At 47.8% G+C, this 69108-nt stretch overlaps 4 protein-coding genes across 8 annotated transcripts in view; all 4 read left to right on the top strand.

The window, feature by feature from the left end:
* The window catches only part of NEMP1 (nuclear envelope integral membrane protein 1), a 19964-nt gene extending 4342 nt beyond the window's left edge, over positions 1–15622 (top strand). For 2 of the 4 annotated variants that reach the window (XM_027106728.1, XM_027106726.1), the window contains exons 2-9: positions 3123–3247; positions 4436–4655; positions 6027–6099; positions 7485–7578; positions 8050–8164; positions 8883–9108; positions 10219–10392; positions 11120–15622. In XM_027106728.1, the coding sequence (XP_026962529.1) occupies positions 3146–3247; positions 4436–4655; positions 6027–6099; positions 7485–7578; positions 8050–8164; positions 8883–9108; positions 10219–10392; positions 11120–11303 (1188 nt within the window). In that variant the 5' untranslated portion in view covers positions 3123–3145 and the 3' untranslated portion in view covers positions 11304–15622. The remainder of the gene's footprint in view (positions 1–3122; positions 3248–4435; positions 4656–6026; positions 6100–7484; positions 7579–8049; positions 8165–8882; positions 9109–10218; positions 10393–11119) is intronic. The other 2 variants (XM_027106729.1, XM_027106727.1) reach the window with 2 other exon arrangements.
* Positions 15623–19574: 3952 nt separating this feature from the next.
* On the top strand, positions 19575–40745 carry MYO1A (myosin IA). Of its 2 annotated transcripts, XM_027106722.1 has the most exons (28): positions 19575–20704; positions 22163–22341; positions 22448–22563; positions 22827–22921; positions 23115–23219; positions 23413–23459; positions 23596–23659; positions 23862–23960; positions 25991–26094; positions 26210–26357; positions 26833–26951; positions 27032–27118; positions 28470–28535; positions 28679–28783; positions 30789–30851; positions 31058–31258; positions 31432–31658; positions 32023–32223; positions 32487–32580; positions 33036–33185; positions 33295–33363; positions 33808–33882; positions 38147–38281; positions 38912–39018; positions 39407–39539; positions 39654–39806; positions 39985–40112; positions 40388–40745. In XM_027106722.1, exons 2-28 carry the CDS (start codon positions 22228–22230, stop codon positions 40512–40514), a joined length of 3132 nt encoding a protein of 1043 aa, XP_026962523.1. In that variant the 5' UTR covers positions 19575–20704; positions 22163–22227; the 3' UTR covers positions 40515–40745. The 2 variants fall into 2 exon arrangements, with proteins under 2 accessions (XP_026962523.1, XP_026962524.1); XM_027106723.1 differs by having other exon boundaries at positions 19575–22341.
* Positions 40746–46477: 5732 nt separating this feature from the next.
* On the top strand, positions 46478–52555 carry TAC3 (tachykinin precursor 3). Its single transcript, XM_027106725.1, has 6 exons — positions 46478–46592; positions 49000–49108; positions 49301–49330; positions 49824–49877; positions 50279–50353; positions 52441–52555. The coding sequence occupies exons 1-5, from the start codon at positions 46479–46481 to the stop codon at positions 50350–50352; spliced, it is 381 nt and encodes a 126-aa protein (XP_026962526.1). The 5' UTR covers position 46478; the 3' UTR covers position 50353; positions 52441–52555.
* Positions 52556–60603: 8048 nt separating this feature from the next.
* On the top strand, positions 60604–68371 carry ZBTB39 (zinc finger and BTB domain containing 39). The gene is made up of 2 exons (XM_027106719.1): positions 60604–60726; positions 62255–68371. The coding sequence occupies exon 2, from the start codon at positions 62299–62301 to the stop codon at positions 64432–64434; it is 2136 nt and encodes a 711-aa protein (XP_026962520.1). The 5' UTR covers positions 60604–60726; positions 62255–62298; the 3' UTR covers positions 64435–68371.
* Positions 68372–69108: the final 737 nt, after the last annotated feature.

Raw genomic sequence — 69108 nt, 5'->3', positions numbered from 1 at the left:
TGTCCACTTTTCGTCAAACCTAGCATAAAAGTACGTGGGTCTGTTTCTTTGGGTCTTTATTTCCTTAGAGGTTTTCATGTCACATAAAAGATATGAAATAAATTTGTATGATTTTCTCCTGTTAATATGTCTTTGTCAGTTTAATTTTTGGACCCAGCCAGGGACCCAAGACGGTCAAGGAAAACTTTTCCTCCCCTGCAATATCAAGACTGAATTTTAAAATACTGAGATATAATTCACATACCATAAAATCCACCCTTTCATTGGTCTTCCGTATACAGTTGATCCTTGAACAACACAGATTTGAATTGCATGGGTCCACTTATACGTGGATTTTTATTTTCAATAAATACATACTATAGTACTACCTGATCTTTGGTTGGTTGAATCCACAGATGCAGAACTGTGGATCTAGAGGGCTAACTAAAGTTATATGCTGATTTTTGACTGAGCAGAGAGGTGGCATCCCTAACCATGGTTGTTCATGGGGCAGCTGTATTCACAGTATTGTGCAACCATCACCACTGACTAATTACAGAATTTTTTTTAATAGATTTTATTTATTTATTTATTGGCTGCGTTGGGTCTTCCGTTGCCGTGCGTGGACTTTCTCTAGTTGCTGCGAGTGGGGGCTACTCTCTGTTGCGGTGCGAGGGCTTATTGTGGAGGCTTCTCGTTGCGGAGCATGGGCTCTAGGTGCACAGGCTTCGGTAGTTGTGGCACGCGGGCTCAGCAGTTGTGGCTCGTGGGCTCTAGAGCACAGGCTCAGTAGTTGTGGCACACGGGCTTAGTTGCTCCACGGCATGTGGGATCTTCCAGGACCAGGGCTCGAACCTGTGTCCCCTGCATTGGCAGGCGGATTCTTAACTACTGCAGCACCAGGCATCCCCAGAATATTTTTATTACTCCAAAATGAGGCCCCATACCCCTTAAAGGTCTCTCCCCATTCCCTTCTCCTCCTAGCCCCTGACGACCACTAATCTACTTTCTGCGCCTTTGCTTATTCTGGATATTTATATAAATGGAATCATTTAATATGTGGACTTTTTCTTGACTGGCTTTCATTCAACAAAAAGTTTTTAAGGTTCATGTTGTAGTATGTATCAGTACTTTTATGGCTGAATAATATTCCATTGTATCAATAATACCGCATTTTGCTTATCCGTTGATCAGCTGATGGACATTTGGGGTGTTTCCACTTTTTGGTTATTATGGATATTGCTGCAGTGAACATTTGTGTACAGGTTTCGGTGTGAACATGTTTTCACTTCTCTTGGGTGTATACATAGGAGTGGAATTGCTGTGTCATGTAATAATTGTGTTTTAGTTTTTGAGGAACTGCCAAGCTGTTTTCCAGAGAGACTGTACCATTTTACATTCCCACCAGCAATGTGTGAGGGTTCCAGTTTCTGCACATCCTTGCCAACACGTGGTTATTGTCCTCTTTTTGATTAGAGCCATCCTAATGAATGTGAAGTGGTATTTCATTGTGGTTTTGACTTGCATTTCCATAATAGCTAATGATGTTGAATCTCCTTTCATTGTGCTTATTGGCCATTTGTGTATCTTCTTTGGAGAAATGTCTATTCAAATCCTTTACGCATTCTAAACATTGGGTTATTTCTCTTTTTTATTGTTGAATTGTAGTAGTTCTTTATATATTCTGGATATTAGACCCTTATCAGATATATGATTTGCAAGTATTTCCTCCCACTTTGTGGGTCATCTTTTCACTTTCTTGATAGTGGCCATTGAAACACAAAAGTTTAAAATTTTTGAAACCATTGTCAAATCCAAGGTCACAAAGGTTTACACACCTGTTTTCTTCTTCTAAGAGTTTTTTAGTTTTCGTTCTTAATATTAAGGTTTGTTTGTTTTTTTTGTTTTTTTGTTTGTTTTGCTGTACGCGGGCCTCTCACTGTTGTGGCCTCTCCCGTTGCGGAGCACAAGCTCCGGACGCGCAGGCTCAGTGGCCATGGCTCACGGGCCCAGCTGCTCCGCGGCATGTGGGATCTTCCCGACCGGGGCACGAACCCGCGTCCCCTGCATCGGCAGGCGGGCTCTCAACCACTGCGCCACCAGGAAAGCCCAATATTTAGGTTTAAGACCGAATTTAACTTCAAAATTAGTCTGCGCTTCACTCTAAAACCATTTTGAACTGATGGGTGTCATTACCTTTTTTGTGTGTGTAACTTTGGCTTTGTAAGGTTTGTTTGAGGTTTTTGTGTTTTGGGGTGTTTTGTTTATTTAAATCTACCCACCTTTATACTAAGAACCAAAGAGTTAACTAAATTTCCCCTGAGAGTAGCACTAAATGAGTTGGTAAGTACAGTGTAGAGCAAGGAAGAAGATATTGAAATGTTTTGTGGTGAAGAAGGTAACTTGTGCAAACTTGGGTGGGAAGATATGATAATGGTCACTTGTAAACCTTAAATTAGCTGAGATTGAATATAAATTCCTCAGGGGAGATCTGTTTTGGTAAAATCAGAGGGACTGCATATGTTCTTTGGCTGCTCTTAAAACTTGAATGAAACAAAACAGCTGGAAAAAAGCAACTTTGCAGTCTTTTAGTATCTGCTTAAAGTACTCTAAATACAAAAAGTGTTGCTAATTCTGTTCATCCTACTCAGGATATGGATAGAGAAAGTCACCAGATGGGGTTACTTTAGCTATGCCTTTATAAGAGAAACAGGACCTGGGTGTGAATGTCAGTTTAGCTGTTTACTAGCTGTGTGACTTTGGACAAATTACTTAATCTTTCCTAAGCATCAGTTTCCTCATTTGTAAAATGGGGGTTATGAGAGTGCCAACCTCACAGCATTGCTGGGAGGGTTAAATGAGACAGACAACATACTGTCTGTCTCAATAAACACGTAATAGTGGCTTTTATTATTACTTATCCTGGATTAGTGACTATTTGTAATATTTAACTAATTACATTTGGCAGGAATAAGACGGCCTTATTTCTTCTCTCATCTCAGTTTTCTTCTTCGTGTCTTAGTCGCTGATATTTTTAACCCCAGCTTTAAGAAAGTGGTCAGTTTAATTCTTTTTATGAAATGAGTTATAGTTACTAGCTTGTTCTGTTATTATACTTAATTATTTTCTTTCTTTGCATAAAGCCGGAATTGATTTAAACGTGGTCATGCTTCAGGAATCCAAAGTTTATTATATGAATACCAGTCAACAATCCTGTTATAAAAATGTGCTTATCCCGAAGTGGCATGATATATGGACACAGATACAGGTAATGATTTGGAGGCTCCTGGCAGGGGCAGTTTCTGTGAATATCTGTCTGTCTGTGATTAGTGAGTACATTGACACTTTCTTCCCTTCTCACATGCAGTTAAAAAAAAATATATGTGTGTGTGTGTGTGTGTGTGTGTGTGTGTGTGTGTAAAATTAACAACCTTGATAAGATTATGATTATTCTTAATCTCATCAGTGTTTTCATCAGTAAAGCATTTATGCCTATTTTGTGTTTCTCTCTCTGTTTCTTTAAGTGGCCTGAGATAAACTTCCTTCCTCCTTTTCCCCAAGAGAGTACTTCCTTCTCTTCCCCTCACTCCTTTTACACTCACAGAGACACAGACACACACATATAGACCTCTCTTTCTTTTTAAAGGTCTTAGGCCTTCTTTGGGCTGGAAACTGTTGCGTGCCTATCAGGATGTAAACTCTCGCCTTGCTGCTCCTATTCTATTTTGATTCTACACAAGGTGTTGCATAAATGCCCTGAGCTGAAGTTTCCCCTTGATAGAATGACTTTGGTCTCATTTATTTCATAACACTGTTGAGCCAGAGTGTCTGGCTGTAATGATTGAACAAAATGAGTCCTTGGAAATGTTTCTGCTGCTATAAGCATAGTTACTGATAAGGGATTTGTTCACATCAAAAACATAAGGTGGGCTCGTGGGTTTTTAAAAAAAATTCTCTTTTTTCATTGTCTGATATAAAGATCATATTCCATCTGGAGCACATTATAACCAACATTTACCCATAATCAGTGATTTGTGACAAAGGGTTGAACTTTTCAGCTTGTCATTATGGGAAACATTTTTGGTGCTGTTTATGCCTGGCAGTTTTCTTAATATTCTAGACCCTTGCTTTGCATGATCTCTCATAAATAGCTGTATTGGTAACTCTTTCAGCTTGGAAGTCTTTTTTTCCCCCCTATGTTCTGGCCTAATACTAGATTCAGATCATGTTAACAATAAAACATTCTAACAGCTGCCTCTCTGTACCATGTACAGTGTTATTTGCCCAGTTATCTTTTAGCTGCTGTATCTCTGTATTTCTCATAAGCCTGTGGAAAGCTGGTGCCATTATTGATTTAGTTATTTACTCTAAAGGTTTTTTTTTTTTTTAATTATATTTGTGAAAATTTTAAATTCCTACTTTCTTCTTTCTCATCCTGATTTTACTTGTGTTACAGATTCGGGTAAATAGTTCCAAACTGGTCCGAGTCACCCAGGTGGAGAATGAGGAGAAACTGAAGGAGCTAGAGCAGTTTAGTATCTGGAACTTTTTTTCCTCCTTTTTAAAAGAGAAATTGAATGACACCTATGTTAACGTGGGTCTATACAGCACAAAAACCTGCCTCAAAGTTGAGATTATAGAGGAAAACACCAAGTACAGTGTCACTGTGACCCGGAGTAAGTCTTACCTCTGTTTTTCTGATGGATTCTCTGGTGAGAAGGGACTGAGCTTTCGAGGATGTAATTAGTGAGAAAAGTCAGCCCAAGACAGCTCCATTTTGGTTCTGATTATAACCTGAATATACCACTGCTCCAAACAGTTCAGAGAGCCTCCACCCCTCATAAAACCCTTTAAGCCTAGATTTGAGACTTTACCATAAGTCATTCTGAGTACTTCCTTACCTGGAATTGTGAAGACTTGTATTTCTAATACTTCCAATGGCTCTGAGCTGATATGCCTAGTATTCTTCAGAGTAAGATAGATGTATTCCTTGTCTTCTGGGCACTTATAGACAAAGATAGATATCTTGAAATGTACAGGTCTACATTTGAAGACATGAATGGTTAACAATAAAAACTAAAGAAGGGTAGAACTGAATACCTCACAAACAAAAGAATATATGTGGAACCATAAATAAATATGAAGATCACTGCAGTTTCAGGCTTATTCAGTCTAATTGGGAGTTTTCCCTTCTCTGAATGTGTCTGAGAAAGCTTCACAGAAGAGGTGGACCATTATCCTCTTGGATTCTCTGTGACTTTTGGTCTCTCCTTGGTAACTACTGTCTTAGGAGAGTAATGTTTTAAGTAGTAGAAATGTTCCTGGGTTTTGCTACGAAATACATTGTGCCCTTCCAACTGTCCTAGGGTTCCACAGTTCTTTGGTTGAACAGGATCAGCCTGTTTTTTGGTGTTCCTTTTGCATTTACTGATCCCTCTCACTCTTCTGTTTGTGGACTTCCCCTAGACTCAAGAGCTCTTGAATGTGAAAGCTGTGGGAGTGTCTGGTATGCCAGTAAGGGGTCTATGCTTGGGCCCCCTGGTCCTGGGTGAGATGTGTTTTGAGTATAGGCTTTTCCAACACAGTGCTTGTGTAGCGAAGAGAAGTAGGTGGTGGTGTTGGTCAAGCAGAGACCAACAGTTAGAGAACAGCAGAGGGCCCTGACCCCAAGTTCTGGGCTGATCTGAATCCGAGCGTGTGTGACTTAAGGCCCGAAAACCAGAGTGGTGGAGACCCCTTGTGGGCGACTGCATGAAGCGCTGATGGCACTATGACTCCATCAAAAGCAAAGCTTAGCTTCTTTTAGCCTTAGCTTAGTAGCCAAAATAAAAATAAACTCTTGAGGGAAGTACAGGTTAGACAGAGACCTAATTATACTTTCTCTTTGGAAGGGTGCCCAGGCTTTGTGTGGAATTTAAAATGCTGTTTAGGTGGGCTGTTTGCATATATTTTATTAGCTGACCAATGATGCCAACATTGTCTTTTATTCTGTAATGCCTTAAATTGTTTTGTTCCCATATTAAGCAGAAGTCTTTTATTTATTTCAGGATTTGACCCCAAACTCTTCCTCATTTTTCTCCTTGGACTTATTCTATTTTTTTGTGGTGACTTGCTGAGCAGGTAGGTTCCAAGGCTAGCGGGCAGAATGAGGAGGCTCAGACCTACCCTGCTTGACTTTTTTTTTTATTCATTCTTGGCTGTGTTGAGTCTTCATTGCTGCGCACGGGCTTTCTCTAGTTGCGGCGAGTGGGGGCTACTCTTCGTTGCAGTGCGCGGGCTTCTCACTGTGGTGGCTTCTCTTGTTGCGGAGCACGGGCTCTAGGCGTGTGGGCTTCAGTAGTTGTGGCACATGGGCTCAGTAGTCATGGCTCGCGGGCTCTAGAGCACAGGCTCAGTAGTTGTGGCGCACAGGCTTAGTTGCTCTGTGGCATGTGGGATCTTCCCAGAGCAGGGCTCAAACCCATGTCCCCTGCATTTGCAGGCAGATTCTTAACCACTGCGCCACCAGGGAAGTCCAGCCCTGCTTGACTTTTATCATAAAGACTTGAAGTGCTGCCATTCCCTTTTCTAGGACCTTTATGGATGGCTAGGCCATTGCCTGCTTCAATAATTTAAAAAAATAATATGTGTTACAATTATTTTCTTGTATTAATAAGATTGGTAATAATGAAATTCCCCCATTAGGTTACCCATCATGTGTGGGATTTAGCCAATACAGCACCACCCTTTCCACTGTTAGAAATGTTTAGCCCTCATTTTTACAGGGCTGTGTGTTGATGAGTTTCATGCTGTTCAGAAGTAAAGAAACAAATATCAACCACTTACTCATTTCCTGCCTTTAGGAACCTACTAGCTAGATGAAACAGACATGTACAAATATAAAGAAAACATATAGATAACAAACATTGAACAAAGGTAGAATTAACATTAACTTTGAACACAAGGAGAATATTTGTGGAATAGTGAATGAAAGCTTACCAATTGAAGTTCAACTGGAGCAAGGTTGGTGGAAGTTGTTCCTTATTTTGGGGATCCTGAGAGAAACTCAAAGTGAGCGACGGATATCTGGTAGAAAGAACCTAGAAGAGGAAGAGGAGCTCTCTGTTCTGTGCCCTGTGTTTGGTTTATCCTTCTGGGTAATCAGTTCAGTTCTAGTTTCCAGTGTCTACTGGGGCTCTTCCTTCTCCCTAGAGAAGCTGTGCAGTTCCCAGAAGAAAGATTCCCATTAGAAATTGCCTGGGGAGAGGTATTGGGGATGGGAGCGGGAGACTAAGCAGAGGTTTATTACTGGGATATATTTGAGGGGCCCTTATTGATACTAATCTTCATAATCTGGCAGCAACTACATTGTACTAGTCTCTTCAGTTTTCTCATCTGAAGTGTTGGGCAAATACCTGCTCTCACCATGTACCTTTTTTCTATCTTTTGGCTGGGTTAGTTGTCTAGTTTGAACAGTGCCATATATGAATACACACGTAGTCATGAAATGAATTTTATCTCTGCAGAAGTCAAATCTTCTACTATTCCACTGGGATGAGTGTGGGAATTGTGACCTCTTTACTAATCATCATTTTTATGCTGTCCAAGTTTATGCCCAAGGTAAGAAGCAGAATCCTCACATGCAGTTAGGATGAGCTTGGATAGTTGAAGGATTGTTTTTGGATAATCTTACAGCACTGAAAATTTGCATTGATGGCTGATAAGTAAATGTCCTACTCTTTCCTTGATTCAGAAAGGTACTTTCCATGATGAAACTTGCAGCCTCATTACATACAATCTCCCTTTTTATTTGAAATCCTGTATACAGTGGGGGTGATTAAAGTCTTCTTCCTGTTTGTTAATTACATAGATTATATAGCCAGGCTTTTAAGTTATTTAGCATCTCATTTTCCCAGTTTTCTTTGGAGACTGTACCATTTAAAATATAAAGGACATCTTTTTAAGAGATGTGTTTTGTGCATTTTTAGTAGGTTGAATTTTTTTTTTTTTTTAAATCACAGTTCTATTTTGTTTCTTTTATGTATGGAAAGCCCATTGTAACTTTTTGCTTTCACTTCTACTCTTTCTTAGAAAAGTCCCATTTACATCATCCTGGTAGGAGGCTGGTCCTTTTCTCTGTACCTCATTCAGCTAGTTTTTAAAAATTTACAAGAGATCTGGAGATGTTACTGGCAGTATCTTTTAAGTAAGTGTTGTTGGTTTTGCTTTACTTTTTATATGTTTATAGGTTGTTTTAGTTAATTTGATCATGAAAAGATGTTGCTTGCTTACTGCTTACAGGAGTTTAATAGTCTATGCCATTTTGTTAACTTGTAAGAATCATAGTTCTTTACTTATTTCTAACCCCTCTATACAGTTGTGACCTTCTCTTAAATTAAAATGATGCTGCTAGGGAGAAGACTTTAATTTCTTGGTGTTTATAAATACGTCTCTGTTTACACAATAGGCATCTTTCTGAAAAGCCGTAAATTGACTTTATGAATATAATCATATTTTAAATACACTTGAGGACCTTAAGAAGTAAAGGACTCTACAGTGAACCTTATCTATAAAGCGAGAATCTTTTGGTTATAAAGATAGTAACTCTTAATCTATCCTTTGAGAGCAGATTAATCTGGATTTTCATATATTAGGTTTTTTAAACAGACTATTTTAGAGTTGTTCAACATGTAGGTTTAATTCTCCATTTGAGAATTAAATAAATTTAGGATAGTAGAAAGGATAGAAGCTTAAAGAGATTAATATATATGAATAATGAAAAAAGTGTGAATAATTGAGTAAAGATCTTACCTATTTCCCTGGTTCATTAGGCGCTACATAGTGAATTTACTGCTGCTCCCCACACAGATTATTTTTACCAACTGTAGATTAAAAAGAATGTCTTCTGATAACTCTTCTCATAGGCTATGTCCTTGCAGTTGGATTCATGAGTTTTGCAGTCTGTTACAAGTATGGGCCCTTGGAGAATGAACGAAGTATCAACCTGCTGACTTGGACCTTGCAGCTGATGGGCTTATGTTTCATGTATTCCAGTATCCAGATACCACACATTGCCCTTGCCATTATCATCACTGCACTGTGTACTAAGAGCGTGGAGTACCCTATTCACTGGCTGTACATCACCTACAGGTGACTGAAAGGCAGTGTAACTTTGTACTGAAACATGCAATGTGGGATGCAGTTGCTGCAAAAGGAGACAGAGGTGTTGACCTGGGAGCCTCTTTGTTAATGCAAATTTATGGTATTATGCTTCACTTTTATTTCCTTCAAGTCTTTCTTTTTAGATTCTCTGTAGGCATTTTTATAGAATTTATAAATTCTGGTTATTTTATATATAAAATAAAAACATCTAGTAAAGTGTCATGTGTTCTTGTTACCACTAGGTGATGCAAAGTATATCACTTTTATACCGCATGCCTCAGGTCACCTGGTTTCAGATTATTTCACACTGGCTCTCAGGTTGCTCTGGGAGTCCTATTCTTTTTTTTTTTTTTTTTAATTTATTTTTGGCTGTGTTGGGTCTTCGTTTCTGTGCGAGGGCTTTCTCTAGTTGTGGCGAGCAGGGGCTACGCTTCATCGCGGTGCGCAGGCCTCTCACTATCGCAGCCTCTCTTGTTGTGGAGCACAGGCTCCAGACGCGCAGGCTCAGTAGTTGTGGCTTACGGGCCTAGTTGCTCCACGGCACGTGGGATCCTCCCAGGCCAGGGCTCGAACCCGTGTCCCCTCCACTGGCAGGCAGATTCTCAACCACTGCGCAACCAGGGAAGCCCCCTGGGAGTCCTATTCTTAGTTTAAGATGTAATTCAAAGCATGTTGTCACTTTGTATGGTGACTGTGGAATGGTCATAGGTTCTGAGGTTATCAATGTTCTTTCTATTACAGATAGTCAAAGTAATGCCTTCAGTTCGGGGGGAACCAAGTTAATGAACCACAGTCTTATGCCATCATTTCTTGTGGTTTTTCCATTTATTGGGAAATAAATATTTTGTCTGTCACTTATTGGAAAATAAGTGAATTTGTTCACATTACTGAATAATATTGACGACTCTGACTTGTCACTCATAGTCTAACATGTCAAGGGTACATTATAACTAAAGATGTCTGTAGAAGAAAGGTGGGAGCAGTGACTCTTAATGCTCAGGGTCTCTGCTGTATGCTTGACCCACTGAAGGGAGTTAGACGTAAGGGTGGATGTAGATTACTGATTAATCATTCATGATGTTATTTTGGTGAGCACAGAAAGATGTGTAATGCAACAGAAAAGACTGTCCCCCCTCGTCTTCTGACAGAAGAAGAATATCGGATACAAGGAGAGGTAGAGACCCGAAAGGCTTTAGAGAAGCTTAGAGAATACTGCAACAGTCCAGACTGCCCGGCTTGGAAGACTGTTTCTCGAATCCAGTCTCCAAAAAGGTAAATAAACTCTTTGCCAGAAGTGCCAAGTGTCTGTCAGGGTGCTTGTGACCTTCAGTTTTAACAGAGATTATGCTTCTGTAATCATTTTGTATTTGTGGCTTTGTTTTCCTTGTTCATCTAGGAGTAGTCAAGAGAAAGATACATGTTAAGCAGTAGCCTGTTTTCTGATTCCTCAAAGAACTATTTACTCTAGCTTTGATTTTAGCATTGAGATGAGAAGACTTTAGTACCATATTAAGTTTCCCCTTTGATAGTTTTGCACTGCTCTCTTGAGTGTTTTTTTTTTTTAATTTTTTTTTTTTTAGGAGAGGGGATCCTTTTTATTTGGAAACATGTGAAGCTTCAATTTGGAATCCTGATGGCATAAAGTTTATAGGGCCATAAACACAAATAAATGTGTAATGCCCCTTAATCTTATCAGGATTACGGATGACTAAAGGAACTTTAGCACTTCCATAACTAAAAAGGGTAACTAAACTTCCATAACTAAAAGTGCTTATTAAGCAGGATGGGGTTGCAGGAGATGTTGGCCTATGATCCCAGCTTTCCTTTTCTTCTTATTTCTTGCTTTAGTCTACTTACCTGCCAGAGTAAGGATAAGGGTGTTGGCTAGACTCAATATAATTTGAGCTGAGAGCATACCAAGGGTTTCAGTTTGCTCTTATTTTGAAAGAAAACAGGACAGAAGGCAGGTTCCTAATGAGTATTATCTTCTGTTTTTCAGATTTGCTGACTTTGTGGAAGGATCTTTCCACCTCACACCCAATGAGGTTTCTGTCCATGAGCAGGAATATGGGTTAGAGAGCATTATTGCCCAGGATGAACTCTATGAAGAAACATCCTCTGAAGAGGAGGACTTAGATTCTCGGTACCCCCCCATCACACAACAGAACAGCTTCTTGACTTAGGTGGTCGTCAGTTATTTTTATGTGGATTGGCTTGGTACCTCAATGGTCCAGGTTGCATGTGTTGCACAATTGCTTCTCAAATCTTGGAAGTTGAGTGAGATAGTGCTGAAATTCTCCCGCTGAAATTAGAGGCCTGAGTAGACCTCCCTCTGGAAATGGTCTTGGTGGTCTCTGGGGTCCCGAGGAAGCAGAGTGGATAAAGTAGTGACTGTTTCCCAACACGTCCCATTGGTTAAGTTCTTGGCCCACCTTTATATTTCCGAAGAAACTGGATTGCCACAGCTAGCATGGCATTCCAGCTCCTCTTTGAAAGTTGATTCAGTCGTGGCATTTCAAACTCAGAAGTGATAACTGTTATATGTGAAGTAATGCTTTCAGACTATAGGCTGCATCTTTCAGAGACAAATCCACAAATCTGAGCCTCTTTTACTTCTGCTTTTATTTCAGTGACTTTAGCATAATTCTTGTTTCAACTGTTTTAAGAGGAAAATAGATTATTATTTGTCTGTCTTGTTTTTTAAGTGAATACATTTTAAAAAAATGTGACAAACTCGTTCCAGAGCCAGCAAGTGCTCCAGAGTGACCAGCCCAGTAGGCCCCTACGTATTTATTAATATGGATTATCCATTAAAGCCCGAGGAGTGTTGTGCTGAGCTTTGGATTAGTTCTCACACCTATGATATTCTAAGTCCTGCCTGCAGGCCTTTCTGTAGATGAGGTCTGTTGGGGTTTTTATTATATTTAACTTTCAATTCTATTTTAAAAATAGGTTTGCATTCTTCCCTTCTAAGTCCTCGTTGCCCCATTTGCCCTTTCAGGAAGGGTCTATTCCGTCACCTCTGAAGTATATACATTTCAGTATATACATGTTTATATATACAAGTATATACATTTAAGTATATACATGTTTCATTAAGTATATACATGTTTCATTTCTTATATTCTCTTCCCTTTGGTTTATAATAGCATTGTTTCTGCTGATTAGGAGGAGTGATCTTATTTAGGGAATTTAAATGCTTTTTAAGGTTCTCCATTTTTCCTGTCAGTGGGTGACATATCTTTGAATTGCTGTGGGATCAAGAAACTATCTCCTTTTCCCTTGCCTTCCTTTGTCTACCCATTCTACCTATTCTTTTCAGCCTTTCCGTACCACCTGTATCCCTCCCCACCGGAAGTCTGGCTAATTTGTGAGCCTAAAACTATCTGTGAAGGTTCTTGATACAATATACACATTGTAGCTATGTGGCTGCCGCAGTTTGCATTGTCAGGAGATAGACCTCCAGATAATCCTTATGCCTCTGGGTGCCTGTTCAGCCATCAGGAGCAGATGCACTTTTCTATGAACTTATTGTACTTATTTGCAATTCCATTTCTGACCAGAGGTTCATGCTGCCTTTTATTACAGTGGCATTGGTTTCACTTTCTTTTGCCATTGCAAAGTACCCTTATAAACAAGCATTGCCATTTATGAGGGAGCAAATTCCCAAGTCTCTGTCATTCGCTTGGTTCTGTCTTTGTGACCCTCGTACCTTGGAAAAAGCTATAATTACTTTATTCAGGAAGATAGACACTGATGGCAGGAGCACAGCATTGGACTGACTGGCTTAACCATGATCATGGAGAAGGCAGATGATTTTTTAAAAAGCTGTAATGACTCCTTCAGACCAGCCATTAACAGATCATGTTGAAAGGTTCTGGACTCCATTACAGACTTCCAAAATGTCAGTTCTGAGATTCCCCTCCAGGTGACCAGCTGATTTTTTTCTGCCGGTGTTTCCCACAGCTTTAAACTGTCCTAAAGTGACAACTACCTCAGTTGGCAGCAGATAGACATATAGCAGAAAGTGAAAAATAAGCAGTATTTGGACAGATGCCATGGGTTAAAGTTGCTTTATATTAGGAAACCTTTCTATCTTTGTGAATTATGTACGTGGTAACATTTTATCTCTCTACAAAGAACTGTTAAGACCGCTGAAATTTACTATTTTTTGCCTCATTAATAGAAATCGAGACTTAGCATGTTTGAGCCTAAGCTGATTTGAAAGAATAATTCGGCTGTACAAATGGTCTCAGGATTCCCTGGAGACTTTGGTGCCTTCCCCATATAACTACTTAGAGACATGGTTGCTTGCCTCCAGTGTGACTTTTCCCGACTCATGTCTTTATTTCAGCAAGAAAGCATTGTGAAGTAGAGAAAGATTCTCGTCTTTTTCTGTTTAGTAAACCCCTTGTGATATACAGTTTCCATCTCAAGATGAGTTTTTCTCACTGTGTTTGAATTTGGGATGAGTAAAATCAAACTCAGTTTATTACTCCCTGTCTGGTAGTTGGAGAACTGAGCTGTAGGCAGTGGCAATGACAATGGGTCCTGCAGCATGAGAGCTGCTCTCAGACAGTGAAGGACGGTGCCTCTGGTGTGCTGTGTCCTTGCCCTGTCTTCTTGTGTGGCTCTGCCCCAGATGCTTCAGAGCCTCTGTGCGCCTGGAGATTGCTTGACTTCGTAAACCTTTTTTAGGAGCTGTTCTTGTCTCCCTTTTGGCCACTGAGTCTGCTGGCTCAGTCACTACTTGAAGCCCCCACTTAATTTTCGGTTACAGCTCTTGCAGTTTCGGCATAGTCTCGTCTCAGACAGATCTCATCAAGAAGGATTGAAGGGATAACTGTGGAGTGAGCTGGACATTGGAGCTACGTCTGCTGCCATGTCAGCATCTTGCTCGGCAAATATCAAGCTGTAAATTGGCCCTAGGGCTCTGGGTCCCATCAGCATCAGAAATCTGTTGCCCCTAATGGGTCTGACCAAGTTGTGTAGAGCATGACTCCCATTAATGGGAATACAAGAGCCAACTGGCCTAAAACATTTCCCCTTCACTTTCCCACTCAGATTACTTTCAGAAGACCCATGGAACCAATGACTGATAATAAGGAAAATTTAGCAACTTTGATATCTTCTAATAAGAAATTCCTATCAGCCACTTCATCCCACCAAAACTAGTTTACTTCTTCCCCCAAATTCATGACCTTTATGTTAGTTACGGGATTTTGCTGATGATAGACTTTGAGTCCCAGTGTTCCATTTTGTGCTAATACATCCCATTTTAGGGCCTAGCCTTCTCTTCATTGACTGTGTTCCCTTCAACCCAATCCCCACTTTACATATACAAATAGAGAGTTGATGAATGAAAGGACCCAAATAGGCCAGATAGTTCCCCCAGGCCCTGATATCCATAAAAGGCTTGGGAATGGATTATGCAATTGCCCTCAATCTTTTTGTTGTTCCAGAAAAAATGATGGGCCCAGATGGATGCCTACATAAAAATGGTTCCTAGCTGTGTACTCATAACTTTTCTCTGAATTGAGTAGTGAAAGTTGAAGTAGGAGAAAAGGAAATTAAATGTCCTTCTAGTATTCCTTTGGACTCAGGTCTGACATAAGAGATAATAACCTATATTGAAATGCCAAGAATTTTATCTGAATCAAGGAGAGGACAGTTTGACAGATTTATTATGCCTTCATGTTACATAGGCACTGAAACCAAGTAATAAACATAAAATAGCCATTGCACAGGCAAATGCACCTAAAACCTTTTGTTTATGTTTTGATGTAGCAGAAATTGATTTTTAGGGAAACCTATGCAATTGTGGTGTTCCAGGGGTATCTCTTGGTAACTTAGCTTATGGATTCAGTTGCTATTGAGTTGGATTCTAGACAGTTATTACCTTGAAAAGGGAATTTGGTGCCTTATATGATGGGAGCCAGAGACTGCTGGGAATAAACAAAGCGGATTCACACCAGTGTCAACACACAGCTTTAGTGGGGAAGGGGATGGCACACAGTATCCCCAAATTTGGGGCTTTTGTCTCCCATACCCCCCGCCCATGTGTCTCATCTTCCTTTTCACACTCTTGACAATAACTTGAAAATGGTGAAACCACCTTCTCCGAAATTTTCTACAGCATGGACAACATTCTTTTCTTATTAACATAATAGATAGCTCATAAGGTGAGTGTTAGAACTGTTACAGCCTGCAGTTGCCTCCCTTTATCAAGTTTCTAGAATTGATGGTGAAATAGGGAGTTACTGGGTAAGTTTTAGCCTGTGGGTAATGCCTTAGTGTTATTTTAAAAGATTTGTCATTTATATTTAAAATAAGTTCATGAATGTTTGAAAGCAACAAAATGATCAGGGATGACTCTTTGCCATGGGTCTCATTTTCACTCTTTCCTGTAAGGAAAAACAATGACGTCTTATTATATATTTTTTCATTTTTATTGTACAAGTTTGTAAGTAATCCCAATTTTAATAAAGTTTTATAGACTATATAGTGGTTTCTCTTAATGAACATGTACTTTTTTTTTTTTTTGCGGTACGCGGGCCTCTCACTGTTGGGGCCTCTCCCATTGCAGAGCACAGGCTTCGGATGCGTAGGCCCAGCGGCCATGGCTCACAGGCCCAGCCGCTCTGCGGCACGTGGGATCTTCCCGGACCGGGGCACGAATCCGTGTCCCCTGCATCGGCAGGTGGACTGTCAACCACTGCGCCACCAGGGAAGCCCTGAACATGTACTTAAAAAAAAAAATTTATTTAATTTATTTATTTTTGTCTGTGTTGGGTCTTCGTTGCTGCGCACAGGCTTTCTCTAGTTGCGGTGAGCAGGGGCTGCTCTTCATTGCAGTGCGCGGGCTTCTCATTGCAAAGGCTTCTCTTGTTGTGGAGCACGGGCTGTAGGCGCACGGGCTTCAGTAGTTGTGGCTTGCGGGCTCTAGAGCGCAGGCTCAGTAGTTGTGGTGCGCAGGCTTAGTTGCTCCACGGCATGTAGGATCTTCCCGGACCAGGGCTTGAACCCGTGTCCCCTGCATTGGCAGGAGGATTCTTAACCACTGCGCCACCAGGGAAGTCCCGAACATGCACTTCTCTTGTTTGATCTCTTGTTTTCAGGTAATCAGCAATTAGCTCTTCTGTTTCATCTTTCTGATGAGATTGTTTTGTATGCCATTTATTTTCCTTTTTTTCTTAACTACTGCTCCCCATCCTGGGTCTGTCTTGGTCTACTTCCTTGGACTGGATGATTTCCCAGGATGCCAGATCTCTAAGGGGTATTCTTGCAGGAGCAGAAGGTTGTACCACTGTGCTGTCTCATAGGAAAACAGTGTATAGGTTATTCCTGGTCCAGGGAGCTACTCTGTACTTTAGTTCTTTTCTTTTTTTAATGGCATAAAGTATCTCTTTTGTTTCTCAATTGGGGTGAGGGGAAGACCTATGGATCCAGCTGTGAGATGCCTGCCAAGAGCTTTATGTAGGGTGAAAGGGAGCAGGGCTGTAGTGAGTATTAGGGGGCATGGAATAAAAACTTCAGTTTTGGACTTCCCTGGTGGCGCAGCGGTTAAGAATCCGCCTGCCAGTGCAGGGGACACGGGTTCGATCCCTGGTCCAGGAAGATCCTGCATGCCGCAGAGCAACAGCCCGTGCGCCACAACTGCAGAGCCCATGCACCACAACTGTTGAGCCCACACACCGCAACTACTGAAGCCCGTGCACTCTAAGGCCCGCATGCCGCAACTACTGAGCCCATGTGCTGCAACTACTGAAGCCTGTGCGCCTAAAGCCCATGCTCCGCAACAAGAGAAGCTGCCGCAGTGAGAAGCCTGCACACCACAACGAAGAGTAGCCCCTGCTCGCTGCAACTAGAGAAAGCCAGTGTGCAGCAATGAAGACCCAATGCAGCAAAAATAAAACAAACAAACAAACAAAAAACTTCAATTATGACTAGGCCCAGCTTCTGCATTAGGAAGGAGTCTGGTACCTTCCATTTTCTTCTATGTTTTGGCTATTTTCTTTGCTCTGGGAATCCATTATAGCATTTGCATTAATTCTGTACCTGTCCCTTCTGAGTTATTTTGACTACATGGAAATCCACTGTCCATTTTTCAAAGACAGTTGGTGAAATAGGAAGAAAACAGGGTGTGGATCATATGTAAATTTATGTAGATTAATGCACACCGATGACATCTTTTCTCCTCTTCCTTCTACAACCAAACTAGGTAAATAAGAGACATTGGATGATCAGCAATGGTTGAATTAATAAAAACTTAAAGCATAATTGCCAGGTTTGCAAGATCATAGGGTTTTAGTGAGGATAAAAAAAAGATAAGGTGTGTAAAGCAGTTCTTCTCAAACTTTAACATGCATAGGAATCATCTGGGGAGCTTGTTAAACTGCAGACTTCTGATTCAGTAGGTCTGGCTTGGGGCCCAAGATTCTGCATTTCTAATAAGCTCCCAGGTGATTCAGATGCTGCTGGTCTGTGGACCTCACTTTGGATAGCATTTAGCTTGTTGCCTGGCACATAGTAGCACAGCTGACTCTTAAATCGGGGGTGGGGAGGGTTAGGGTCTCCAAGCCTCTGTCCAGTGGAAAATCCACCTATAATTTTATAGTTGAAGGCCCTCTGTATCTGTGCTTCCACATCTGCACATTCAGGCACCCATGGATCATGTAGTAGCAGTAAGTACTTTATTGAAAAAAATCTTGAGTTTAAGTGGACCAGGGAGTTCAAACCTGTGTTGTTGAAGGGTCAACTGTACTTGATCAGTGTTGTTACTAATTGACACCAGATAGTTTGTGAGGGTCAAAAAGACCCTCTACCACCAAATATCTTCTCCACCATGTCTGAAAACTCCTGTGTTTTTATTGTGTAACATCTTTTAAAAAAGTGAATGTCCCTGGGAGGACTAGTGAGTGTGAATTAGACCAATTAGACTGCCGCCCTCACAGCTCTCAGAAGTCAGCATTGAAGGGTTTAGAATTGCTGCTGCTGCTTCTAGTGCTTCTTTGCCAGCTTTACTGAAGTATAATTTATAAAATTGTACAATACAATAAAGTTCACCAGTCTTAAATCTTGCTGAATTTTGGCAAATGGAGACAGTTGTTTAACCACCACCACAGTTACGTTATAGAGCATTTCCATCACCTCAAAAAGTTCCCTCATGGGACTTCCCTGGTGGCTCAGTGGCTAAGAATCCACTTGCCAATGCAGAAGACACGGGTTCAATCCCTGGTCCGGGAGGATCCCACATGCCGCGGAGCAACTAAGTCCGTGCACCACAACTACTGAGCCTGCGCTCTAGGGCCCGCGTGCTGCAACTACTGAAGCCCATGCACCTAGAGCCCATGCTCTGCAACAAGAGAAGCCACCACAGTGAGAAGCCCGTGCACTGCGACGAAGAGTAGCTCCTGCTCTCCACAACTAGAGAAACTCCACGCGCAGCAATGAAGACCCAATGCAAAAAAAAAGAAAAGAAAAGTTCCCTCATTTCCCCCTACGCAACTAGAAATTCTAATGGGGGGATAAAGAAGGGAATTTCAGAGTCAGAGTGGAGGAAGACCAACAAGCTCCAGTTGCTTCAGTTTTGCCTGGGAAGCAGGAGATCACAACCCTGCATCCCCTGTGCCTCCTCTCCACCCCAAGAGTGCTTTGACAGATCTTCAAATCCCAGCTGAGTTGGATGTGTATTTTGTACCTTGTTAATTTAGAATGACCCACTCATCCCCGTTTGCCCAGAACTTTACTGGTTTTAGCACTCAAATACCCATGTCCAGAAAACTCATCTCAGGTCCCAGACAAACCATTGATGGTTGGTCACCCTAGCTGTGATGTTCATGCCATTGTTTCTAAGCCTGAGGTTGCCATCTCATTTTAGAGTCACTTCTCTCATGTGAGCACATAGTAGGCACTTGGTAAATGAGTCTGTGGATGGACACAAATGAACCTCAGTTGTAGGCAGCTGCAGATTCCTGGCCTGGAGAACAGGAGACCTGTGTTCTGGTCCTGGCGCTGCCAGGTTTGCAGCGGTGTGATCCTAGGAAAGTGGTTTCTCACTCTAGGTATGTTTCCTCCACTGCAAAATAGGGGAACTTTAGTCATTTCTGCCTCTGCTGTGATACTGCTCTCCCTGTACATGGGATTATGTTCTGATGTCACTTCCACTCAGCTTTCTCTCTCTCTCTCTTGCCTCTTGCTTTTTACCCCCTTCAAATATATATATATTTAGTAGATCAATAATTTATGTAAGGGCAGGTTGGTAATGGAATTGCTGATGGGCCAGGTTTATGCAGAGTGCTTCTGTGAGAGCAATAGAGTTTGGACCTTGAACCAAGCAGCTGTGGCTGGGAGTTGGAGCATCAAGTCTCTGTCTTCAGCTAAGTGTGTGTAATGACCTAATTTGCTCTTTGTGCGTGCCTGGGAGGGAGGGGGGTGGGCATAGGGAGCCTGCTGTTTAGGAATTTTCCTGGGTGGATGAGGGGGTACCCTGGGAAATAGGATTTTAAAGCTTCTTGTCCACTGGAGGGAGTTATTTCCAGCTGAGATAGTGCCCAGGAAAGAGCATCCCAGGGTCTTATTCAGTATTCTAGCACAGAAGAAGGAATAAAATGAGAAATACCAGGACTTGGGCTGGAACCTGTGGCCAACTTAGGGTCAGGAAGCTGCATTTTTCTGTTCCTGGTTCTGCCACGTGCCGTCTGTGGAACTAGGGGCACATTGTGTAACCTCTCTGAGCCTCGGTGTTTGTCTCTAATTTTCCTTTTTAATGGAGTGAGTCTGCACTGCCTACCTCACAGGGTGGTGTGATTCAATGAGGTGACATAGGTGGGAGTTCACTGAATGAATGAAATGTCAGTTGTTACCACTAACTTTAATCTTTGGACCTGTATGATGGGGTCTGATTCATGGGGGGAGGGAAGTGGAGAGAAATTTGGGGATTTTGTCTGCTTAGTTCTTCCAACAATGTCATCAGTACCCCCTGACTCTGAACAAGATAGGAAGGGTAGGTTTGAGGGAGGTACTACTTCTTTGGTTAGAAGACACCCCAGCCTAACTTCCTCTTTGACAATATTCCTGACTTTTGGAAAAAGCTTTTCCTTGGCTATAAAGTCTGCTCCTTCTGCCCTCATTTCCAAATTTTGGGGGCAATGGAGCAAGAACTCTGCTTGAACCCCTCAGCTAAGGCTAGCCAGATACCCCTTCCTACCTAGAGGGGGCTTTCTCATGCGACTGAGTGTCTCCCTCTGGGGCTGCAGGCCTGTGAAGGGTTAAGCGAGCCACACCCTCAGCAGGAACAGCCTCGGACTTTGTGCTGAGCAGCCATCTCAGGGCTCGCCTGGCCTGACTGGCACAGGGAGCCCTGGCTGGAGGAGGCTGCACAGAGGAAGGTCAGCATCGTGGACGCTGGGAAGAAGAGGGTCGAATATCTCCTGTCTTCCTTGACACCATGGACAGCTCCCATTAACGAGGGCACCTCTCCAGCCTTGGGGCCTGGGACTCCTATGCCCCCTTCCTGTCGAATTGGGATTTCATCCACCAGTCTCCAAGAGACACTGAAGTTACACCCTAGTTCCAGTATTGGGTGAGTCCTTCCTTAACCTGCCTGTACTTCTCTTTTCACATCTTTGGGTGCCCCATGTGGGGGCTGCTTCCCCCACCTCCAACCAATCTTATTCCCATTTCTTTCAAATCTAAATCCAAAGAAGATGCCTTCTCCCAGCTCTGCTTCTGCTTCTCTCCCTTCCCTGCCAAGTTATTTAAAATCTTAACTTTTTTTGTTTAATCTAGAAAATGTGGGATGATAATAGTATCTACTTCATGGGGATATTGTAAGCATCAAGTGAATTAGTGTATGTAAAGTGTTTAGAGCCTGCCTAGCCCGTAGTACATACTACCTGATTGCTAAAGGTTGCGATAGTCATTATTATTGCTCCCTCCGTTGTGACTTTACAGGAAGTGACAGGTGCTCCCTTTTCCCGAAGCTTGGGGAAGGCAGAGTGAAGGGAGAAGGCAGCCCGTGCCCCCTTCTTGCCCCACCTTCCCTTCCTGCTTCCCTCCCTTCCCCCAGTCAGTTTCAGCAATGCAGCACAGGAGGATGTGGCTCTTTTATTCCTGTTAGGGAGTGTCGTTGACCATTGTAATAGTCCCGTCCTGCACAGGTCGCCCTGCCTACTCAGTCCCCCAGGAAAGACTGAGGAGGGCTGGGCTTCCACTCTAGGGAGCACCTGCCATATGCCTACTGCGTGGAGGCCGAGCTGCACAGTGTCCCCTGCTCCTCTGACTCTGCCCATTCCCACCAGCTACTAAAAAGCTAGGTGTGTCCCTCTGGGGCAAAGTCCATGCCAGAAGCTTATGGTCATGGGTGTAAAATCTGGACATGGAAATATAGGGACAGACGTGTAGGCACATCCAGAGGTCCTGACAGCTACTTGCTTTTGGGGAAACAAACCTCATTTTCATTTTCTTTGGGGTATTCCAGCCTTTTACGGAGGAACTTGCATCTCTGTCCTTGAGCTCATCACCTCTTCCAGTCCCCATTTAAAAAATGAATCTCACTGTAGCAGAGAGATGGGAGGAAAGACACTGGCACAATTTTTCAAAGGGGTATGGGGTGTGCTGGGTGACTGAAACGGGGGCTGTGAGAGGCGGGGAGTTGAGAAGGAGAATGGGGGACAAAGAGTCAGGGAGTCTGGACCCTGGCCTCAGCCTCCGTGCAGGAGGGAGGGAGCTTTTGGTGCCTGGCTGTGGCATGAAGTTTGCTTACCCTTTCCTCCCCAGCCCTCTCCCCTGCAAGCACAAGGATGCTCCCCCAGCTGCTGCCTACTGGGTGCCTTCTTTACCCTGGTGGTCCTGTCCCACCCCCACCAACCCTAATTCAGGGAGCAGAGCATTCCCTCGCCTCCCACCAGGAGTTTCTGCAGCCTCCACTGTTAGCTTGGGCTGGCCCAGAGGCCTTTCCCAGGTTGGGGGCTCTCTCTAGGGCCAGAACTGGGGGAGGGGAAAGCTCTCTTGGTCCTTCTGCCTTCCTCCCCTCAAACAGCTACTGGCCTCTAAAGCTGAGCAGACATCAACAAACTGATCCCAGGATCAGCTGCTCCTCTGGACATGACTCTCCTGGAAGGGTCCATTGGGGTGGAGGACCTTGTGCTCCTGGAACCCCTGGAGCAGGAGTCTCTGATCAAGAACCTCCAGCTGCGCTATGAGAACGGGGAGATTTATGTGAGTGCTTACGGGTGCCCCTGCCTGTGGCCGTGTGGCCAGAGAGTTCATGTGCCTCCCCCTAACCCCCACCCTCGCTCATTCCCTTCATCTTCCCTGGCTCCAGACCTACATTGGGAACGTGTTGGTCTCAGTGAATCCCTACCAACAGCTGCCCATCTATGGCCCAGAGTTCATTGCCAGATACAGGGACTATACCTTCTACGAGCTGAAGCCCCATGTGTGAGTAGAGGGACCGAGGAAAGGTGACAGGGCCCCGGCTCGCTATGATGACACATCCTAATTTCCTCTTTCCTTCCTCCTGAAGGAGGTTCTCCAGCTGCCCCTTCCTCCCTTGGCCCTCTGGAGGCCCCTTCCTGGGCCTGTCACTTGCCTTGGTCTGGTCCAAGTGGGGAGGGCGAATGAGTCTGGGGGTTGGGGGTCGAGTGAAAGGTGTTGTCCTGCACTGGTCCCACACTAGTCACCACCCACTTCCTCCCCACAAGCTATGCACTGGCAAATGAGGCATACCAGTCACTGAGGGACCAGGACCAAGACCAGTGTATCCTCATCACGGGCGAGAGTGGAGCTGGCAAGACAGGTGAGGCGCCCGGCGGGGAAGCCATGGAGTCACTGCTGGAACTACCCCCTTGTCTCTTTCCAAGCCAGGCCCAGTTCTGCCCCCACCCCCTGAAATTCCTCCCTGGCTTTTTCTGACTCTGAGTGGTGTGAGGTGCTGGGATGAGGGAGGTTAAGGGCATTGGTGGGGATTCACGCGAGGGTTTCTCTTGCAGAGGCTAGTAAGCTAGTGATGACTTACGTGGCGGCTGTCTGTGGGGAAGGGGAACGGGTGAACTCTGTGAAGGAACAACTGCTTCAGTCAAATCCAGTGCTGGAGGGTGAGAAGTCCAGTCTCTGCCCGATCCACCCCCACCCCACCCTACCGTCCCCAGTGTTCCCCACATCGCTGTTCTTGCTCAGCCTGAGAAACCTGAGATCGACCTCATGGCTGGAGGGCCTTCCCCCTTCCCCTGCTCTGGAGTCCCTCTTCTCGCCTCAGCCATCGTATTCCCCCTCCCCTCATCTCCGCAGCTTTTGGCAATGCCAAGACCATTCGCAACAACAACTCCTCTCGATTTGTGAGTGAACATCTCCCGGACTGGGACAAGAGGGTGTGGGGCCTTGAGAGGGAGGAACAAGGCGCAGATCCCTCCTGGACAGGGTGGCGAGAAGAGGAGGAAGCCAAGTCTCTCTCTCTCTCTCTGGTCTCTGAAGGGAAAATACATGGATGTTGAGTTTGACTTCAAGGGATCCCCCCTTGGTGGCATCATCACAAACTGTACGTGTCTCCCCATCCCGCTTACCACCTGTCCCACCTGCCCCCACGGTGTTCCTTTTGGCTAATCTGCTGCTGTAGGAAGGAGGAATGTTAGACTACCAGGCTTCCCAACCACTAGGAACGCTAGGGATGAGGGCAGAATTAGAGGGAAGCTGCAGTACCTCCCAGGTCCTCAGAACGTGATTTTCAAATTCTCTGCCAGATCTGCTTGAGAAATCCCGCGTGGTGAAGCACCTTGAAGGAGAAAGAAACTTCCACATCTTCTATCAGCTACTGGCTGGAGCAGATCCAGAGCTGCTGAGTATGTGCCTGCCCCCGACACATGGCAGAACATCCCTAGCCTCCATTCAATGCCCAGAACCCCTGGACCTCTCTGGATCCCTGTAGCCCTCTTCCCTTGAATCTCAGGGCAGTCCCCACCCTGAATCTCATCCACCCATTGCTGGGAACAAATCCCTTGACCTCTGTGTTCTCTTCCATTTCTGGGGTTTTATTGCTAGGAATAAGCCTTCTTACCTCTTCCCTGCTCTTATCTCTCTGTCTTGTCTGGATTCCTCTTTCCCCAAGCTGGCTTCAAAAATGGAACACTTATTTCCATCTACCATCTCTCCTATCTTCAATTTAAGGGACTTTATCCGTAGCTCAGCAGGAAAGCAGGCAGGAGGTTACAAGTGTTCAAGAACTTTCAATGAGCTCTAGCTGAAGTTGTCCTGGGTGTGCGTCTGCCTCGCCCAGGGCCTTGTCCTTGGTTTTCTCTTCTTAGGTAGTTCTGTGGAGGTTCCACTCAACCACTCATCAAACACCTCTTGAACACCTGCTATGCTTGAACGTTGTGCTAGCTTCTAGGGGTGCAGGGGTGAGTAAGAGACCTTGTCCTCGAAGCACTTAGAGTCTTCTAGGGATGGCAGATGCATGAACAGCTACATCACAATACAGTGTGATCAGTGCCAATAGGCTCTGCAGCTAGCTAGAGGGGCAGAAGGCATGGAGCACCTTACGTCGTCTTGGGGAAGAGACCATCTCAGCCTGGATGCTGGATGGGCCTGAGGTGGCTCGGGATGGGCATTACTGCAGGGTCTGATGGGACTTAAAGCCCTGCCAGAGTTTCCCCTCTCAATCCCCCCTCTAACTGTGGGCACTGTGGGTGTCTTGGCCTCCAAGAACCTATCCCTTTGGTTTGTGGTTATTCTATGCTGGACTTGTGCCTGTCTCCTTTCCCCCTCCTGGAGATCTCTATGGTTCAAGAGCCCCCACAGGTCTCATCCTCCCTCCTGGCTTAATTGTCTTGACTGTATTCTGTTTTTCTGAATCATAGGTACTAGAGTTGCGCTCTGGCTGATTCTCACTCACTGATTTAAGTTGAGTCTGGGTGGGGCCTCCCTCCCTGGTGTCATCATCCCAGGGCCTTTCTGACTCATTCTCCTTCCAGACACCCCTCTTTAGCAGGCTCTTATTTCAAAATTTGTGTCTCAGGGGAAACTGCCATTAAACTCTAGTTTGAGGGTCACTCCCTGATTCTCAGATCATTTGAATAACAGATAACTGATACCCTTCAAGCTCCATGATTAACCCATTCCTTCCCATCTCAGGTGAACGGCTTTGACCATTCCCTTGATTCATTTATTAAAAAGGAAAAAGTTCCTGCATGCCAGCCAGGCACACAGAATATGAAGATGAAAAACACAGTCCCAACACACAAGTTGTTCATTTGTAGGAGGGACAGAAAAAACCCCAAAGCCCAGCCCATGTGATGTGGTCTGGGGTAGAGATGCACAATGGGGGAACCCAAGAGGGCCATTTGGCTCAGCTACGCGCAGAGAAAACCTTCCCGAAGGGAGTCAGGGTTGGGGAACATAGTATCTGTCACTTGGTTGGTGCTTTGTGAACAAATAATGGGTGCGCCAACATGGGCCTAGGGTGAGGCCTCGAGGCTGGGGGTGGGTGGCAGATGTGTGCTCCCCCTTCTTTCCTCGCCTTCATCCTCCGAGAACCATTGAGAACTGAGCAGGACGGAGAGGTTTCTTGTTTGTTTTTATTGTTTGGAACCCTGAGGGTGGGGAAAAGAGTAGAATGAGGCTTTTCTTTCATAAAAGTTGGGGAAAACCTCAACAATTATGAACACCCAAACGCTAAATACCACTTGAAAACGTAGTCGATCATCACAGGAATTAGTGATCCCAAAACAAAAGAGGCAGGGGAAGAACCTAAAACAAAAACGGCTCCTCTGAATAAATGAATGAACCAACCTAGGACAAGGACCGTGAGGGTCAAGGCTGGAGGACTCCAGAAAGCATGTGTACTGACCCTCTTCCCTCATGCTGGCCCTCCCAGAGGCCCTGAAGCTTGAGCGGGACACAAATGGCTATGCCTACCTGAACCCGGGGGCATCCAGGGTGGATGGCATGGACGACACTGCCAACTTCAAGGCCCTCCAGGTGAGTACCTGGGATGGGCCATTAGGCCATGCCCTGAGCCCAGGCTCTGGCTTTGAGAAGGGAGGTGTAAGACTGGCACCGCAGTTCAACTTTGGACTTCTCCTTTCTCTCCAAGAGTGCGATGACTGTGATTGGGTTCTCCAAGGAGGAGATTCGGCAGGTGCTAGAGGTGGTGGCCCTGGTGTTGAAGCTGGGGAATGTGGAACTGGCAGACGAGTTCCAGGCCAATGGGGTACCAGCAAGTGGCATCCGTGATGGGAGAGGTCTGCACCCAACCAGCTCCCTGAATCTCCTGCTACAATTTCTGTTCTTCCACCATCTCCAGCATAATAGACCTCACTCTGATTCAGTCCCCCTCTGCCCGCTCAGGAGTTCTTCCCCAAACATACTCATTCAGAACTCCCTGTGAGGCATATTGGAATGAGGTTTTGATGTTTGGTAGACCTAGGTTCTGGGACCTCTCTGAGTCTCAGTGGATTCTTTGCAGAAATGGGGACAATTACACTCATTTCAGGAGATTCTCATATTAAAGGAGATAATGCATGCAAAGCGTCAAGATCTCCCTTTCCTCCTCCTCCCCAGAGATTCCTCCAGAGCCATGTTCTGGATTGGCTGTAAGGACTTTCCCAGTAAGACCCAGGAACAGCAGGCTCTCAGCAGTTCCACTTTTCAGCCCTCCCTCCCTCCCCTGGGAGCAAGCCCTCTCTCAGGCCATGTTGTATTTCCTCATCACTCCAGGTATTCAAGAGATTGGGGAAATGGTGGGTTTGAATTCAGTGGAACTAGAGAGAGCTTTGTGCTCAAGGACCATGGAAACGGGCAAAGAAAAAGTGGTCACTGCACTGAATGTCGTCCAGGTGAGGGGCCCTGTGGGAGGAGGCTGAGTTTTGAGTCTGTTCTGTGGCTGCCACACTAACCAGTTGGCACTGCCCTGCAGGCTCAGTACGCTCGGGATGCTCTGGCTAAGAACGTCTACAGCCGCCTTTTCACCTGGCTGGTGAATCGAATCAATGAGAGTATTCAGGTGAGAGACTGCCCTCCTCCCTCAGCACTCTCCTCTGCCCGCCCCATGCCTTGGGTTCTGAGATGAACAGAGTAAGGAGGATAGGGTGTATTTATTTATTTACGATAATGTAGTGTTTTGGAAACATCTCTGTTTTTTTGAGTTCATCTATTTGGGTTCCCTACTTACCAACTGTGTGGTCTTTCAGTTTCACAGAGATTCTGAACCTCAGTTTCCCGATTTGGGAAATGAGACACACTAATGCCTACTTGTTTCGCAGGATTTAGTGAGGATCAGATGAAATTGTGTACGTGGTTACCATATAACCCAGCAATTCTACTCCTAAGTATATATCCAAAAGAACTGAAAACAGATGTCCACATAAAAACCTGTGCATAAATGTTCATAGAGGCATTATTCATAATAGCCAAGAAGTGGAAACAGCCCCAGTGTACATCAACTAATGAATGGATAAACAAAATGTGGTATATCCGTACAGTGGGATATTATTTGGCCATTAAAAGGCACGAAGTGCTCATACATGCTCAGCGTGGATGAACCTTGGAAAGATGTTGAGTGAAAGAAGCCAGACACAAAAGGTCACATTTTGTATGGTTCCATTTATATGAAATGTCCAGAGTAAGCAATCCATCGGGATGGGAAGCAGGTCAGCAGTTGGCAGGGGAATAGGGAGTGACTGCTAATGGGTTACATGTATAAGATTTCATCTGGGGATGGTGAAAATGCTCTGGAATTTAGTGGTGGTGGTTGTATACCTTTTGAATATACTGAAAAAAAAATCCCACTGAATTGTATACTTTTAAAGGGTAAATTTTATGGTGTGCAAATTCGGTCAAAATAGAGCTATTATTTAAAAATTCGTATGTGAAAGTGCTATCAATTTAGAATCTGTTACCAGAAGGCAGCAGGGTAATAATAGGATTTGAATCTAGATTTGGGTAAATGCTTAGCTCTTTTGAAGTTCGATTTTTTTTCATCTATAGAATGGGAATAATCACACCTTATAGGGATAGATGGATTAATGAAATAAGATCATAGGATTTTTTGTAAAATGCTCTACAAATATAAGGGATGGTTATTTTCCCGAGAAGATTTTAACGTCTTTCTACTTTGTACCATGGGAGCATTTTCCTGGAATCTATTACATCTTCCTTTTCCTCCTTTCCTCCCTCTTTGCTTGTCCTTCAGCCTATAGAGGAAGAGGGAGAGTAAAATTACACCAATTCCTTGCCAGCTTGGTCAGGCTCACCCAAGTTCTGTTTGCTCCCTGCTTTGCTCACACCCATCCCAGAGGGGCCTGGCCTGGTGTGTAGAGGGCCGGTCCTCAGATTTATCTTTTCCTCCTCTTCAGGTGGGCACTGGGGAGAAAAGGAAGGTCATGGGGGTCCTGGATATCTATGGCTTTGAAATATTAGAGGTGAGAGAGCTTCAGCAACCTCAGCACCCTGCTTCCTGAGGGTTAGGAGCGCCAGGCTCCAAGGGGGGTGTGAGAGAGGGGAGGTAGGGCTGAGACAGAGGAAGTGTCTTGGTCTCACTCTCTAACCTGTGTACCCACCACAGGATAATAGCTTTGAGCAATTTGTGATCAACTACTGCAATGAGAAGCTACAGCAGGTGTTCATAGAGATAACGCTGAAAGAGGAGCAAGAGGAATATAAGAGAGAGGTAAACGAGGACTTCCTGCTTCCCCTCTCTCAGATGACTTCTACGTATGCCAGATCTTTCTCCTTCATCACAGCTTCCTCTCAGTTGTCCCCAGATGAGAACACTAAGGACAGAAGGTTTCCCTTGCACAGCTGAATATTCCAGCATTACCAAGAAGCCCTAATTCTCTGCTTTCCACCCCCAGTTCCCCATCCTGCCCTCCAGGCCAGGAGAGGAAGGGAGCAGATTGATGGAAGGGTGTTGGGGTGGGTAGGGGTGGGGGAGAGGGCTGACAAGAGTGAAGTGACAGCTGTGCTTGGCCCAGGGCAGGCTATGAGCCGAATCTAGAAGGGGCATTTCTCCTGGGCTTGGCACCCTACCACATCCCTTTCGGTGCCCTTCTCTGACGTCTCAGAATCTTTTGTCTCCTCTGGGCTGGACTGATGTTGCCGTCCCCTCTTGTAGCACCCAGACTTTCTCACCAGAAATGCCCCGTGGCTCAAAGTTTCCACACTCCTTCCCCTGGTCAGCGAAAACCGCACCCCCCCGCCCACCCCCCCAGTTTCCTATGGCCAAGTGTTAGAAAAGCTCTCTGTTTGAGCTAATTCACTCCAAAGTGTGAATGGCTGAGTCTCACTCATCAAAACCCTCTCAGGGATGTTCCCTGTGAGCCCTCAGGAACCTGCTGTGGCAGAATTTCAGGCAATGTGGTCACAACTAAAAGTTTTTTTAGTTTTGTATGTTTTTACTTTAAAATTTTAAATTAGCAAATAGATATACATTCCCATGCTTCAAGATTCAAAAAGCTTAAAAAGGTGTATAAAGAAAGGTCTCCCTCCCACCCCATCCCAGCTTCCTAGTTCTCCCCCCGCATCTAGAGGCAACTGAAGTCGGCCTCCTTCCAGACGTCTTTTATGTGTAATCAAAAAAATCTGTAAATATATTTCCCCTCAAAATTTATTCAAGTGGCAATGAATACACTCTGTTCTGCATCTTGCTTTCACCAGTTAACAAGAGACCTTTCTGTATCAGTACATAAAGATGCTTTTCTATAGCTGCATAGGATTGTTCATTTAGCCAGTTGGGGAGGTATTTTGGGGATGAAGTGGGCGGGCAACTTTACTTAATTCCACTCTGCATTCCCTAAAGACCTGTGACGGAGCAGGAAGAGAAAAGCTCGTGTTCCCCAACCACACCTGGGAATGGCCTGAGCCTGGGAGGTCTGGCCCTTGGCTGGTCCAGAGCTCTCCTGTCTATAGGCCTGTTACCCAGCAAAGCTCTAAATTAGAGATGCATGGTCTTATGGGTCTTTTGCTTCTATACCATTCTTGCTTTTTAAAAAACAAATTATACAGCCCCAAAGTATCATGTAGATCAGTTGTTCTGAAAGTGTGGTCCTGGACCAGCAGCAGCAGTGTCCCCTGGGAACATGTTGGAAAGACAGATTCCCAGGCCCTGTCCCAGACCTGCTGAATCAGAACCTGGGGGTGGGGCCCAGCCATCTGTATTTTAACAAACCCTCCAGGTGACTGTGATGCACACTTGAGTTTGGGAATCACTGATGAAGGTCTTTGAAGATGTATCAAATTAGCTTTGTTGTTTTATGATAAACTCACCTATGTGCTTTGGTTCCATAGCTTGTTGCCAGAACAGTATGGCCATTTGCTCTTCTACATACTCAAGGACCCTTCCCCACTCCCACAGTGGGGTAATCCCTATCCCAGTCTTCACCCAACATATTCCACTTCCTTCTCCAACCTACAGCACCTACATGGCTTTCTGCACTGTCTCACCCTCTCTCACAACTGCTCTGGGTCTTCCCACACGTCTGCCCACCCACCCCACAAATTCTCCATCAACCTTGGAGGGATGAGGATGTGATAGAAACCACACCAAGGACCCCTCTGAACTATAGGGCTTTCTGATGGTCCTTTGTGGGGTGGTTGAAAGGGGGCCTGGTTCTGGTGAGACCGTTGGAGACTTGTCTTGGACCTGCTCCGTGTAATTTGTCATCTCCTGTTGCCAGGGCATACCGTGGGTGAAGGTGGACTACTTTGATAATGGCATTATCTGTAACCTCATTGAGGATGTAAGTTATCCTTCTCTCATCTCTGGGACCTCCCCCTCCACACTGCCTGAACACCCTTCCCCTGTCTCTCTCTCCCCTCCTCCCCCACCCCACTTGATAAGGATGGTAAAGGGGGCAAAGGATGAGGGGGCAGAGGGGCGGCAGTGAGGATGTGGACGTCTTGAAGGACCAGGTCTAGGTTGGGCTGATCGTGTTCCCCTGGCCAGAATCAACGAGGCATCCTGGCCATGCTGGACGAGGAGTGCCTGCGGCCTGGGGTGGTCAGTGACTCCACCTTCCTAGCAAAGCTGAACCAGATCTTCTCCAAGCATGGCCACTATGAGAGCAAAGTCACCCAGAATGCCCAGCACCAGTATGACCACAGCATGGGCCTCAGCTGCTTCCGCATCTGCCACTATGCGGGCAAGGTGATGTCACGGGGCTGGAGGGTGAAGACTAGGGTCTGGGCACAGGCTGAAGGCAATGGGGGAGGCACTGGGGGGAGGTGAGAACCAGGAACACTTCGCAGTGAAACTGGGAGGGCCACGCGCACGACAGACAATGTGGTGGGCTGTCCAGACCAAGTGCTGTTCCTGTACAGGTGACCTACAACGTGAACAGCTTCATCGACAAGAATAACGACCTGCTCTTCCGGGACTTGTCCCAGGCCATGTGGAAGGCCCAGCACCCCCTCCTTCGGTCCTTGTTTCCTGAGGGTGATCCAAAGCAGGCGTCTCTCAAACGCCCCCCAACTGCTGGGGTCCAGTTCAAGGGTTCTGTGGCCATTCTCATGAAGAACCTGTATTCCAAGAAACCCAACTACATCAGGTGACATGCTGGGCACATAGGGGAACATGCTGCATTTGTGATGACACTTGCAGGGTCCACGCATGGTAGAACATGTCCGTGCAGGGGTGGGGGGATGGCTGTCTCTGGAATAGGATACCAGATCCCTTTGCCTCATGAAAAACAGAGCCAGCTGAGGAGCTGAGAGTCCTGTAAGGGGGAGAGCGTCATGGTCAAGTAGGGACCATGCTATAGTGAGTGAAACTGGGAAGGCCAGTGTGTCTGCTTCCTCTGAAAATTTTCAGCTAACGGGAATGTGTACAGAATAGAGGTGTAGAGACCAGGGTGGGTGACACTGGCAAGGGTGAAGCTCCTGTAGCCCGGGCCTTGCCTTACCTCCCACCAGGTGTATAAAGCCCAATGAGCATCAGAAGCGAGGTGAGTTCTCCTCGGAGCTGGTGGCCGTCCAGTCTCGGTACCTGGGGCTGCTGGAGAATGTGCGGGTGCGACGAGCAGGCTATGCCTACCGCCAGGCCTACGGGTCCTTCCTGGAAAGGTACCGATTGCTGAGCCGGAGCACTTGGCCTCGCTGGGACGGTGGAGACCGGTAAGACTCAGTGGGAGACTGGGGAGAAGGGAAGGGCAGTGCAGGGAACCTCTGTGGGGGAAGAGACCAGGTGGTGCCATGTGTATCGCTGAAGCTCGTGAAGGGGCTTCTCGGGGAAATGAATTGAATGATCACTTCTCAGAGGCTCTGAAGTCTGTCCGAACTCTGAACTCTTCTCCTGAGGTGGAAGGCGGTAGAGGACAGGTGGGAGAGGACCCTCCCCTGGGATGCCCTTTGGCAGCTTTCCCCACCTGCTCCTGTAGGGAGGGGGTCGAGAAGGTCCTGGGGGAGCTGAGTGTGTCCTCAGAGGAGCTGGCCTTTGGGAGGACAAAGATCTTCATCAGAAGCCCCAAGACTGTGAGTTGGAGGGTGCACTTGTGTTTGGTGGGGCTGGAAGGTGGAAGAGTTGGAGAGCCCACGTGAGTGAGAGGCTGGGTGACGGGAGCTTCTAGAACCTGGAATGGATAGTGGATGAGGAAGTCTCCTCTCTGCAGGGACTTTATCCCTGGGAACTGAGTTCTTGGGTTCCTGCCCTGCCTGCCTTGAGCCCTGGAATTAGGTGTGCTTGCATTGCTGGTCTGAGCGCCTCTGCCTGAAGCAGGACTCCTTGAGAGTCAGGGTGTCTGAGTTTCCAAGTCTTAGCACAATGCCTGCTAAAGAGTCAGAGCTCAGTAGCTGCTTATTAAATGAATGAATGCATAAATGAATAAGAGGACTAAGGAACGATTGAATAAGACACTGGCTAGGAAATCTTGGTGCCGTGGGGTTCCCCTAGGTGAGCCCCTCTCTGCCCCCCTTCCACCTCTCCACAGCTTTTCCACCTGGAAGATCAGAGGCGCCTACGAATCCATCAGCTGGCCACACTCATACAGAAGATGTACCGAGGCTGGCGCTGCCGCGTCCACTACCAACTGATGCGCAAGAGTCAGATCCTCATTTCCTCTTGGTTTCGGGGCAACATGGTATCTGTCATCCCCAAAATCCTATCCCCCTTACTCTAATAGGAGAGTGGGAAGCGGAGAGGTGGTTCAGGAGGTGGAGTTTTTCTGACAGGCCCACTGTTTTCTACAGCAAAAGAAACGCTATGGGAAGATGAAGGCATCAGCATTGTTGATCCAGGCTTTTGTGAGAGGTTGGAAGGTAATGGGGAAGGGAGAGGGGTTTCCTCCCCTCACGTGGCTCCTCCGGGTCATGCCAGCTGCTGCTGGTGGGGAAGAGTAGCAGAGAGAAGGTCCTGCCCTCACCCAGGACACATCTGTGTGTGATGGTATGTCTGTGTCTTGGTGTGTTTCTGGGTCTGCTCTGTGTGTGTCTGGGAGTGTGGGTGCATCTTGGGGAGATCTGAATATATGCTTCGGTGTGTTTCTGACTTAGCGGCAGAGCTCTGCCTTCTGCTTTGAGTGTCCTCCTGACTGCCAGCTTGTCTGACTTTACTCTCTCCCTCCAGCTATAGTCTCAGCTCTTTTCCTTACTCTGTTCTTTGTGTGGTTGAAAAATAGTAGAACCTCTTCTAGGCCTGTCTTCTATCTTCCAGGTATAACTCTCTATCTTTACTTTGGCCCTTTTCTTGTATGTCCCTGCCAGGCTCGCAAGAATTATCGGAAGTACTTCCGGTCAGGGGCTGCCCTCACCTTGTCAGATTTCATCTACAAGAGCATGGTAAGTGGTGGGGATTGAGGGTGGAAACGGGGCATTGAGGAGGGAGGGACAGGTTGGGAAGAGGAAGTATGTGGGGTTTGAGATGAGGTGACTCAAAGCTTTTTCCCAAGAGCCTCCTCTATCTGATGTACTTAAACCCTGGGAGCAGAGGGGATGGGGCAGCAGCCTGCACGGGGAGGGCCCCAGCGCCTAGGGGCCTAGGGGCAGAATCAGAGCACATTTTGGCATGAATAGACACTGCAGGCAACCTTGTGGCAGGAAGGGGTCCCAGCACACCCACCAACTAGTCCATGGTGAGTAGGCTGGAGAAGAGACTGGGGCTAGGTGGTTAACAACAGTTGCAGAGGCTGCGCCTCATTGAAGAGCAGAGAGAGGACACACATAGGGTTAAGTAACCCAACCTCCTGAGATTCATTTTAGGGCTGGGGGTGAAGGTGGAGGAGTCATGTCTTCCTTCTATCTCTTCTGACACTGTAGCAGGCCAGGCTGAAACCGAATCTCAGGAAGGACCTTAATTCTGGAGGACTTGGGTCAGGGTGGGCAGGAAGAAGCCAAGAGCAGGTCTGGACGTTCAAACTATGGACAGTTTCCAGTGAGAGGAAAACAGGGACAGAGAGGGGTGATTTCCAGAGACATACATCCGATAGCAACAGTGCTTCTGAGAAGTGTTGGAGGGAAACCAGATGGGGGAGAGCAGCACTCCACTGAAACCTTGGGAAAGACCAGAGAGAAGAGCGGGAGATCTTGGACAGAGGGCTGGAGTGAATTAGAACTGACCTCGGCTGGTTTGATTTTTGATGGTTGTTAGGACTCTTACTGACTTTGCTTGTAAAGACACGAGATGCATTGGAGCTCCTCTCTGTTCCCTTGGCTAAGTTGAGGAAGGGGGGCTCTGGGCCTCTTCCCACCTCCCTGAGTCTTCACTGTGTCCTCCTCCCCCTCCCCCGGGAAGCTCCATTGTCCTAGGCCTCTTCCATCGCCAGGGCTCTCCTCAGGCAGGCTCCAGGGTGTCTGCCTTACCAGAGTACGTGCTCTCTTGCTGCACACCCGAGACCTGTAATCTGATTTTGTTCTTATCTCCTGAATGACCTCTAGTCTACCTTCTCTTTCACCTGTATATCATCAGGCATCTGCTGAATGTCACCACAGGAGCTGTTGCCTTTAAACCAGTATTTCAATAAATCAGACCCACTGTGGAAGTCTGCATATGGGGGACCACAGGGCATTGATTGCCCCAGTGTTTCTGACTAGTCCATATTTTGCCATTGCCTTGCCTATAACTCACTTACTATGTGCTAAGCCCTTTACATGCATTAACTCTAATGCTTTCAACAACCCTCTGAGGTAGGCCCTTATATTGCCCTCATTTTATTTTATAATTAATTAATTAATTGAACTTTTTTTTTGGCTGCTTTGGATCTTCGCTGCACATGGGCTTTTCTCTAGTTGTGGCGAGCAGGGGCTACTCTTCATTGCGGTGTGCTGTCTTCTCATTGTGGTGGCTTCTCTTGTTGCAGAGCACGGGGCTCCAGGCTTGTGGGATTCAATAACTGTGGCAAGCGGGCTCAGTAGTTGTGGTGCACGGGCTTAGTTGCTCCACGGCATGTGGGATCTTCCTGGACCAGGGATCGAACCCGTGTCGCCTGCATTGGCAGGTGGATTCTTAACCACTGCACCACCAGGGAAGTCCCGACCTTTTCTTTTTAAAAGCACAAAACCCTATATACTAAAATTGTACACATCAAGTATTGGTCCAATCTTATATCAATCTATTTACAATTAAACACCATGGTTTTCTTACCTAGGTTAGTTAAACATACCCAGAAAATTGTTATTCAAAGTATATGTTTTTTAAAAATAAAATATACTCTTTCCCTCATTTTATTGGTAAAAACTAAGGCCCAGAGAGGTTGAATAACTTGTAGGAGTTCCATAGCTGGTATGTGGTAGAGCTGGGATACAAGCTATTTGACTCTAGTTTTAACCACCACCTGTGACTGTTCCCCTCCCCTTCCTGCCTCACCACTCCCAACACACTCACAGAGGCCTGGACAACCCAGGTATCCATGGCTCTGGGTAGACCTGTGGGCAGGAGGGCTGCATAGGGAAAAGCAGAACTTTCTAGATCTAAAAAAACAAACAAAAAAGAAAAACCTCAGAATCTCCACATCAGTTGGAACATGGGGGATTATGGGACATGCTAAGGAATGTTTATTGAATTAAATCAAACCAGGCCAAGGACTGGGGACTCCAGGGTGATGAGACCAAGCCCACTAGATCTTTGCAGTGGAAGGTACAAAGAGCTTGCATTGTTCCTGGAGAGTTACAGCAATGTACTGTGTGTTTTGCCTTTTTCTATTTTAGTTTTTTAACCTAATATCTCAGTAGAAAGTTTTCACAAAAATTCCAAAAATTTGGAAGTGTTCAAGGTCAAGTCATTTTCTATACCTTCAGTAATTCTATCCCATAAATAAACAGGGTGCTAGGTGCTCCCTGAGATATAAAGACTTAAGAGTCCTTGTTCTAGATTGGGGGAGACTAAACAGTCAGATGCCACGGGTGAAACTTGATTGGATCCTGGATCAGGAAAAATAAAAACAAAGTCAAAGAGTACATTTTTAAAGTTTATAAAGGACATTAGAAGAGATTTGCATACACATTACTGTTGGGTGAGTGTGTCCAATTAATGTTAATTTTCTTAGGTATGGTGATAGAATCATGATTGTGTAGGAAAATATCCTGGTTCTTGGGCAATGCGTGCTTAAGCTTTAGAGGAAAATGTCATGATAGCTGTAACCTACTTTAGGATGCTATAGTAGCCAAGATTTGTACATATGCGTGTATTTATATACTTACGTGCATTTGTATTTATGTGTGCGTGTGTTAGAAAGAGCACAAAGATAGGGTAAGATGTTAACATTATCAGCTGGTGAATTTAGGTGAGAAGTATATGTTATTCAGATGTTCATTGCAATGTTGTTTCAGCTTTCACTCAAATTTTAAAAATTTCAAAATAAGAAAATAAGTTGTATTACATTTTAAAAAGTAAAACCTTAAGTCAGTTTATGTCACTCTTCCTCTAAGACCCTCTAAAGGTGTTCCATTTCACCCCACATAAAGCCAAATGTCCTTACCACAGCCTACAAGGCCCTTCATGATCTCTCCTTGGCTAACCTACTCTCTGATCTTTTCTTCTCTTGCTCAATTTAGCCCAGTCGCACTGGCTTTCCTTCTTGTCTGGAATATGCTACCACTCATTCCTGTCTCTGTTCTGCTTTTTTTTGCATCATAGCGTATATAATTATTGGAAGCTACAGTCTATGTTTATTTGCTTGTGGGCTGTCTCCTTCTCCACCCACAGTAGAATGTAAACTCAGTGAGAAGAGACTTTGTTTACTCTGTTCACTGCTGTGTCCCCATACCTAGAACAGTGCCAGGCACAGAACAGATGCTTAATGATGTTGAATGGTGAAAAAACTCAGGACCTAGCATCCTGACTCCCAAAGACTCACCTGTAGAAGAGGGAGATTTCCATGCAAATAACAGTAGTACAAAAACAAATGTATAGACAACGTGCTATGGGGCTTCAAAGAAAGGAGAGACACCACTGGCCCAGGGAATCTGGGAGGGCTTTGAGCTGCATCTCAAAGGATAGGTAGAATCTGGGTTGGCAGAGTTGAGCTGAGAGCAGCATGAGCTAAGGCACAGAGTGATAATGAATGGGCTGGGCAGAGGGCAAGTCAGGGAGTCCAGTCTGGTTGGTGTGCCAGGATTAGATAATGCAGGGGACCCTGTGACATGAGGTTGGGCTCTGAGTAGAGGACTTTGAAAGCCAGGTTGAGGTGTTGGCCTTGACTGAGCAGAGAGGAGGGAAGATTTGGCACCTGTCCAATAGCTAACACAGACAGTGGGGCAGCCATCTGTAGGCAATTATAAGCCTCGAGAATAGGAAGCTACAGAAGCAAAATATTAAGGCCAGTTTTCATATTGCTCCTCCCACCTCACCACCCTGTGTAGAAGGTATCTGCTTGGAACTACTCCTTCTCTCCCCTCCATCTCCCGATCACGCTCTTACTGCCCAACCTCAAGTCTACATTCACATTGAAAGAGATCAGGAGGGGACTCCCTTCCATCTCCTCAACTCCACTTGTTGCTTCTCCCTGTGGGTGGCCTTCTTTCTCAAAGTGGTGGGATCTGGGTGCCAGTTTGCCTGTCAGGAGGTCTTCTCGTCATCCCATTCCCAACCCCCCTGCTCCCAACCCAGGCACAGAAATTCCTCCTGGGGCTGAAGAACGATTTGCCGTCTACCAATGTCTTGGACAAAAGGTGGCCAGCTGCCCCTTACAAGTACTTCAACACAGCTAACCACGAGCTTCAGAAGCTCTTCTACCAATGGAAGGTGAGCGGGGCCTGGGCAGCCTCTCCTGGTGCTCAGGCAACTCCTCTCTCATTTGTCTTTTTTTTTTTTTTTTTCTCCTCCTCCTGATTTTCCTCTTCTGCCTCCCTCTTCCACTTAAATTTTTTTTTTTATTGTGGTAATACATAAAATTTACCATTTTAACTATTTTTAAGTAAACAGTTCAGTGGCATTAAGCACATTCGCATTGTTGTGCGACCAGCACCGCCATCTGTCTCCATACTATTTTTCATCATCCCAAACTGAAACTCTGTACACATTAAGCAATAACTCCCCATTCCTCTGTTCCTCAGCCCCCAGAAAGTGTGATCTACTTTCTGTCTCTATGAATTTAACTATTCTAGGTACCTCATATAAGTGAACTCATGCCACATTTGTCCTTTTGTCTGGCTTATTTCACTTAGCACAGAGTTCTTCTACTCAAGAAATACTTTTGAGCACCTGTCTGGGAGTAGGCCTTGTGCTGTGCTGTGTGCACACAGCCCTCCTGGGGCTTGTATTTGACTGTTTCCATCCCCCTCACCCAGCATCCCTCAGTCCCCCTTCCCCTCCCCAGTGCTCCTCCAGCCCCTGCCCTCTCTGAAGTGTCCTCCTTCCCCACCCCTGTCACAGTGCAAGAAATTCCGGGATCAGCTGTCCCCGAAGCAGGTAGAGGTCCTAAGGGAGAAGCTCTGTGCCAGCGAACTGTTCAAGGGCAAGAAGGCTTCATACCCCCAGAGGTGAGTGCCTCCCAGACCCTGTGCAGTTTCATCAATAGCAAAGAGAAGATTGCCCAGGTGGAACAGAGCTGTGGTTCTCAAACTTTAGTGCGCCTCAGAATCACCTGGCAGACTGGATAACAGCCAGGTTGCTGCATGCCCTCCTCAGAGTTTCTGTTTTAGGAGGTCTGGGGTGGGGCCAAAGAATTTGCCTTTCTAACAAGGTCCTAGGGGATGCTGATGTCGGTCCTGGACCGTGCTCTGAGAACCGCTGAGACACAGGGTACGGCGGAGGATGGGGGATGGAGCACGGGAGGACCAAGATGGGAACTCGGCGGGGAGGTACAAGGACCTTGGAGGTCGGAGGTAAGGACCTTATCTCCACTGCGTACCTCCCGTGTGTCCTCAGTGTCCCTATTCCATTCCACGGTGACTACATTGGGCTGCAAGGAAACCCCAAGCTACAGAAGCTGAAGGGCAGGGAGGAAGGGCCTGTTCTGGTGGCTGAGACTGTGATGAAGGTCAACCGTGGCAATGGCAAGGTGAAGGCCCATATCCTGAACTCCTCCCCCAGCCTGATCCAGAGCCTCGGCTGGTAGCTGGAAGGGTGGGGATGCATCACAACCCTTCCTCACCCTTTCCTGTTCTGTCCCTAGACTTCCTCTCGAATTCTCCTTCTGACCAAGGGGCATGTGATTATCTCAGACACCAAGAATTCCCAGGCCAAGATTGTCGTGGCACTAAACAGTGTGGCCGGGGTGTCAGTCACCAGCTTCAAGGATGGGCTTTTTAGCTTGCATCTGAGTGAGGTATCAGAGCTGGGTGGGGGCAGGGCCCCAGACTGGAGAAGGTGGTGGGCATCACAGGGCTGGGGCGAGCTGGAGGCCATGGAGAGCAGACCTCTCACTCTGGGCCTTTGATATCTCCCAGGCTGCTCCTGAGGAGAAAAAAATGAATCCCTTCCCTGCTGTTTCTCTCCTTCCTAAGATATCGTCAGTGGGCTCCAAGGGGGACTTCCTGCTGGTCAGCGAGCATGTGATTGAACTGCTGACCAAGATGTACCGGGCTGTGCTGGATGCCACACAGAGGCAGCTTCCAGTCACCGTGACTGAGGAGTAAGGCCATGAGCTGGGGGTGAGGGATGGCTTGGGGCAGATGACCAAGCTGGCGGTCATTGTGACCGGGAAAATTTGTCCTGTCAGAAAGTGAAGCGTACTATGTCAGGTCAGGGCCACCCAAGTTCTCTGCGGCCTTGAGTCTTCTGACATAGGGGGCTTGTGGGGGGATGTACTTGCCTCAAGAAGGGGAGGGGAAGCCACCATGAAAATACAGGAGTAGGGGTGAGGGGATGAGGGCACTAGCTTTGTCTTTCTGTCTGTTCCCCCTCCAGGTTCTCAGTGAGGTTCAAGGAGAGCAGCTTGGCTGTCAAGGTCATCCAGGGCCCTGGGGGTGGTGGGAATGGCAAGCTGAGCTGCAAGAAGAAGGGGAGTCGTTGCCTGGAGGTGACTGTACAGTGAGGAGGTGCAGCAGTTTCTTCTTCCTGGACCAGCACCGGCCCTACTCCCACCCACCCACCTTCGTGGGAGGCTCCCGTGCCTGAGCCCTCGGATGGGAGGTGGGGCTCAGAGAGTGCAGAACCCTTGAAGAGGACCTTGCTTCTCCCAATCCTTTCCAATCCTCTCTGCAAACTTAGCTTCCTCCCGCCCTCAGCCTCTTTGCCCACTAATAAAACAAGAGGCTTTGCAAACGTATGGTCATGTGGGTGGGTCCCTGTTCCCCCACCTTTTCACTGGCTTGTACTCAGACCCTCTGCCCCCCTCCCTTTCCTCTCCTCAGGCTCCTTGGAGCCAGCTAATGCAGATAATAAGAATGAAGAAGAAGGGAAATTGTCTCCGGGCTCCTTGACCGGCTGAGCTCTGGCGGGGTTTGGAGAGACTGGGGTGGGGGTGGGGCAGTCGGGGACGGGGCTCAGGTCGCAGGTGGCCAATGAGCTGATTCATTAAGTGTGTCCCTGGAGGGAAGAAGTGAGGATCCCTGTCTTGGCAGAAACTGGGATCCTTTGGAGATTCAGCCCGGCAAGAGGCCCAAGGCTGGAGGGCTTATGCGAGCTGAGGTGAGCTGGGGAATGCAGGGTCCCCGGCTCCATAGCCCCCTCCACCCCAAGCTCAGCACTGGGTTTTGTCACACCTGCCCCCTGGCACCCCTTTCCTTTCCGTATGCCAGAGATGCCAGGCTGCTGCCAACAGTTATCTTACTAATCACGGCCCCACAGCTGGGGCCTGCAGCTGGTGGCACTTGACAGGGGGACACGCCCCCCCACCCGGACTCCCCCATTCCTATGACTGACCTCTCTCGTCTTCATTTATTTTCCATGTGTCATCGTCATTATTTCTTTCTTGGTTTCCAACTGTCTGACACCATCTCGTTGTCCCCGTTGCTGTGGGCTCTGACTAATGGTGACACGTAAGAGTGTATAATGCTTTAAATATCACCCTCCCCCACTTCCTTCATGGCTATTTCCTCATAGATTCTGTCTTGTCTAAGCCTCTCCCACTCTGCTCTCTACCTTTGGGGAACAAGCATCTCCTGGGTTTGCAGTAAAATGTAGACTGCGCTCTATGCGAGCACACAAATGGCTGCCTTTTGTTTCTGTCTGGACGGCTCTGCCTCCTTTCGGACCTCTGCCTTCCCTGCCTCTTCCCTGTCTCCGCTGAGCTCACGGTGCCTTGAGGCTGGGGTCTCCCTCCACCTCAGCCTCCACTGGCAGGCAGCTCACTCCCCAGGTAGTCACGCTGGCGGGAGACCTGATTAGCTCATCCTCTGACTGCAGATTAATCTAGCCCTCAGAGCACAAGCCAGCCCCGTGTTCTGGCACACCCTGCTCTGAGCTGAGATGGGGCCCAGGGAGGCAGCCCTTCCCAGTGGGTGAGGGGTTAGAGCTGTCGTGGGGAGCCATGTCCAGAGTTGGGGCTCTGGCCACCCTTCCGCCACCCCCAACAGTTCCCCCGTCCTTTACTTCTCAGAACCAGGCCGAGAGGGGGGTGGTGACCAGAGCCTGACCGCCCCCGCTCTCGCCTCATCTGCTGCTCCCAGGGCCCAAATTGTCGTCACTTTCCTAGTGAAGTGTCTGGTCATTTTCAGAAGCAATTTCAGGAGAATATGCAGCTGCTGCTCCCTATCCTGCTTTTCCTTTCCCAGGGCTGAAGGCACTGTCAGCTCTCCGGGCTGGGAATGGTAGGAGCGGGGAGGGCTGGGGCCCCTGCTCTCTTTCCTGTCCTCCCCCCGTCAGTCATGTGGATAGATGGTAGGCTGAGGGAGGTGTGGGGGGGGGGTCCTCTCTTCTTTACTCTCCCATCTCTCCCTCCCTCCTCCTCTTTCCTGTCTCTGCTTCTCTTCTCTTCTGGAGCTCAGGAGTGTGTGTTTTTGTCCCCTGAAGCCTATAGGGGCTCAGTTTCCCCACCTGTTGTTATAGGGCTTGAATTGGCTCCATCATGATGGGAGAAGCTGAAGTTCTGCTGCCCGCCCTGCTCATAGCCAGTCCAGCTCTCTCAAAGTCTAGGCTGTTTGAGCCTCTGAGGGGCACAAGCCATCCTGGAGTCCCCTAACCCCCAAGAGGGGCCATTTGATCATCTCACAGCACAAACCACTCTAGCTCAGCCCTCTTGGCTCAGCACATTTCTTCCCCAGGCTCGTGCTGTGGGTTGTCTCCCGACTGTGTCCTGGCCACAGGACTCGGCATCCTTCCAGTCCTCACTGGTATCTCCACCCATTGTCACATATGGCCCAGCCCCCTCCCCCAGCAGCCCGCGGCACCCCTCCAGAATGTCGAAGGGGTCCACGTGTCGCGCCCAAGCTGTGCATGTTGTGGACATACGCAGGCCAGCTCGCGCGCACAGTCATGTGCCCCACCTTGACCCCTGGGAAGGGCCGATTAAAGCATCTCAGCTCAGTGTTTTACTGGCTTCACCCACAACCTGCACCAGCAATAAAGAGGGGGGGCTCCGGAGGGATGGTCTGCTAGGGATCCTGCTCCGCTAGGCCAGTGACAGTTAGTGTCTGAGGTGTGGCTCAAAGAGTAAGTATTCAAAGGAAACACACCTAGGTTCTCTGTAGCTGCAGCACGTGCTTTACATGTCATTTGCATATGATTTGTGGGCAAAGTGAAGCCCAGCCTGCCCTAGCCCTCCAAAGCCTCCCTCCTTCATCACCTCTCTGACTCAGCATCAGCTCTTTCAAGTCTTTGCTAATCCCAGAGATCAAGAGGTGGTCAATTCTCCCTGCCATTCCCTTGCTCCCCCCATCCTTGGCTCCTGCCATCCTCTGTGAGATGCCTCATCATCAAAGGAGATTATTCATGACGGACCTTTGCTGAATCCTTGCTTCCCTAGTCCCAGGGCTTGGGGGCAGGGATGGATGGGTTGGTGGGGGAGGGAGGCTGATGTAGAGATGGGACCCAGGAGGCTTTTGTTCTTAGCCCTCAGTCTAACACATTCTTCCTACTACACCTCCAATTTCCTCCAGCCTGCCCAGCTTGGACCTCCTTTTCCAGATTGGTGAGGGAGGAGAAGAGGAGGAGGTGGGAGATGACCTGGTCCAATTAGGAATAGCATCAGAGCTTCTCAAAGGCATGAACAAGTCATGCCATTAACATGTAAACAGCCTTCCACTTCTACCTTTTATTCCACTAATGGCTCCCAACCCTGAGTCCTGGGCCATGGTTGCCCCACAGAGCCCTGTAATTAGCTGGGTAATGGGAAGCCTTTATTGAGGCCCCATTGGCCTCTCACATAATTAAGGGGCCTTGAGACCTAGCTGCTGCCCTCACTCAGGGATGAACATGGGGCCCCGTGAAGCCGGAATGACTTCTCAGTATGGCCCAAACCCCAGGGTGGGGAGGATGGGGAGACAAACATTTCAGGACCCTAACAGTGCTTGAGAGGCTCTGTGGAGGATCCACATTGTGGGCCGCAATGCAAGAAGCTGGACTCAGACTTGCTTTTTTGTTTTATAAATAAATTTTTATTGAGTACCTATTATATGCCAAGCACTATAGAGCTAGGAATCCAACAGTAAAGCGACGGAAGTCCTTGCCCTTATAATGCTGACATTCTGGTGGGATGTGGGGTAGACAGACCATAAGTAAAATTGTAGTATGTTTGATGTAATATATGAAGAAAAGAAATGAAGGGATATGGAGAATGGAGTGGTAGTAATTTTAAATAGGGTGATTGGGGAAGGTGCTGGTGAGCAGAAGTCTTTGTAGTAAATATGCAACAGAGCTATGATTCTCTTCCCAATCCCAAGATGTAGAAGAGTACAAGGTCCCAAATCTCCAGGTCTTTTGGAGAGGTGGACCCCCAACTCCCTCTGGGAGACTTAACTGTTCCCTTACTGGTCAAAGTACAGACCAGTGCAGTAAAATGAAGGGGAAGTTTGGAGTGAGAAAAACCTGAATTTGAGGCTGTTCTCCAATAGCTATATGTCCTAGAGCATGTGACTGAATTTTTTGAGCCTCAGTTCTCTCATCTGAAAATAGGAATATTTCCTACTCACACGGTGGAGGTGATGAAAATCAGTTGGATTGCTCTCTGCCGAAGCGTCTTGCAAATGTTCAAATTCTGCACCCATTATAAATGCTAAGAGTGATGATTGCTCTGGAGCCGGCTTTCTCTTTCCCTCCCCTCGTCTCCTACAGCAGTATGTTTTTCTCTCTGGGTCTTTTCTCTCTGGATCTGGATCAGATCCTGACTCTGCCTCTCCCCTGGGATTCTCTTACCTTGGGTGTGAAGTGAGCAGAATAAGGCCCCTCGACTGTGGGGCGTGAACTAGAGGCTTGAAAGTTCAGGGGAGAAGATGCCTGAGCTGTAGGGAGACAGATTAGAGTGGAAAAAAATGCAACTGTGAGGAGAAAAAGAAGCAGTTAAGAGATCAATGCTGGAGCGGGGGTGAGGGTAGGGGAAGAGCTCAGCCATGGTGCTCTGTCCCTCCTTTCAGAGATGACAGCAGGAAGGATAGAAGTCAGAACCCTGGAAGGATGCAACTACGTCAGGCTGATTCAGGGGTCAAGAGTGGGGTGGGAGGCCATGGGGAGAGGCTCTGGCACTGGGGAGGTGGAGGGGGGCAGACCCTGGAGTTTTCTGCATTCACTAGTGGGGAGAAGTACCAACCCTACTGGTCTGAGGACCAACGCAATGGGTCAGCTCCAGCCGGGAGGAGGACAGAGGGAGAACTGAGGACTGGAGGGTGTGCCAGACTCACCTCTCAATCGTCAGGGACCTGAGCCTGCTCATCCTGGTGGTAGAAGGGCCAGAGCAGCACCTGGCGGAAATTGTTTTGGCCAGGCAGTCGAGGCTGGAAGTTTAAAGGGCAAAGAGCTGGTGGGTGGACAAGGAGGAGAAAGAGCCCAGGGACCACACCTGTTGAGTAGGCTCCGGCATGGAAATTTTGTGACAAACCGTACACAACATCATCCCTTAGCATGCACAGCTCAGGGGCTATTGGACTGTGGGCTGCTGGATAACCGCCGTTCACTGCTGGGTTTGTGGTGTGTGTGTGTGTGTGTGTGTGTGTGTGTGTGTGTGTGTGTGTGTGTGTGTGTGTGTGTGTGTGTGTGTGTGTGTGTGTGTGTGTGTGTGGCTGCAGCCTATATCCCTCTTCCCCCCACCAGCCTCCCCCTCCCCTCCAGCCACCCTGGGATTGGTGATTCTCAGCCCCTCCCCCGGCTCCCCCAGACCCTCCCAGAGCCTTTATCTGGGAGCTGGGCCGGAGCTCCTGCCACATTCCCCAAGCCCCTCCACTCCCTGTTTCTCTCTTCACGGCAGCACCAGCAGAGTGTGTGGGGAGCGGACAGTGCTCCCGGCCAGCTCCCTGATCCTGCCGGACCATCTGCCCCAGGCTCAGAGCTGCTCCACAGGTAGGCACAAGCGGCAGAATGTTGGATGGACAGGAGCTGGCACCAAAGGACAGGGGCAGAGTCAGGAGGGAATAAAGGTGGCAGCCTTTGATCGGGGAGCAGGATACTGGGAAGGTGAACAGGAGTCAATGGGGGTTGATGTAGTGTTTGGAGCCTGTGGGTACAGACTGATTCTTCCTATATTAGAAAGTTTTTGCCTAAGTCTTGGGGTACCTAGGGCTGGAAAATAGCACCCAGGATCCCTCCTCAAGCCGACTAAGGAAATAGACCCATGCACGTCATATAAATCTATTATCTTCCCTGGGAGGCTAGAGTCCCCCACATTATTGCGCCATTGCTCATTGCCGGGTGCATATCCTGGGGAAATATGTGATGGGGGAGCAGGGAAACTGAGCGCCTCCCAGCTCAGAGACTCTCCCAGACTAAGGCTTGGGCGGGAGAGTTGGGGGCTGGGGAAGCAGGGTCAAGCCAGGCTGCTAGTCGTGAATGTCTCCCATGTTTGCACCTGTGTTGTGTCCTCCTCCTCCTTGCCTTCCCTCCGTCCTGTCCGTCTGCACTCCTAGGCATCATGAGGAGTGCCCTGCTGTTTGCAGTGATCCTGGCCCTCAGCTTGGCTCGGAGTTTTGGGGCGGTGTGTGAGGAGTCACAGGAACAGGTGGTGCCTGGTGGGAGCCACAGCAAGGTAAGGCACCCACTCTGGCTCACCCAGCCTGGCAGAGTACTGGGCAGCATCATAAGGCTGCACTCTGCCTGTCCCACCGTGGTAGGGAGGAAGGTGGGACGGGCGGGCTGGGAGTTACCCATCAGAGGGTTGGACAGTGCAGCCTCTCCAGTGGCCTCATGTTCTCCCAGTATGTCTGTCAGTGTCTCTGTCCCTCTGCATGTCTTTGACACCTTGTACATAAAATGTGCGGCACTAATATGTTGTTTGGTTGGTTGATTGTGTGGTGACCTGGTGATTGGGTGGTACTGTGAGGGGTAGGATAGCGTTGTCTCAGGTTCCCTATGGTCCAGCTCAGGTTCTGTCCCTTTGCAGGGGGGCAGATCCTCCCCACTTCCTGGATGGTATGAAACACAGTCAGAACTTCTCTCCCCAATAGTCATTTGTGTGCTCTTTTACCTATCAGCTATATGTATTTTTTTTTTCAAAATTCAAATAAATTCCCTTATCCCCTGCTCATCCACCCCCAATAACCTCAGGTGCTCCTAACATTCCAACCCTTTCTTCCCTCCTCTCCCATGTCCCCCTCTAGCCTCTGCTGAGTCAGGATAGGAAAAGACCCCACAAAACAGGTTGGGCCCCAATTTCCAAAGTTCATCTAAGAAAAAGAGTAGGAGTTGTCAGGGTAGGGGTACTGGGGGAGAGCAGGGAGGAAGTCTTCTCAAGGTTTTGACAAGACAGCAGTTACATTGGTACGAATGCTTTTAAGATGATTACAGGTGGAACTTACTACATATTCAGTGTGTGAAGTCTAACTGCCTCTCCAGCTCAGATCTGTTTAGCATCTCATTACAGGAGGTGCGCAGAGTATTTGAACAATTTGGGGAAGTGGCTGCGTGGGAAGGGCAAAGAGAGAGATCACCAGCCTTCATCCAGCTGGTGAGGTGTCCCAAGGTATGATAGGTTGGCATCCTTGCAGTAGTTGCACCAGCTCCAAAAGACCAGAACCAGTTCAAAAAACACACAGCGAGTGCCAAATATGGGCTGGACACTGTGTTTGGAGCCCAAAGTTCCAGCTGGAGACAGTCAGAATATCTGGGTCTGTTCCTCTGAGACAAACTTGCTTTGAGACCTTGCCCCTCTTGGTCAATAAAATAGAGCTTGCCATCCTGCCCCTTCTCCCTGCAGGTCCGAGAGGATGAGGGAAATTGGGACGGAACGGGAGTAGGATGTATGTGTGCCTGGGCAGCCAGGTTGGCACGTGTGTGGGTGCATCCTGGGTAAATGCCCATCTGCGTGTGCTCAGCCGCCCAAGGACCCCTAGGCTCTGGAGAGAGAGGAACCGCTGAGATTCAAGGTGAAAATCTCCAAACATGATCAATTGTCATTATCTCTCTGCAGCCGCAATAAACTGGGTGTGTGATGTGTGCCCACCAACCATCCTGCTGTGCCCAAGTTGCTAAAAAAGAAACCACCAAGATGAGAAAGAACCCCTGTTTGGCAGCAGGTCTAGAATGGGGTTCATCTGTGGAGGGGAAGAAGAGGCTTCATTCTGAGCATGCTGCCTTCGTGAAATTCTAAATCCAGGGGAGAGAGGGGAGAGGGAGACAAAAACAGAGGCAGAAACCTGATGCAGAAGAAAAGAGAGGGCGAGGTGGTGGGAAACGCAGGGAGAGAAACATCCACGGACACAGTGCAGAGCGGGGGCAATTTCAGGATTGCTGGTGGCCCTGACTGCCTACCCCCACCTGTCCCCAGGACCGAGTCCTGTCTGTGACTCAATCATGGAGCACAGACCAGAGGACACTAGCTCTGTCTGATGAGCCTTTCTTGTGAGTGCGGGAATTCCTGGTTCATTCACTTAGTGGGGCAACCACATCGTTGGTCAAACGGGTTCCGGGTGTGCCAGGGAGAAAAGAACCAATGGCCCTTCTCACTGAGAGGTGGCAGGAGCTGGAGGGGGCCCCAAGGGTCAGTCCCCTTTGAGCTTGGGATATAGCATGACCAACTCCCAGCTTTCCTGGGACTGTCCCAGCTTGAACACTGAAAGCCCCACATACCTGGGCAAACCGGGACAGTTGGTCGGCCTACAGGGATGCCCAATGTGTTCCCTTTACATGTGCTTCCCAAACCTTGCTGTGCCTGTGAGTCACCTGGGGGCCTGGTTAAGATGCAGATTCTGTCTCAGTAGGTCTGGCGTAGACCAAGATTATGTGTTTTTAACAAGCTCCCAGCGGCGATGCTGCTGGTCCATGGACCACACTTTGAGAGCCTACTTCGCTTCTAGTGTACACCAGAGGAAATCCTGAAAGAAATAGGATGTTAAGTTCAGCTGTGATGAGCTCAAGAAGAGGCCATTTCTTGTGGGGAAAGAGTGAGTGGATTGGGTGTGAGCATCCTCCTCAGCCCTCTTTGTTTCTCTCCCCAGAAGGACTCGAATCTCTACCAGCTGCCCCCGTCGTTGCTCCGGAGACTCTATGACAGCCGCTCAGTCTCCCTAGATGGATTGCTCAAAATGCTGAGCAAGGCTAGCGTGGGTAGGAAGCAGCCCCGGGCAGAGGGGCATGTGGGGCAGGATTCTGAAGATTAAATAGGCCTGGGAGACCCCTTCGTGTGGGAAGGAGACTGGAGATGGCTTAGTGAATTATTGAGGGCTGTGATCTGAACCCCCTCTAATCATCACTTTGCAGATTCCTTTCCCCAGTTACATGCCTGTTCTTGCTTCACAGGTCCTAAGGAGTCATCACTTCCCCAGAAACGTGAGTAGCCTCTTCTCCCTCCTGATCTCTGCTGACCACTTGCCTAGAGCTCCATGGGCACAGGGCCCAGTGACTATTTCGGCTGGCCCCGGCTCAGCTGGCGCAAACAGCATGCCAGCTGCAACTGCTCAGCCAGCCTTTCCTGAATGGAAGAGGCCGCTGAGAGCCGGAGGAAGCAGATGTGCGGGGCACGGTGGAGTCTCCCTCCGCTGGTAGGTTAGTGGGAACCAAGAGGATCTCTTGGTGGCTGTGAAGATTCTAAGCCAGGTACCTGTTGGGTGGGAGAATTTCAGAGAGTTCTCGAAATGTGGGGGAGGGAGAGGTAGACAGAGAGGGTGGGCCTAGGGGACAGCCTGCTAACTGCGGGGAGTAAGCTGTGGTGAGACACTGAAACAGAGACCAGAAGCCCAACCTCAGAAGTCTTGACACATGTCTGGGGAAATGTATCAGCCCCTCACTATCACCGCTGAAAATGTTGGCCCTGTTTCTGCAGGTGACATGCATGACTTCTTTGTGGGTCTCATGGGCAAGAGGAACATCCAGCCAGGTAGGAAGATGTGGAGGTCGGTGGAAGGACTAGCGTGCTGGCAAAGATGTAGCAGAAGTCAGCTGCTTCACATTTGTCACCAGAGGGAAAGACAGGACTTTCTTAGCTACAGTGAGGGTTCCTCTGTCCCTTCTAACCAATCGGCTTGGGTCCACAGTCCAGCCCTCCCCGGGAGCACAGGACGGAGACCTTTATAAGATAGTTCTGCTGCAGCTGCGAGGGGGTCAGGCAAGCTCTGCTTCTCCCCCGCCCCCCGCCCCCATCTCCCAAACAGAGCATCCATCTACTTCCCAACTCTGTCTTCCAAAGCTGTCCTTCATAGCCAGCCCTTTGCTATTGGGTCAGGGTGAAGGTCATATGCAGAAAAATCCCTCCTAACTACACTGTTTATTTCACCACAGACAATCCTATTGATGTGAACCAAGAGAACGTCCCCAGCTTTGGCACCTTCAAGTATCCCTCCAATGTGGAATGAAGTAAGTACCTAGGGAGAGGAGAGGGGACTGTGTGTGTGTATGTGGGGGGAGTAGGTTGCCAGAGGAGCATTGGAGCATTTCCTCTGATGCTGTGTGTATTAATGCTCATAATTAATGGCCTAAATACACTACCAGTGCCTGACATTTAGAAGTGTGTGCTTGCCTGTGATCACACACACACAGACACACACACACAGACACACACACACCCTGTTTCTCATCTCTTTCCAGTCTCATGGACCCCTGCTTATGGCTGAGTGGTAGGAAATGGCAAGGGAGGGGTTTCCCCTGGGGTTTCTTTGATGAGCAGCTTCTCTTGTTTGGACTCCATTCTTGTAATTTGTGCAAAAGGTGGAGAGATCATCATCTGATAATTACAGGTACCACATCTATTCACAGGTGAAGCATTTTGCTTCCCAGGCAGGCTGAAACCATTCAGATCATTCAGAATCTCGGGTTACCGGGTCCACTATATAGTTATTTGCAAGGGTGATTTAGCAAGAAATGCAACAAACTCTGAAATCTAATGGGGAGTAGCTGGAAACTATATCTTAATCGCTCTGTGCAGTGTAATGAATATGAGCATGGCCTGAGTTCAAATCCTGCCACTCACTAGCTGTGTCCCTTGGCCAGGTTACAAAACCCTTCTGTGCCTCAATTTCCTCATCTGAACAACAGGGGTCACAGTATTACCTTGCAGGGCTGTGGTTTTGAGTCTAGGTAAAGTGTTCAGAACAGTGCCTGGCACACAGTGCTGTATGTTGGCTTTATTGTGATTGTAGTCTGGGAACTGTGGGGAAGGTCCCAGTGTTGACCCTGGCGGGCTCCAGTCTGTCTGCCTGGAGCTGTCTGGGCTGGACCCTGGGCCCGAGTGGGCTGACAGCTCTTCCACTTGGTATGCAAGTGTGAGTCCCCCGGGGAAGTGTCTTGTCAAAACACGGAACCGTCTGCCTCGACACCATCTTCCCACACACAGCAATAGCAGCTCACTGATGGCTTTCTTTGCACTGGCTTCCACTGAAGGTGTCAGGGGAGGAAAGGAGAGGGATCAGGAAGGCTCAGTCTTCACAGAGACTCCTGCCCCTCTCTCTGTGGCCCTGTTACCCACACTCATTGGTCTCAAGGGAGCCCCAAGGACCAGGAGCAGGCTCTCAATGAAACTGCCTGTGTGTGACTCCCCGGGCCCAGAGACCGGGTCTGGCCCCCCATTCAGTGTTGGGTGAGAGGGTACAAAAAGCCGTAATAACCATAACTCACTGATTACATGGTACTTACTGTATCATTTTGCTCTCATTAGATTGTTATTTCAGTCCTGCTGACGGTCAGATAATTATACGGGCAGCTATATCTGGATGATATACACTCCCCAACGTTATGCATCAACCATAAAGATAATTACAGTGCAATTTTGCCATAGTATTTTATACAAATGGCAGAAACAAGTGCGTCGTGGAAATCTACTTTTAATGCTTTCTGGTGAACGTAGGCTCTTTCAGAGGGACCAGGCCCATAATTGCAGCCCTCATAACCTCACCACTGATGGTGCATTCTCAACCTGTTAGGTGCTGGGAAGAATAGACACTAGGTCCCTGGGGGCTGGCATTTAAAGGAGGTTAGATGAGATGGATCAACACAGATCATTGTGCCATCTTATCTCATTCATGTGAAACTGCTGAAAAAGGAAGTGATCCCTGGGCCTGTCCTTCCTCTGGGAGGTTTCTGGAAAGAGGAGGAGGGACTGAGTGAGGCCAGGGGAGCATTAGTGCCAGGGTGCATTGGACAGGGCTGTGTGTATGCCTGGCTCATAGGGATGCCAGGATGCTATGAACTTTGCCAGTACTTCTTTCTGCATGGGCCCCTCAGACCATAGCGTGATAAACATGGAAGCTGGGAAGACGCCTGCACCTGTGGCTAGGAGAGTTCGGTCCTCTAGTTCAAAGGCTACAGGGGTAGCTGAGGGTTAAGACTTCCATTCTCTCTACTTCTCCCTTACAGATGCCCCTCCCTTTCTCCCCCGCCTCCCCAGTGGGTGGTTGGTGGGAGTTTTACAGGACAGAGATGTGATTTCTTCTTTTTTTGGTCCTCAGCACTCCACTTCTGGACTCCTGGGCTGCATCGTGAAGACACCTGTCACCCTCTCCCAATCCCCAGGTGCACGCACTCCTATTTCCCTTCCTCTCCCACATCCTTGTAACACTCCTGTGCTTTGACCCCTTCTCCAACCCTCTACCCCACCCGCTGTAGAAACTGCCTAGTGAGCCCCCCCAGTCCCTGCAGGCATTGACTATAGATTGCCCTGGAGTTTCTGTAGCATCCTAAAAATGTGATGTCTCTCCACGCCTCAACAATAAAGGATTTTTATATATTATGACCTAGAGTGATGTATTTGGTTGGTGGGTTGGTGGGTGGGTTTTCCTCTTTCTTGACTCTTGCAGCTACATCACACACACATACACAGATATATATATATATATATATGATACACACACACATATCATATATAAATGGAAGTATCTTTATTTTGTACACATATTGGTTTCCCCAACAGTGTCTTACTCCTTGCTTCATACAATTAGTATCAGAAGATTTATTTAGTGATTAAAAGAAGAAATGAATTTGGAAGATGGTTTCTAGCACTCAAAGACTTTCGCAGACCAGATTTAGATAAAGAAGTACAGATATTCTGAATGGCTTGTCTGTATTTCCAGGATGGGCCTGGGAGACATCAGTCCCTGAATCCTACTCCAAGAAGAGAAGTGGGGATCAAGGCTGTGCGAAGATCCAGCCCAGAGGAGGGTGCATCCCAGCACTGTACTATTTTTCTGTCGCCGAATATTGAACTTGGATCCTGCAACAGGTCGTGTGGATAAGATGGTGATCCATAAACAGAGTTCACATTGTAGCAGGGCTTTAGACAAGCAAACAGCACTTGATCTTGCTAGGGTGGGGCATAGACAGGGAAGTTACTATAGGGGCTGAGAAAGAGGAGAGCAGATCTTTTTAGTGTTAACTGGCCACCTTAGTGGCCAGTTATAAAGGGAAAACATTTATTTCCTACTCTTCTGTGATGCAACTCTTACCAGCCCCTGTAATGCTGGTCTAGTAGTCTGCAGTGTACATAAGGCACTTAAATGAGGTGTGTGTGGGTGTCTTTTATTAATCTGATGTGCTAACTGTCACAGCCCACTGATCCCAGGGGGAGTTCTGTACCCTAATGGAACAGCCTGGGAAGTCCTCAGGCTCCCTGTCTTAGCCCGGTGTAGGGGACTTGGCCATGGCCCTGAACCACCCTGATACAAAGTCGACACTCAGTTCTCCCAAGGCTGTGTAAAGTCAGGGCCATGGAGCCAGAGACCAGTTCCTGCAGGTCCTTCACCCCAGTGAAAGTGCTCTCTTCCCAGAACCTGACTGGGGCAACTTTGGACCCACAGCTCTATGGTGCGGGCGCTCACCTCAGTATCTCTGGTGTCAGGTTTATTGCTAGAGGTCAAAGAATACCCTCAACCCAAATCCTCAAGCCGTTTTCCAACGCGTTATATTGTTGGCTTTTCAAAATGATCTACCTAGACGGTTTAAAAGTGGGGTAATTTTGCAGAGTCTGGGGAATTTATTTGGGTCATGAAAGCTTCACGAGGTGGTTCTGTTCTTGTCAAGTAGGAGCATAAGTGTAGAAAGGTTGCTCTCTGGTGGGACTAATGAAAATTGCAGTACTGGGCATTCCAGGCAAAATGAAGACAAACTTTAAATTGGATTTCTGTTTTTGTGCTTGGAGAATGTGTGAAGGAATCCTGGCCTTCTTCTTCCTGTTGTAAAGATGTTGATGCCTAAGGGGACCTGGTCAAAAAGACCTTGGGCTGAATTCCTGGCCCTTCTCCATTTAGCTTTGCATATGTGTGCTATTGTTATTACATGATGATTTACTTTAAAGACTTCGGTATTAAAGGTTCTAGACCCAATTCAGTGTGTGGAGGGGGAGATTTCCCACACCAACAAGCAGTGCTCCAACATTATCTACCTGGAGATAGTATCAGATTCCACAGGTTGAGGGCTCAGTCCTACAAGACGTCCCCCACCCCCACCCCTCCTTCAGATGCCAATCTTAAGCCCAGGTTGTTAACTCTCTACAGGTTGGAGGTTCCCACAACCCTCTCCTTGAGTTCCATTAATTTGCTAGTGTGGTTCACAGAACTCAGGAAGCCTGTTTACTCACTAGATCACCAGTTTATTATAAAAGGATATAACTTAGGAACACCAGATGGAAGAGATGCATAAGGCAAGGCATGGGGAACGGGGTGTGGAGCTTCCATGCTCTCTCTGAGCATGCCACCCTCCTCTCCTTGAATCTCTACATTTTCACCAACCTGGAAGCTCTCCAAACCCAGTTCCTTTAGGATTTTATGGAAGCTTTATTACATAGGTATGATTGATTAAACCATTGACCAACGATAATTGATTCAACCTCCAGGCCCTCTTCCCTCCCTGGAGGTCAGGGGCTTAGGAATGAAAGTTCCAACCTTTTAATCATAAAGTTGGTTCTCCTGGAGACCAGTCCCCATCTTTAGGTGCAGTCCCGAAGTCACTCGACAGCATAACAAAAGATATCTTTATGGCTCTCATCACTTAGGAAATTCCAAGTGTTTTAGGAGTTCTGTGCTAGAAATGGGGGTAATGACCATATATATATATATATATTTTTTTTTATTATAAATCACAATATCACAAGTATAAACAGTATAAACTTTAATCTATACCTTTAGGGGGTTTGTTAACAACTCAACGGGAAACGTAGGCATGGTCCCTGAAAACTCTTTTGAGTTCTGTGTCTCTCTCATTGTTTCCAAGGGCCGTGAGTAAGTTCCTCTCAGCTCTGAGCTCCACTCTGTGTGTCAAGCTCCTGATCTAATTGACTTTCCAATCTGGCACAGGTCAGCTTGAGCTACCAGATGATTCCATCCAGAACCCAATCCCCTAGCCCTTGGTTCAGACCACAATTCCCCCACTTGAGCAGAAAATCCCAGCTGCTGGTTTGTACCCAGATTCCACACAGGGAACTGCTGGTGGTTTGGTCTGCAGTTTCATATTTGTTTGGAATCCTTCCCCAGATTCCATGTTGGGAACTGCTGGTGGCAGCTGCAGCTCCTCATTTGTTTGGAATCAGTCTGCAATCCCCATTGTTTGGGGTCTGCTGGTTCAATCTTTTTTCCAGTCCCCAGTTCCATGGGAATTGGTGGTGGTGCACACAGGGACTTTCCTTGGCCAAGCTGCAGTAACATCTCTTGGTTACTGCTGGTGTGTTAAGATGCACATGTTTGTTTGTCTCGCTTAGTGTAGATAAAGGCTATTGTTAATCGGAATCTTGGAAGCCATAAAGTTACAAAAATTGATGAGCACTTAAAAGCTGTTAGAAAAAAATAAAACAACAAAAAAACCTGTTAGAGTGCTCACCTAACCAAAAGACTCCCATGTTAGGATAATTTGGTCATAGAATGGGTTAGATTGATGCCAACCTCAATAAAATTTCCATGCAATGAGGTACACTTGTAAAACACCACACAATCTCCAACCCAGTGGCACATCCCTCTTAGGTATTAGTTTGGCTCCCAGAGACCCAAAATCTTAGCTAAAAATATAACAGGATCCTTAAGCTCCAAAGAGTCAAGCATGCCACCTTCTGGCATACCTGCCTATTTTTTTTTTTTTTTTTTTTTGCGGTACGTGGGCCTCTCACTGTTGTGGCCTCTCCCGCTGCGGAGCACAGGCTCCGGACGCGCAGGCTCAGCGGCCATGGCTCACGGGCCCAGCCGCTCCGCGGCATGTGGGATCCTCCTGGACCGGGACACGAACCCGTGTCCCCTGCATTGGCAGGCGGACTCTCAACCACTGCGCCACCAGGGAAGCCCATACCTGCCTATTTTATGTCTAAGAACGATGGTTCCAGAAGCTATAAATATCTACAAAAATGGCAAAATCTTACTAAAAACACAAAAGGTATCTAGAACAACACCTAGGCCTCCCCTATTACATCCTCCTAGGTGTCCATCATCAAAATGCTGCCCAGGGATTGATGTTCAGTTGTAATCAATGGAAACACTGGAAAAGGGATTGTTCTTAAAGGCCTTATGCAGATTCTTCAACATCAGCTGCAAAAGTATGTCATTTTCAAGAAGATTCATGGAAAGGACTTTGGTAAGTACAGGTTTATGATAACTTTAAGAGCATATAACTGAACAAGGTAAGAATTTCCAGAACTAATGGAAAAACTGGATTCAAGCAGAACAAGTATTACTTACATGGGACTGAATAACTGAGGAGAAGAATTAAAAATTTTACGACTTTTTTGTTTGCAACATTGCTGGTCCCTTAATGTTTTGTTTTTCTAAACTTAAGAAAACCTTTTTTTTCTTAAGCTATCTATGATTTACAGCAATTTGGTAACATATACCTTTGTAAACAAAGATGAAACATGTACTTTTTCTCCCTACCTGATCCTGTCAGAATTCAGAAACTCTTGAGTATTCTTCTCATGGCAATAGGATTAGTTATTTGCATAAGTCCAATAAAAATCTGCTCTCCTTGTAACAGGATGCAATTGGAAACGCTGGCTACATTATCAAGGCTTTGACTGAAATGTCATAGTTAAGAGAAATGTGCATAGACTCAGATATGACTAGGTAGCTCTAAGGAACTAAGGTTGACTTTATAAGGCCAGTAAAGCCCCTTGGAAAAATTGGCTTGGTACTCTACTTACAGGGTTCCTGGCAGCCTTACCATGTAAGTAAGGAAGGTCATTTCCCGGCAGGTCCAGGAACCCCAGGATATTTTCAGGACCTTGAGAAGAGGAGAATTCACCCAAACTACAGGTTTTTCAGGTAAAGTCTGATGGCCATCCTTGGCTTGGCTTCCTGGCTTCAGAGGCTTTTAAGAGTTCAATCTGAAACTCCTAGTAAAGCAGTCTTAAAAAAGAGCTTATAGGGTCAATCACTACTCTTGTTGCACTTACGTAACTAATCAGGCCAAGTTAAATTCAAACGAATTGTTGTGTTATCTTTGGGGGGAAATGGAGTGATTGTAGAGAGAAAAATTATGTTTTAACCTTTGTAAATATTAGATTCTAATTCTGTTAATTATCTTTGAGGTTTTGTAATATACTTGAAAACTAAACTGGATCCTGAATTCTTCTAGTTTCCTCAAATATCTGGCTACAACTCTCCAAACTAATGTTTCCAATTTTCTCCCACCCTTCTAATTTGGAATCACTAATAACCTAATAATCACTAATAGAATGCCCTTGAAACTCCTTGGAAGGGACTATACCAGGTCTTACCCGGATGGCAGCCAAACTTCAGGAACTTGAACATTGGGTCCACAGCTCCTAATTAAAAAGGGCTCCTTCTGATTTTAGGAACTTCACACCAGCTGGAGACCTCAATATCAAATTGACAAAGAAGAGAGGTAGCTGACATTGATGTAAACTTCTTCCACCCAAGACATCAGATCAAGACTTCCTACTTTAACTAAACTTGAAACCCTTACTTCTTTTCTTTCTTTCCTTTACTCTGTCATTGGTCTGGAAAGATGACACCATCATCCATATGTCCCAGGCCATTGCTAAGGGGGATAACATTTCAGACTGCTGGTTTTGTCATAAAAACTCTGATCTGACCATTAATAGTGCCACCTTAGCAGAATTGGTCTGTGCCCTGACAGAATTAATCTTTGTCTGTGGTGGTTGTCATTCTCCTTGGGCCTAGGAATGCCTGGATGGCTAGTGCATAACTGGGCAATGCCTTTTAGGTTATGTAACTGTGCCCCTGACTGTTCACAGACAAACTGAGACACCTTATTGGGTCAACTTCCCTGAATTTACATCATCAAATTAGAAAGGACCTACCAGGAGGCTTTCGTGATTCAGGATTTGCTTCCTTTGGCAGGTCCCTCTACTCCTGGTTAGGAGTGAGTACAGATGAGGTTGTGATCAGAAATCTCTCCTTAACTCTTAAAGATTTTCCTGAATGTGCTGCTAAACTAATGCCTGCCCAAAAAAATCCTTAGACTCTCCAGCCAAAGTTGTTCTTGATTTTCTTTTAGCTGAACAAGGAGGTATCTGTGCTATGGCCACCGCCACCCACTGTACCTAAATGAACACTTCTGGGGAAGTTGAAACTCAGCTGCATAAGATTACTGAACAAGCCACTTGGCTTAAAAAGGTGACTCCTCTAATGGGGTCTTTCTTTGACTTGTTTGATTTTGATTGCTTTGTGTCTTGGGGACCATGGCTCTGAAGTGCACTCTAGACATTGGGAATTGTCCTGCTTATAATCGTTATAGTAGTCTCCTTGTGCCCTGTATTCTCTCTCTCTCTTTTTTTAAAAAATAAATTTATTTATTTATGGCTGTTCGTTGCTGCACGCAGGCTTTCTCTAGTTGCGGTGAGTGGGGGCTGCTCTTCCTTGCTGTGTGCAGGTTCCTCATTGCAGTGGCTTCTCTTGCTGCAGAGCATGGGCTGTAGGTACACAGGCTTCAGTAGTTGTGGCTCACGGGCTCTAGAGCACAGGCTCAGTAGTTGTGGCGCTCAGGCTTAGTTGCTCTGCAGCACGTGGGATCTTCCCGGACCAGGGTTCGAACCCGTGTGTCCTGCATTGGCAGGCGGATTCTTAACCACTACGCCACCAAGGAAGCCTCCTGTATTCTCTTAAAAGCTTTAAATGCATGTTGTCAGTTGCTAACCACCAAGCAAATGATCTCCCTAAGAGTGGAACACCAAAAAGGGAATAAAAAATATGACCAACTAAAAAACTGTGAGCCTGAAGTCGTGACCTGTGAATACCACAGAGATTCAGCCAAAAAACCTTTATGACCTGTGAATGTCACAGTAAAAGCTGTGATGAGAACTTCAGACTGGTCGCTGGTAATGGTGCCAATGCCTTAAATTTTGATCACATCTCTCAGTTAAACTCAGGTAGTTTCAGTTTGATAACAATTCTTGGGCAGGAGCATCTGGGGAGAAGATTTGGAGGGTAACTGCTGCACTAAAGGAGAAGGGTGGGTGGAAGCAGAGAAACTGAGCTGAAAACGAGTTGAGGAAGTAGGGGAGGAAAAATAATTCTCCCTCACCCTTTGAGGTTCCTGGCTGAGTAAATAATAAAAGACAGATTAAAAGGAAAAAAGAAACAGAAGTTTAATAACAGGTATACTTCCTGTATACATGGGAGATACCCAGGAAAACTAAGTTTCTAGACATTTAGTAACCCTTCTCTTCCTGGTACAGAGAGGTACCTTACAAATGGACATTTCCCTTATAAATGTAAATATCTTTTACAAAAGTGTAACTTCTACTCACTTTTCAGAGCTTCTCCCCCGTCTGCTGCTTCTTAAAAATAATCCTTATGCCAAAGAGGCATATTTTGAGGTGTCAAGTTCTGCACCCCTCCAGGGAGGACAAGCTGCCGGGAACAGGCCTGCGCTGCCAAGGTGCAGTGGGATCCTGTGAATTCCTTCATTTGCCCACCTAGCTGGAAGGAGGGTCCACAGTGAACTTCCAGAGGGTTCTCCACCAGGGACCCAAAAGTACTTGTTCATTCATTCAAACAGGCTTTGTTAAGCACCTATCATATGAACCAGAAGCGTGTGGGAAGCGCAGGGACGCGGTAGTGTGCAGAACCACGGCGCCCTGCTTTCAGGAAGGTCACTGCCTGGTGGAGGAGACGTAAATTAATCAAACAGTCTCACAACTTCGTGTAAAACTACAACAGCAGACGTTCTGAGAGTAAACTTCTGGGAATATGAGATGTGGAACAGGGAAGCCGATTTAAGCTTAGAGCTGGGATAGGGTTTTTCACTTCTCCAGGTACCAGCGCGAGGAGGGAGTGGTCCTGCATCCGGAGGATCAGTGCTTCAGAAAAGCCAGGCCTGGGTTGGGGATGGGGGTGTTGGAAACGTCCTCACCGTTGCCCGCGGGGCCCGGCGGCGGCGGTCCCTGGGCCGCGCGGGGGTTGGAGGTGGGGTCGAGGGTCCCGGGTAGCGCGAGGGCCGGGCGGGGAAGCGGAGAGGGCGCGAGGGGTGAGGGCGGCCGGAGGCTCGGCGGCTTTGGCCCGCTGGCCTCGCGCCCGGCCCCGCCTTGAGGGGGCGCTGCCTCCTCCTGGGCGGCTGGGGGCGCTGCGGCCGAGCGGCGGGGGGCGCTGCCTCCTCCGGGACGGCGGGGGGCGCTGCGGGCCGGGCGGTGGGGGCGGCCCGGGCCGGTGCGGCGAGCGGCGCGGCGGATGGAGAGTCTGGCCGCGGCCGGCGGCGCCGCCTCCTTGTCGGGCCGGGCACGGCGGGCCGGGGCCTTTGTGTGAGGCGGCGGCGGCGATGGTGCTCGAGCCCCGCGGAGCCGGGTAAGCGCGGCCCGGCCGAGGGCTGCCCCGGCCGAGGCCCGACCCCCATCCCGGCCTTTCTCTCGCTCTCGCTTGGCTCCCTCCTGCCCGCTCCCCTCGGCCGGACCCATCCTCCCCGGCCGCGCGCCGACCCTGGCCGGCCCCGCCGCCTATCCCCTCGATCCCCATCCGACCCCGCTCCCCGCCGCCACCCCCCGTCCCCGCCCGAGGTCGCCCTGAGGAATTCCCCCGCTGTTTGGGGAGGGACCGAAGTGCTCGATGCCTCCCAGATGGAGTGCCCCAGCCAGATCCAACGCCCTTCCTCTCGGATTCGACCCTCCAGAGGGGAGACGGCGGCGCCGCGGGATTGTTGGGGTGCCTTCTCCGAAGTTCCGAATCCGTCCCCTCCCACTGCCCGCTTGGGCTTCCCGGTGTCCGGACCTACTGACCGCTGATGTGTGGCCACCAGGGCCCGGGAGATGCTTGGCTGGTACCCAGCAATGCTCAGAAGCTTCCTGGGCCCCAGAAAAAGTTGGGAGTTAGTCGAATGTGGGTCTGTGTTGCCCAGGGCAAGTCGTGAGGCCGAGAGAGAAGGCAACTAGTTTGTCTTCTTTCTGGCGGGCAGGACTCAAAAAGGGGAAAAAGTGGTACTGAGCAAGCCTTTAGGAGTTACCTATGTAATTAGATGCCTTCTTATGGCATCAGGTATATATCTCTTACTTCTGGTCAACATAAGCATAAATCCTGAAAAGGGTGGGAAGAAAAATTGAAGCATATTTAGGTAATATTAAATGCCACAGTGGTGTTCTGCTTTGCTTTACTTCTCTGGTGTCTGAGTGTTTTAACTTCATCCACAGCATACAGAGAATGTGATAGAGCAGTATCTGAATGGCTCTGGGCTATGGAGAGACAAGAGGGGAGGCAGGTAGCATAGGTAGGGAGAGATGGGAACTCAAGAATAAGCAAGAGATTTTTTTACGGCCTGAACGATCACAGCGATGATAGGAAACTGAAGGGTAGAGCATCCTTATCTTGTCCCCAACAGCTAATGGAGCTTGATAATTGTGTTCAAGTATGTATATGGCATTTGGCATCATAAGCGAAGAGAATATACTCAGTGAGATAGGAAAGCCTGGATTCAGGAAGAAATTAGGCATTTAATATGAGAAAAATTAGAACCAGTTGCTCTGGTAATGAAGTATAAGATTGTGTCGAGAGGATGCTTCTGGCTTGGCTTTAAGGCACTAGCTTCTGTCCACCCAGGCCTACAGCTTCTCTTACTCCTAAAGACCAACCCATCAGATTTTTTTCAATAGTTTTGGATTTTGTTGTGACAACTCTTGTCTTTGGGAGTATGCAGGGAGAGAGGTCACTGCCCTGTCACTTTTGCTGTCCTTGCCCCGAGCAGAATGGAGCAGGTGTCTGTCCATTCACTCTTGCTCTCCGCCCAGGGCTTGGAAACGTGCAGACTGGTGGTATTTCGTCCTGCAGAACTCCTCACCGGCAGGGGTGTGTTTGGCCATCCACCTTTTCCTTTTGCTGTCCACAGATTAACCGTGCTGATAGAGAGGCAACGTCATAGGAGCTGCTAAGATGGGCATGAGGATCAAACTGCAAAGCACCAACCACCCCAACAACCTGCTGAAGGAACTCAACAAGTGCCGGCTCTCCGAGACCATGTGTGATGTCACCATCGTAGTGGGGAGCCGCTCCTTCCCAGCCCACAAAGCCGTGCTGGCCTGCGCAGCTGGCTACTTCCAGAACCTCTTCCTGAACACTGGGCTTGATGCTGCCAGGACCTATGTGGTAGACTTCATCACCCCCGCCAACTTTGAGAAGATTCTGAGCTTTGTCTACACGTCAGAGCTCTTCACGGACCTGATCAACGTTGGGGTCATTTACGAGGTAGCTGAGCGACTGGGTATGGAGGATCTCCTCCGGGCCTGTCACTCCACCTTTCCTGACCTGGAGAGCACTGCTGTGGCCAAGCCCCTGACCAGCACCAGTGAGAGCCACTCCAGTACCCTGAGTTGTAGCTCAGCAGAACCAGCCCATCCCCTTGGAGAACTCAGGGGTGGGGGGGAGCACTTTGGTCCTGATCGAAACTATGCGTTGCCTAGTGATGCTGGAGGAAACTATAAAGAGGAAGAGAGAAACGTTACCAGTGACACTAACCATAGCCTGCCTCTGCCGCAGCAGCCACTGCCGCCAAAGACAGAAGACCATGATGCCCCTGCTCCGTTCACGTCCGTTCCCAGTGTGGTGACCCAGCCAGTCCTAGGCGCTGTCGGCATGGGCGTCCAAACCAGCACAAGGTCCTGCCAGCCATACAAAGTCCAGAGCAATGGAGACTTCAGTAAAAACAGTTTCTTCACCCCTGACAATGCCATAGACATCACCACTGGGACCAACTCCTGTCTGAGCAATAGCGACCACTCCAAAGACCCGAGCTTTGGGCAGATGGATGAGCTCCAGCTGGAGGACCTGGGGGATGAAGATTTGCAGTTTGAAGACCCCACCGAGGAGATAGGCACAGCCGAGGAGGTGATTGAGTTGAGTGATGACAGTGAGGACGAGCTGACTTTTGGAGAGAGTGACAGCCGAGAGAATAAGGCCATGCCCTGCCAGGTATGCAAGAAAGTTCTAGAGCCCAACATTCAACTGATCCGACAGCATGCTCGGGACCATGTGGACCTGCTGACTGGCAACTGCAAGGTCTGTGAGACCCACTTCCAGGACCGAAACTCCCGGGTGACCCATGTTCTGTCCCACATTGGTATTTTCCTCTTCTCCTGCGACATGTGTGAAACTAAGTTCTTTACCCAGTGGCAGCTGACCCTCCACCGACGGGATGGAATATTTGAGAACAACATCATCGTCCACCCCAACGACCCCCTGCCTGGGAAGCTGGGTCTCTTTTCAGGGGCAGCCTCCACAGAGCTGCAGTGTGCTGCCTGCGGGAAGGCATTGGCCAAAGATTTCCACGTGGTCCGGGGCCACATCCTTGACCATCTGAACCTGAAAGGCCAGGTCTGCAGCGTCTGTGACCAGCGCCACCTTAACCTCTGCAGCCTCATGTGGCACACACTCTCCCATCTCGGTATCTCAGTCTTCTCCTGCTCTGTCTGTGCGAACAGCTTTGTGGACTGGCCTCTCCTGGAGAAGCACATGGCTGTGCACCAAAGCCTGGAAGACGCCCTCTTCCACTGTCACTTGTGCAGCCAGAGCTTCAAGTCGGAGGCTGCCTATCGCTACCACGTCAGCCAGCACAAATGCAACAGTGGCCTTGATGCACGGCCTGGTTTGGGGCTACAGCACCCAGCTCTCCAGAAGCGGAAGCTGCCGGCTGAGGAGTTCCTGAATGAGGAGCTGGTGCTGCAGGGCCAACCCGGGAATAGCAAGTATAGCTGCAAGGTGTGTGGCAAAAGGTTTGCCCACACGAGTGAGTTCAACTACCACCGGCGGATCCACACGGGCGAGAAGCCGTACCAGTGTAAGGTGTGCCACAAGTTCTTCCGAGGCCGCTCGACCATCAAATGCCACCTGAAGACGCACTCGGGGGCCCTCATGTATCGCTGCACGGTCTGTGGCCACTACAGCTCCACCCTTAACCTCATGAGCAAGCACGTCGGCGTGCACAAAGGCAGCCTCCCGCCTGACTTCACCATTGAGCAGACCTTCATGTACATTATCCATTCCAAAGAGGCCGAAAAGAACCTGGACAGCTGACTGGGTCCCAGCAGAGCCAGGGGCAGCTCCCAGGCAGCAGCCAGGACGTTGGTTTTCTAATGGCTGTTGGTCCCTCCCCAGCTGAAGTTACAGTTTTGCCTTGCTAGGAGTTCTGTTCTGTCCTGTGTTGAAAGAAGAAGAAAGAAGAAATAGCACATGAACACTGTTACTGTTTTTGAGAACAACGGCCCTATATCATGTTTACCTCCTTACCTGTTCTTGCCCATGGAGGGCTGTGTTTTTGATTCTTTTGAGGCTGGTTTTGGGATCTCGTCAGGCAGTTGGTGTCAACTAGATCCGCTTCCCCAGCCGCTAGTGTTTTAGTTTACTGATAGGTTTTATGCTGCTAAGAATCCAACCAACAGCCTCACTGAACAGAGGAGGTGGAGAGAGGTTTTCACCGTGGGTATTACTGCCAGACCTCCAACCGGGACAACCAGCTATGAGAGAGATTTTGGGAATGTGGTCATTCAGAAAAGACTGGTCAGCAGGGCAGCTCACCTCAGGTGCCAGTCCCAGCCCTCAGCAGGGGAAAGGGGTCAGGGATGGAGGGTCCTGCTTGTTCCATGGCTCGAATCTGCTGATTGGACAGTAAAATCTGTTGGCAGCTAGATCCAAACTGGGGACAAAGCGTTCTGTTTAGGTCAGAAGGCTTTGGGATGAATCCTTGCCAGCCAGAAGAGGTGTCCTGCAGTGCCGCCGGAAGTGGCAGCCTGGATGGACAGGAAGGGAGGTTTTCTCTTTTCTCCTCAATTCCAAAGAAACACAATTTTATGGAGTGATGGCCCGGGACATCAGGCCTTCCCTGTGGGCAGAAAGGACAGGGAGCCGCTTTGATGTAATCCTCTGTCATCTGGCCACGTCCATCGACCTTGAGTTTCCTGGTGGAGAGGTGGGGATGTCTCTGAAGCAGCAGCCTTGCCTTAATTTACATCCAGTCTCCCACCTAGAAGTGTGTTTGGCCTGTAGCGTAGATGAGAAGACCCCATGAGGTGGAGTGGTGGACTGTGAGCCCTTCAGGATTAAAGGGACCCGAGTAACTGGTGGTTTGTAGCGGGATGTGTGTCTGTCTGTCCCAGTCAGGTAACCTGTTGTTAATACTTTGTGCTAACTGGGCCAGAGCTTTGGCAGCTCCCATTTGACCTGCTGGAATTTATCCTGATCTGTCATTGTGTCGCCACCAGGGGGCGCTATTGACCAGCAGCTGGTTCAGGCCCTCCCTAGGTGACTCGGGAATGGGTCTGCCCAGTCCTGGGGTGCTGGTTGGCTCCGTTCTTAGTTGCCTTTTTGAGGGGTCTTACCCAAAGAAGGCTTGAGGGAGAGGGTCCTCGGATCTCGCATCTCACAAGGTGGCACCTCAGTAACCCATACTACCTCACCTGCTCAGGCGAGCTCTGGGGGTCCCTGGCCTCGGCCCTGATACAGCCCCTCGTGGGACTCAGCAGCACCCCAGGCTGTTTTACAAGCAAGTGGTTTTAATTAACTCACAAGGCCTTTTTGGACATTAATATTTATTTATTTTTGTTTTTGTATACATATTACCCAGCATCTCTTGGATAAGAGACTTCAGGAAAATGAGCTTCTCCCCAGCAAGTAGCCATATTCCAGGGGACAATCCTGGCCAGATATTTGGGAAACAGGGGCTAAAACTAGGGGAGAACAGGTCAAGCCTTTAAACAAGCAAATTCTTTTCTTTCTCTCCAGATAGTCTCTTGCAGAATAGACCCAGGGAACCATTTAGGTAATGGATGTACATTCTAGAAAGTTGAGGCTTGTTAAATCCCTAGGCCTTCCATCCCCTTTCCGTCCTCTGATTGAGTAGGTTGGGCACTGGGTTGAGGGGATCAAGTCACATGAAGGACCTTTTTGCATATTTTCTCATCCTTCCTAAAGTTGGGAAGCTATAATAAGACATACAAATAAACCAAAGCTCTGTCCCTGTTGGACCTGCTGCCTCTCTCCCCAGCCCTAAACTGATAAAGCCCCCGAGTTTGTGTGCATGGCTCTCTGGTGGGGTGACCATTACATGAAGGGACTTGTCAAGTGGCCACCTTTCACCATCTGAATCCAACTACTTAAATGTTCCCCTGGGACATTCTTGTCAGAAAGCAGTGCTGACACTTCTTCCCTGACTGACTGCTCCCTTTCTTCCCACGCTGACCATTAGGCGATTAAGAAGGAAGGTGTGTAAAAGACTACAGTCACCTATCTGCTAAACTTTTCAAGCCTGAGCAGTTTCTCGCAGATTGTTGGTGAGGACTGAGTTTTGAAGGGCCGGATCTGAGAGTGGGGATGCTCACTGGGACCCAGCCAGGTAGCTGAGAATGGATCAGTATGCTGGAGAAACCCTCTTCCTTAACAGAGGATATCATGGGTGCTGGGTAGTCTGTATACTTAACCTGAAACTGTGAAGTTTTCCCTTTTCGCCAGTAAACCAAAAAGCAAGTCCCTGAAACTTTGCCCCTGAAACACTAAACAAGAAACTGCACCCCCTGATCCTCCTGAGGCAAAGTGGTCAGCCAGGGTGGCCCGGCTGGTTGCAGTCAGACATGTAGCAGGTCAGTAGCTCATGAGGCTCATTGACCAAACCCTGTTCCCCTGCGTGTCCCCCGTGTTCGCACCTCAACCCTTCCTCTGTTTGGAGTCATGTTTGCTGCCTCTGCCACCAGCTCACCCTTTTCTGCACTGTTTTACTTGAAACACTATATTGTGGCAAAGGGTGCTCTAGGATACCTGGTGGAAGGTATTAATTGTATTTTGAATTTAAAATTTTTTCAACTGTTCTTTGGATTTTGTTGCCCTCTCTGCCCTGGAGCCCAGTTTAGCACTGTCTCCTGCTGTATTGTTCCAAAGTTCTGTTTGATCCTTGAATGTCTCTTCTTCTCCCTTTTCTCCCTTTTTCTTGTTCTGTACTCAGGACCAGCTACATAATTTACAGAGCCCTTTGTTTAAAAATTATTAAGAATTTCAAGATGGCGACTAGAGCATTAAAGCAAACACGAGGCCATTCCCAACTCTTTTCCTGAGGGAAAACGGTGATACTCTAATGGCACACTGTAAACAGCTGCTGTGGCCAGAGGAAGGGATCAGTATCCTGGTGCTCCTCTGGCCCATCCACGGCTCACTGATGCCACAGCACCTGCTGGGAAGCTCTGCTGTACCCTGGTATTTGGTCCTAAATTTTAAGACTCTGTGGAGTCACTCTAGTTCATGGCTAGTTGGGAAGAAAGGAGGTGGGGGTGGGGGGTCAGGAAATGGATGAAAATTCTTTCTGACTTTCTTCTGCTCTGTCAGTACCCTTTTGTCTCTAGGATAACCTTTGAGCTTAAATACCTTCTCCCCAGTCAGGTTTTGCTGCTGGTGGATTTTCTTCCTCTTCTGGCCACCTGCTGTGCCCTAGTCCCCAGACTACTCAACTTAGGAAGTGAATTTAAATTCCTTCATAGATGGGCATGATTTTGGTGGCATGGAAGTGGGCTGTGTGGAGAAATCTGCCCATGTGGGAGTCCCCACGTGTCCTTTTCCCTAAATCCTGCGCTGAATGAATCAGGAAGCAGGGCACACAGCGTTGATTTCAACGTGATAACTCATGGTAAACTTAACATCAGAATGAAAAGGAAACTTTTACCTTGGATGTTTCTTTAACACCCTTCCCCTGTCCAGTCCACCCTCCCCTCCCACCTCTACTAGCTAAATCTCTTTTGAAACCAAGAAAAATTGTTGACGTCTTAACTCCTTCCATTAAATTAATAAGTACTGACCTCCTAATATTTAAGTGTTTACTATCTATTGCTGTAAAGTTTTGTATATTTTGTAAACTTTTTCCCCCAAATAGTAGATGTCTAAAATCGTTGTACATCTGATTCTTTTATATTCCATTGTTCGGCACAAAGTGTGGTTTTTATTTAGAATAAAAAAAGGAAATTTGAAATGGGAATTCTTTTCTTATTTACTGTGATCGTGCTCATCCCTCAGGGTTCAGAGGATCTGGGCCTCCACCCTTTCAGTATCAGGATTCTGCTCAGCAGGTGCCAGCACTCTTTCAGGTGCACATTTTCCTTTCCTGTAGCTGGAATTCCCCGGACTTGATCTGTTTTTAGTGGAAAATTAACTCAATGGCCCAGCCTTTTCAGAGGGACCATCTCTGGGGGAATCTTCTGTTGGCCCAGAGAGAGCAGTGGGACTCTGCTAATGTCTGGGTGGACCAGAGATTTGGCCGCAGATTGTCTTGCCAGCGCCGTTTAATTCACCACGACGTGATATGTCAGAGTGGAGAGAGGCAGATTCAGAGAAGGGGGCGGAGGTTCGGCATGATTTCATGAGGTTGGTAACAAATGTCCCCCCACAGAGAAGAGACAGGCCTCTCTAGAAGTCAGGGTGCGATGTGGTCCATTTGGTCTCAGAGCACACTGCTTGGGCCCAGGCCACCATCAGTGCACTGCAAATGTAGAGCAGAGGGCCTTGCTGCTGTCGGCACACGAGTTCTCCTCTCAGGCCCTAAGGAAGTATTTGTGCCGCCAGGGTGGTCACTGGTTGCCAAAATGGAGTCCACGAGAAGAGAAGATGTTGGGAAAGTGGCCTCAGGTAATCTGGGGTGTGACAGATGTAAAACTGGGTTTCCTTGAGACAACTTCCGGACCCTGAGGCAGAGGGGCCAGTGATAAGGACATTGGG

This window comes from Aethalodelphis obliquidens, unplaced genomic scaffold (genome assembly GCF_003676395.1).
Source record: "Aethalodelphis obliquidens isolate GAN/ISIS:26980383/991018 unplaced genomic scaffold, ASM367639v1 scaffold8, whole genome shotgun sequence".
Classification (NCBI taxonomy): domain Eukaryota; kingdom Metazoa; phylum Chordata; class Mammalia; order Artiodactyla; family Delphinidae; genus Aethalodelphis; species Aethalodelphis obliquidens.
The sequence above is the reverse complement of the archived record's forward strand: the minus strand, read 5'-3'. Positions and strand labels throughout refer to the sequence as shown.

Coding starts and splice junctions, on each gene's coding strand:
- MYO1A (XM_027106722.1), top strand. CDS start 22,228: ATGACTCTCCTGGAAGGGTCCATTGGGGTGGAGGACCTTGTGCTCCTG. Junction 30,852..31,057: donor TCTGTAACCTCATTGAGGAT/GTAAGTTATCCT, acceptor TCCCCTGGCCAG/AATCAACGAGGCATCCTGGC. Junction 39,540..39,653: donor TCAACCGTGGCAATGGCAAG/GTGAAGGCCCAT, acceptor TTCTGTCCCTAG/ACTTCCTCTCGAATTCTCCT.
- TAC3 (XM_027106725.1), top strand. CDS start 46,479: ATGAGGAGTGCCCTGCTGTTTGCAGTGATCCTGGCCCTCAGCTTGGCT. Junction 49,331..49,823: donor GTCATCACTTCCCCAGAAAC/GTGAGTAGCCTC, acceptor CTGTTTCTGCAG/GTGACATGCATGACTTCTTT. Junction 49,878..50,278: donor CAAGAGGAACATCCAGCCAG/GTAGGAAGATGT, acceptor ATTTCACCACAG/ACAATCCTATTGATGTGAAC.
- ZBTB39 (XM_027106719.1), top strand. CDS start 62,299: ATGGGCATGAGGATCAAACTGCAAAGCACCAACCACCCCAACAACCTG.